Consider the following 72,089-nt stretch of genomic DNA (forward strand, 5'->3'; position numbering starts at 1 on the left):
ACAAGTTAAAACATATGTGTAGTAAAATGCATACTGGCCACCAACAGAAGCTATGAAGTGTTAACACTGTGTAATACAGGGCGTGTCACCCTTCCCATGTGTCCATTATGCATGTACATGCAGACAGTGCACCTCCACCATGTTCACAAATGTACACCTGCAAATCTGTACTGCACACATCACACACGTACTGTCCACTCACCAACACATGCTGCCAAAACTACACACATCAGCCAAGTGGCATATGGGCAGACAATACATTTTTATGAATTAACACTGGTGTAAACAATACTACATTGATAATCATAGATTTAATGTATCATGCCTGCTTAGATATACCTACAAGGATATTATTACACTTTACTGTTGACAACATGCTAACATTGCTACACTACTATAAAGTCACCCTGTGCATCAGCACCATGTTTGCCTGTTCCTGCATCAATGTTACAGATGACAGGAGGTGGGACAGTTTCATCATATGCACAGGGTGTGTTGTTGGTTTGCCAGAGCCTGACATTGACCCATCCAATCGACATGTATGTGTGTGTGTGTGTGTGTGTGTGTGTGTGTGTGTGTGTGTGTGTGTGCGTGTGTGTGTGAGAGAGAGGGACAACAGTACAGCATGGGTCAATGTTGATGTAATGTGTGTGTGTGTATGTGTTAGCCCTAGATGTTTGGTTTATGTGTGTGTGTCTGCATGCACACAGTTCCACCATGTGGCTGCCATATACGGGAGGTTGTGAGACAGCCACAGACTGTACCTGCCAGGCTGTACAGATCATCTTCTCTGGCCATGGACACAGTATCTGTGCCTGGCAGGGGTGCCATGGACAGTATCAGTTACAAAGCCAGACTGGGTACTATCATCAGAGGCAGAAGGATTTCAACTGGACCCATGTCCCTGCTGGGACTGGCCAGAGCCACGTGCACGTGGTCTTCTATGACGGTCTATTGACAGCCCAGCCTCAACATTGCTGGGGCTGGTACTGCCACTATGGGAGCAGCTGTGACTTGTTTGTCATCTATGCGACTGCCAGCTTATGATATTGCTGGCATACGTCCACATCAACATCTCAGCCATCCTGCACTGTCCTGGCACATGGACATGACATTGCAGAGGACATCTAATGTCTCCCTCCAACGTCTATCAATGACCTTTGTGTAATTACGGACAGCACTGGCAAGGTCATAGATACTGTCATTGTAGGCGGTGTTATGGGCCCTCTGTGCCCTTAGTCCCTGTCTGGTGTACCGTTCCATATGTGCTTGTGCCTGCATTATAGACCGGAGCATACTTGAGGTTGTAAGACCTGTGGGGGCATGTCTGCCAGGGGCATTATGACCAGCAGTGCTGCCACGAGAACCCCTGGACATCTGCCTATGTAGCACTGTTCCAGGAATCTGGATATGGCTGCTGTGAGGGGATGCATGTGCCATAGATACCACACTATCCTGGTCAATGCCTACTGTATGCTGTCCCTCAGCTAAGACGATTGGTGATGAGGGATGTATTGGCAGTATGAATGGGCACATAGATGGGGTGGAAAGCTGTGTACTGTTGATTGGAGGCCCAACGACAGACCCTGTTAAACCCACCTGTGCCACAACACATGTATCATCATTTCCACTATTTGTGGCAGTAACTTCAGGTTCCCTGCTGCACTCAACCAACACAACCTCAGCACCTGTGAGAGGAAGACAGAAAACACACTTCACAATCTGTACATGATGTTAGCACACATGCACACATGCACACATGCACACATGAACACATGTACACATGAACACATGCACACATGCACACATGCACACCTGCACACATGAACACATGAATACATGCACACATGAACACATGAACACAAATACACTACTCACTAAAGTAGGCACACGCACTCACACACACACACACACACACACACACACACACACACACACACACACACACACACCAGCAGCAATCCAGAACATACTCATTAGTGGTTGATGGTGGAGTACAGTATCACAAGCCTAAGGTTCCTATCACACGTGCCAGCATGCAGGATGTGTGTTGCTCAACAGCATGCAGTGCAAGTGTAGAGAGTCCTTGTTAATAACAGTATACATGTCTTTGATGTACGTGTGTTGTTCAATGATTGGCCTCACCCTGGAACACAATGTGTACATGGACACAACATTGCTGTGCAAGTATTAAATGCTTTTCAATGTCCTGTGTACCATCACTCACAGGTATACATACCAACGGCTGGATGCACACAACTGTCAGGTGTATAGCAATGAATGCTATGTGTAGTACTGAAGTTACTGTAACTTGATATAGTGTAGTACCATGAGCCATCATCAGGCAGCATCATGTGGTCAGTCAAGGCCACTAATGTGTGCCACACTGGCAACTATCTTGCTGTACCTGAACTGCAGCACAGTGGCTACATTAACCATTTCACAGGCAGTTGTTACATGGTTATGTAAGGTGTTCAATAGGGAGCATTGCCTAACATGATTGTGTTGTGTGTTGAAGAGTGTCGCACCACCCCATGATAGGCCTCTACTCCTCAGGTATAGTATGTGTGTTGTGTGGATGACATTTGGGATACTGGAGTCTGACCTTACAGCAGGTGTCTAAATATGCCATGTGTATCATATTAACACGTTCTGCGTATGACAAAGTGGTGTATGTTGTGTGCATGTGTATTGACTCTGCCTATAGAATGTCCACTACAGTGTGCCACAATTGTTTGGGATGCTCTGTGTATTGCATGTGTTTGAGGCAGCTACTCATTTTACTAGGATGTGCATAGTCCCATAGAAAACATGCAGAGCATGCATTATGTGTAGATGTTTTACATGTGTATATGGCCTACAACTCACCTATGACATGCACATGTTATTTGCTATATTAAATGTAGAACACTCACCAGCATGGGTTTGCTGTCTTGCTGTCAAACCAGGGGACCTACAAAGATATGAGACAGTTTGTCAGTGTCACCAACTATGGCATTGCTGCTGTGAGTTTGCAATTTTATAGTAGTACAATGGTTGACAGTCACAGGCATACAGATTATGTTCCAAATTATCAGTATTGCACAACACCAGGCTCCACATCTTCTAAATATACAGTACACATCTGACATATGTATGTTCTAACAATCGAGCTAACAGTAGTCTACAGATATGCCATGTTACCTGCACGCTCTGAGTCAACTTGCTGGGTGACTCCGGCATCCATGATGACACATGTCTGTTGTAGTGGTTGGCCAGGAGCCACCACGCTGAGGAGCAGCTCTTCCACTCTGGTGAGGGGTGGCTGTAATGCTGCACCACCACCTGTGGCAAGCTGTTGTCTGTGGGCATTGGAGGTATGCTGCTGGACATGTCTAATTAAATCACTGCAGTGATGGCGTACCTGCTCATAAGTGCGATTATGCATGCCTACGTCATTTACCCGATGGACAACATCTTGCCACAGTGCAGTGTGCTCATGCTGGTCCTGGTTGGTTCTGAAGAACAGCAGGGTGTGATGTTGTACTAGGGTGGATATTATGATTTCCTCCTCTTCAGGGGAATTTGCAGGGTTGCGATGGTGAGACATGTCCCTGGAAGACAATAAAACAATAATTGTGAGAAAGTCATGTGGCACACTTTACATTCTAAAGTACAGATATCAATGAAATGCCATATATAGAAACCTATTGGCTGTCAGTAGATACACACTTTTAATACCACATATCAGTGCTCAGCGCACAACTGCCTGACAGTGCCTAGCATGTTCTATATATTAAACCATGTTCTGCACAGCAACAAAGTGAAACCAGTATGTAAGACTATACAACAGTACATAGCACACTGTATGTGACACAATGCACCACCTAGCCACAGGGGGTATATATGAAGCTAATGCATACAGAAATATGTCATCCATTGAAATGATTGTAAAGTACAGTTACAGTACTACCAGTACACCACACTACTTGTTGATAGTAAACCCCTAAGTAACATATGTGCACATTCATCAGTATAGGTGGCATACTGCTGTACTACACTATACATGTTGCTCGATATGCACTTATATCCTGTAACACACATACAACCGAGGCCATGTTAAAGGCATACCCACACCCTCATCAGACATACTGACAAGACACAAAGGTATGGCAACCCAGATGAGCTTTACCTGTGTACCATACAGTACTGTGTGTCAGCACTTACAAAATCTTATGCCTGAGGTATGTAATGTGTGAGGACTACAGGTAAACGAAACAGTGTTTCCAAGCAATGTGGATATACACCATACTGTGCTGTTTAGGTCTACAGTTTCAGGTAGTACTACAGTTCATATGGGATTTGTATTCACTAGCGTTAACAATCAATATACATGTACTGCTTTAGCCTACAATGGCACACTCCAGTCAACACCATGGGACTACGTCACACTGTATGCCATACTGCTTTTCCTGCCTAGCAATAGCATACATATCTTTTGCGGGGATCAGAGCTAGAACACTACATACCATGATATAAACAGTTTCCCACTAGGCTATCACACATATACACAACGTTGACACATTCACCTACAAATTCACCATCACACTCAGTCAACCTCACATAGCAATTAATGCAACAAGTACATGTGTGTGTGTATAGGGTCCTAGGAAGCTAATAGGCTATTAGCCGTAGGGCCTATAGAAGCCTAGCCATACGGTACCCTGCCCTTCAACACCCATGTAATTTAAGTTCATGTGCCCCTGTCATGCAGAGACACAGAGGTGATTCCCGGGTTGTATCTCCTATCTCACATCCATTCATCATGATTATTCATGACGACTGCTAATGAGGACCTTTCTTTGCTATTGATAGGTAGTTAGTTCCAGAGTATGGTATGTGACTGAGATGAGAATGTACCACTCCAGCATGTTCTGCTTTTTGATGTTACAAGGTTTAAATCAGTACAGTGTGTAGCTTGTAGGGATTTTGATCTGTTTACATAGAGCATGTCCAATACCTGTGGGTTTGGCATAGCTTTATATGTTAGGCAGAGGTTGCATCTGGGTAGGTGGCATGTGACACAGTGTAGCTGTGGTTTTGTAAGACAGTCTGCATAGGGCATCTGTTTGAGTCTGGTAATACTTTTTGTGAGGTTATGTGCCTGGTGTCTACAGTTGCTGTAGATGTCTTCTGAGGTACATACCAAAATGGCCATTGTACTCTATGATGGGTTTTATGACTGTTGAGTAGAATGGAACACTCACCTCTTTTTCCATGGATGACACACCTTTTCTGATGACATGTGGACCATACTCAGTTTGCATGACTAGTGTGGCACTGTGATTATCAAAAGGGACACTACTGTCCACCTGTGTCCTGTGATCTCTTATCACACTTTTGGTGTTGAGTAGACTACCACCTATGTGGTAGTTCATGGGTACAGGTTTTTTAACAAAAGGGATGGCAATACATTTACAACATTGAGCGTACATATGAGCATCCATTGGTGTACATATAGATTTACATATAGGCACAAATACAGTCCAACTTTCATGGTGGGAATATCAATTAAGCAAAGGTTGAGAGGGATACAGTTATGTAATAATATGCACAGTCTTGTGCAGAATGCATTAAAGGTATTCTCAGCCCATGTATCTTTTGCAGGACTCCCTGTCTGGAAGACTAAAAACCTAACAAATCATATCCACAGCGTTTCAACACCACATGTCATATACCAGCACTGTGTGCTGTCTTGTTTGCCACACACTACAACCTACATAAAAGTATGCACATAACAACCTTCACCAACATATATATGTCCACCCTTCACAAACAGTTGCAGTATGTCCCTTGCTCTATGCACATGTTAAGATGCTAATGTATCTGACACATAAATATCTCTCCATATGTGTGTGCCATACACACACAAGGTCCACACTGTTGTAAATCCATAGACCTCACGGATGACCTGCTGGGCCTTTCTACAACATGAACAGTTGTCACATGTGTGCATCACAGTAATATTACAGGGAGTATTTATAGCTGCTAATGCTACATTACTATACTAGCCTGGTACAGCAGTTGCCAATGCTAAGCTACACATTATATGACTATCATGCATGTGTTACTCTGTCACATCCAGGTTTATATAGCTGTTTGCACTACTCCCCCAAACAGCCATTATACACAGTACTGTACAGAACATGGATAACATGATCAGATGTTTGACATTTAATGCTGAGCTACATATGTCACAGTTATGTCCCACTGCACAGAGCTACACACTAATTTGTCCATGGCAGTAGTTATGCATGGCATCAGTGCATACATACCTACTGCTGCCACATATGCATGTTTCAAAGTATGTACATTACTCTTCATAAACATGTACTACTTGCTGGTAACCACATATCTGTTACATACCTGTTTGTCACTTTCAGGTCCGTCTGTGTATGTTTTGACAAGATTTTTTTTTTTGGTATTAATTAAGTAAAGTTTGCTTTTACTTAATTTTTTTTGGTTATTAATTAATTTTTTTTTACTTAATTAATATATTTGGTTAGTAATTCAGTACATTTGTTTTATTTAATTAAATTTTTGTTTTATTAAGTAATAATTTTTTTTTACTCCTCTCCAGGTTTACAGATGCTATAACACGTGCAATGTAATGATTGCATGTGGGAATAGAAAGTACAGTCTGCTTTTATAGGTATCTGCACATGTGCATGTGATGCTCTCTGCAACAATTGGTGCCCAGCATTTGGTAAATGCATACAGCCTGCTGTGCGGTAATTGCAGTACTCACTGTCATAGCATCCCAATGCTATCAATTGCTAAGTTATGTAGGCATAGCCCTTTCAGATTTCCAGAGTGGGGACCATGCTTGTTTGCTGTGGACACTGTTGTTTAAGTCAGAAGGTTAGCATACTTCTTATATCTGAAGCTAGAGGTGTAGACAGTGATGTACGTGTTGTACTCAGACCTGACTGTTGCCACTTCCAGTACAGAGCTATCAGTGTAGAGTTTAACTCACCCCTACAAATGCTTACACAAGATATATGTGAGTATGTAGTTTCTTTTCTACTTATATAATTAACTGCTATACAAAAGTAGTTATTGAGAAGTATTCTTTTGGCACATGAACTGTTTGTGAACTGTTATACTGCGCATTATACTGTGCATATTGATGTACTCACTTCTGCAGGGTTTGTGTTTTTTATTGTTGAAATTAGCACACGATTCTCAGGAAAACTGGACAATTCCAGTACTGAGTATGCCTACCTACATCCTTGGTAGACCCTAAACACGCACATATATTTAAAATTTAGGGGGGATGCAGACATACAGAGAACATTATGTATTATTGTGTGAATGTTATCTTACTGGACTTAGAGGATTGGTGTGTACCTGTTAGTTTATCAAGGCAGGTGGTCTATCTGCATAGTTCGCAACTGTGAACCTATCCAGATGTTAGCCTGTTATTCTTTGTCTTTGCAACCCACAGGTGTTTGCTATTTGCAGAGTTTGTAACAGCAGAAAAGCTGATATACCTGTGTGTTTGTGCCTCTGCCAGGCCTATGAAACACTCAAATACATATTTGCATGGAGTCAGGGATAGGTAGTTAAAAGTGAGGTACACCTTCCAAATAATAGAGACAGTAAGTGTAGACTTGAGTGAAGCAGTGCATATGGATTAGTACACCTTTTATGAAGTACAAGCAGTGACTACTGTTATTATTGTCATTATTCATTGTGTAATACCCCACCTTTCTGACTAACGTCAGTACTTTTCTGAGGGATTCAGAGGGACAAAGCTAAAATATGTTTCACAATCAGTGACATCCCTGAAAAATGGTCACAATTAGGAAGTATGGCCTCTGCCCTAATCAGATATGCCAGTGCTTGTCCTGCTATGATACTGTGTGGGGGTTGTAAAGTGCCTCTATAACATTATTTGCTGCTAGAATGGCTGCTTCTCTTATCACAGTCATGTAATTCAATTCCACAACAATTGCTGGTAAAGATCCATAGAACAAGCTTTGTGTTATGGCCCTCCTATTTTTTCCTTTACATTCACTCATTGTATTGCATGATATATTTCTTTCAGCACCAAGTTATTGTGTATCTGCTGTGGCTTAATGGTACTTCATGCAGTCTAGTGTGTCCAAGGTCTGGAGTTCGAGATTGACAGAGGTGTTTTATTTTGCTGCTGAGCAGAACAAGGACCCTGACATACAGAGTGACTAAGGCACTTTTAAGCAGTTGTAAGTGGGTTTGCGTGAGTTTGCGCGATGCTTAGTGATGCTTAACTAAGCACACACATGCGCACACTCGCTCAAACCCTCTAACTACTGCTTAAAAGTGCTTACTCCCGCTAACCCCTGTGCTAATTTCTTTGAAAGAAAAGAAAATGGGGAGATAGGAAAGTGGTGAAAAACGGGGCACAAAGAGGGAAAGACAGTAGGGAAACCAGCTCGGGATGTGCAGTACAGGGTTGGGAAAGTCCATAGCTGCCCATTTCTTTACCAGCAACAGCTGTGCATATTTTAGATATTTGGAGTGAAATTTGAAACCTTCCACCCCAGAGAGAGGGGTGAGGACAACAAAGTATGTTGTACTGCTGATTATAATTATCAGTTTACATGTCCAGCGGACATGTGTGCGAAATGGGCAGCTATGTATGGGACGTAATTTTTTTGTGGGAACAGATTGCCCTTTTTTTTCTTTTTTTTTTCAGGTGAGAGTGGAATGTGAGGTAGAGGAAGTAGATATATTTGGGGAGGTAGGTTGGGGAGGTAAACAGACAAGACAAACAAGACGCATACAGGGGCAGAGTATGACACATGGGGTGGGTGAACAATTGACGGGGATTGATATTTGGAAATCGCAAGCCCATGAGCCCACAGATGGTAAAAGTGGAACTGAGATCCCTACCCATGGGCAGTCACCACTGCACCTTCACAGCCCCAAGGGTGGCTGTGCTGGGGGCTGCGTAGGAGGTGCAGGCTAACCCATGAGTCAAGCCACTCTCACCTCAAGCTGGTGTAGAGGATCAGCGACTGAACGCCGGATCTCCCTACGCACCACAACCTGGAACCTTCGGAGGGTGACAGGTGGCCCTTCTCCGCCCACGCTTGCATGGGGGGAGGAGCCCCATCCCCTGCAGCGCTTCCACCCAAAGGTGGAAAAGGACCAATGGAGGAGGGGAGCCCGGGCTGGGCACCGGACCTGCTAGTGCCAGGTGCAATCGCCAGCTGAGGAGGGACAGGTGGGTCCTCTGGGACCGGCCTTCCCATACATTCTGTGATTAGGTGTGTTTAATTATGACATATACAACAGCATTCCAAATTAGTTGTAACAGCATGCAGTAATATTCCCATTAACCCAACACACCAAGGTTCCAACAGTTGAACAGCAAGCATAACACATGCATAAATTGAACAACAGTCAACATTCTAACAGCATGCAGGGATGATTGGTGGCAACAGGACACCATGATTATGGTGTTTGAACAGGGCACATGCATCAAAGTGAATGCAGATATTTATAGAACAATAGGACATATGTCCCAACAAATGTTTTGAGATTAGACATACCCATTGAGGTGTGGAATTGCATTGTTTATGCACATACAGCAGGGTGTAAAAAGAAAGTACTTTTAGTCTACCTTACATTCCTAGTGACTGCAGGTGTATATCCCCTACATGTATTATGATACAAGGCAACATGCATTAGGTTGTGTAATGGGTTTGGCTAGTTCATTATATACCTGACCTATATCTGACATACTAATTGTCCAAGATGCAGATGTTACTGCTACATAGTTATATATTTTATTTATATGTATATATCTACATATCTGGATCTGGCACATGACATTTTCAGTTAAATTTCTGCAGAACCTTACATTTCATGTAGCACACTCACATTTCTGGGGAACACATTAACAAGCTATTCATGTGCCAGATTTCCCTATGCATGCCAGCCATTAACCAACTGTTGAGGACTGTATATATGCTTCACAGTTACTGGCACTTCCTTCATCCACTTTATATGGAACTGCCCAACGGTGAGTTGACAGCACTTAATACAACAGTACTATTTATATAATGCTAGGGTACAACAACATTTCAAAGTAAGTGACACAGACACACTCCAAGTATTATACCTTTATTAATTACATTACACACTTTTCTACAGGCTCTCTCCTTTATTTGATATTACAGTACATGCAGAAGACTTATTCAAGACATATTATACCTTTATTAATAGGTTACAATACTCTTTTTCAGGCTCGCTCACTTATTTTATATGACAGTGCATGCAGAGATATTATTCAGGACTTATTTTACCTTTATTAATGGGTTACTACACTCTTTTTCTGGCTCTCTGACTTATTTTATATAACAGTACATGCAGAGGAATTCTTCAGGGCATTTTATTGGCTGTATTATTGGGCTACAACACTTTTTTCAGGCTCTCTTACCTATTTTATATAACAATACATGCAGAACAATTACTAACCTACCTGGTGGCACAGCCTTAGCAGCCTATCTGCATAGGCTTGCTGATTTGCAACATGGACACCTGCAGCTGTGAAGTAAATGAAGGGATATTGAGACATACCTATCCATTATATAGACTAAATTAGCATGTCTTACATACTGCATTCCATGGCTACCTACTCAGTAGTGGGGCATCTTGCATGTCACGGGCCTCCTGTATCCATTGGTTCAGTAGGTCCTGCTTCCATCTCCTCAGGTCTGCATGGTGGTGACGGACCTGCTAACCAGTCCAAGGGAAGCCTGTGGCACTGGTGAGATCATGAGCTAACCGGTTCCATGCCTCTGCTTTGTACTCCGTCCTTTGGAACTGGCCCTGCAGGAGTCTTGACTCATGATGGTAGACAAGGAGCCAAACCATGTATTTTGACTCCTCGATGCCCCAGCATTGCGCTCAAAAGTGAATACCCTCTCCAGCACCAGCCATTCTAACTGCAGATGGGAGCTACAATCAGTTATGGCGAGTATTCCCGCCTATGGAGCTTAAATATGCCACATTTCCCGCACTTTTTTGTGAGTGGCCATTTTTGAAAATTCTCGGCTGACTGCAGACCTGCTTAGCAATGGTTAATCTACCATTTATAAGTATATGTACGTTAACAGTGGATGTTTATCCTAAGCTGTCATGGCTTAATGGTTCAGTACTTTGATTATGGTGCACAGTGTCCCGGGTTCGAACCTTGTCATTGCTTTTTATTTTACTACTGTCCAGGCAGGCTAGGGGTGTGGCTGTGTTTAGGAAACTTTGCTCTACATTGCTCCACATTGCCCTATGGTGTGCTGGTTAGCATGGTGCACAGCTCCACGCAAACCTATTGCACTGGGTAAAGTGCTGCTTAGCTATGGGCAACTATATCGTGCTGGGTAAAGCACTGCTTAGCTACAGACATTTATATGTCAAGATCCTTCTTATATTTATATATATACATTTTGTTCACTGATACATAGGCCATTTAAATGCTTTTTAGTAAACATTTATTCATATATGTCAGGAATTATTTCATATACTAATTTAAAACATAAAATAGAAAGGGGAGTGATGGGATTCTAACCGTGAATGCCTCCTCTTTGTGCGAAGGCTCTACCACTACGCTACTGATATTTGGCTTAATTTGTATAAACATTTCTTATTATGCTCTTCAATGTCGAAATTGCTAACTGCAGCTAAGCAATGGGCACACCCGCGCAAACACACACAAATACGTGCAAATACAGGCAGCTATATTGGGAATTTTAAGAAAAAATTAAAAGTTTTACATTTTATAACTGTACTGGGGGTTGACAATGTGAGGGAGTGTGGTGTTGGGTATGTAGACATTTGAGCGGACTCGCTTATGTGTGTTGATATTTCACAATTCAGACACTTGCAGGGGTGTGGACCTTTGGACTGCTCGGCAGTCAGACATGCCTCCTGCCTTCCTGCATGGTCTGTGTTAGTCTTGGGGTGGAGTCAGCGTGCCCTCATGAATATGCATGGCACATTGACGTCATACCGTTCAACTACAGTTTCCGAGTAAGACTTATTTAGTCTTATTTAGAATAAATAAAAAGTATAAAATATGAAATTTAAAACTATTCAAAGGTATTGCATTATAGTGGCCATCATGCAGAGTCATACAATGGCAGGTTATAGTGGTAACTAAGGAGATATGCTTTGGTGTAGTGCAGTATCCAGGGTATGGAATTAGGTGTATATAAATGAGCCAGCTTTATTGAATAGATAAAAGGGTCACCGTGTCCGTAGGTACTAACCATGATATGGCTAGAACCATGTCAGTGTAGGCAGAACAGATAGCTGACGTGAAAAGGGGGTGTGTCATGCCATATGAAAGTGGACTGGAACTTAGCAGCACATGTTTTCACTCAGCTAATTACAGCTAAGCTGGGGGTGTGACTCTGAGTCTGAGTCTGCTAAGCTCTGCTTAGCCGCACGGCACATGTTTTAGCAGGTTAAAGAAAAGCTAAGCATGCCTGTGTGCAGGGGAGGATCTAAAGTGCTGAGCAATATTTACACTAGCTCTGTGGGTTTGCATGGTGTGCCACAGAGCTTAGCAGTGGAAGAAACTGAAAAAAAATAAAAGGAAATAGCCTGAGAAAGCCAATCAAGTATAAAATATTGAAAAGCCCTGATCCACTGACACTGGTTCATTTATCCCCCTCAGTGATGTACCTGGCAGGTGGAATGTATCATAGTCAGCCAATAACACAGGCTGCATTTGCAGCACATCAGTATAAAGTATGTATACACCCTTCAATTTGATTTTTCCCACATATGTTGCACCACTGGAGTACACACTTGGGAATTTTAACTGACAAAATTATAGGGGCTGCTGCTGCTTGGCTACATCTGTATGTGCTACAGGCTGAAGTCAGTGATGATGATGATGCTGACAATAGGCCCAGACTGAGGAGGAGAAGAGTTTTCAGACCCGGGGTAACCTTTCATGGGCTGCATGAGCTGGAAATAGAAGAATGCTACAGGATGGACAGGGACATATGACAGGAACTCACTGAGCTCTGTTGCCCTCACCTCAGACCCAGAGCCAACAGAGGGAAACCCATCCCAGTGGAAACAAAGGTATGTGTAGCCTTAAGAATAATAACTACAGGTACTTTCCATAGACCTACTGGGTACATCATGGGGGTCTTGCAAGTCATCTGCATCCATGGTACTCCACCATTTCCTGGATGTCATGCTGACACATGTCAGTGAGCACATTTATTTCCCCAGCATCCCTGAGGAGAGGACCAGCAATATATATATCTCTTCTACCATGTAGCACACTACCCAGAGGTACTGGTTGCTGTAGAATGCACTCATGTGCACATCAGAGCACCACCTGGTGAGGAGGGTAGAGTCTACGTCAACAGCAAGGGGTATCACTCCATCAACTGCCAAGTCATGTGCAATGCCCAGGGCATTATCATCACTGTGTGTGCTGGCAGTCCTGGCAGTTATCATCACTCTCACATCTGGCATGCATCACAGCTGTACCAGGCATTTGCCTGGGTGGACATCCCATACGGCCATCTTTTGGGGGATGCTGGCTATGTACTAAAACCATAGAAGGTGACAGCCATCAGAAATGCACACACACCCACTGAATAATGCTATAATATGGCACACGTACAAGCTAAGAACATCATAGAGTATGTGTTTGGGTTACTGAAGTCAGTATTCTGTTGCCTTGACTTATATGGTGAAGCCCTGAAGTACTCTCTAGTGACATGTGCACACATGTTTATAGTATGTGTCATGCTACACAATATGGTCCTGTGGAAATAGCTGTGGCAGGAACATCAGAGGGAAGGGCCACACAACCCCCCCCCCACCATTGCCAAGGACCCCACAGGCATGTGGGACTCAGTGGGGGAACCTCATGAGCCTGTCCCTGTAGGCAGATGTAGGTGGGCTCAGTACGCCCTGGCTTTGGCAAAGAGGCAATGCATAACACATGCACTGTCAACCTAGGGACCCATGGACAGACACCTCACTACTACTCACATACACAGTAAAAAGCATGCCACTCACATCACACTACCTGTATCTTACCATGTCTAGGCTGTGTACTGCATGCATCCAACAGAGTCAGCACTGATGCACTATCCTTTCAACAGCTGCAGGCACAAGGTAAGTCATTCTTCCTAACAGCAAATAAATGGCATAGTAGACCATTGTAGCATATCTATAGTATTGCTGCATGTATGTAAGGGAAAGGAGTGGACTACTGGGATAGCAGAAGACAACAGACAGCTATGTGGGACAACAGGAGTTGTCTGCCAAATACTGGCTGCCCCAGAATATGCAGTAGACCCCAAGGCAGCAAAACTCACTGCACTATGTGAGTGACTTACAAACAGTGGGGTCATAGGACAGATGCATGGTTGTCAATGTCGGAGTTCCATGCATTCCTCTCAACCTCTTACAACAAGACATCTGTACAAAGCCATAAAAAATGTGTGGCAAAGGCCCAACAATAGAGACAGTTATTAAATATTGCTCTTATAGACTTAGATGGCTGATAGAATAACAAGCTTTGCAGTAGCATGAATTCTCTGAAAGGTAAGACGTCTGAAACTCAAATGTCTGTCATTACTTTCTAACTTCATTCTTTAATGATTTGCCAGTAATTTTCCAGAAAACCATAATTTTATGAAAAATAGACCCAAAATATGAGACAAACATCTGGACATTCTGCAAAAATCTGTACAGTTGAGAGGTACCCCCCAACACACCTGTGTTCCCATAGGACTGCAGTAACATTTATGTTTGTAAGGTAATAGCAGCAGACCACACATTCCCAGGTCTGTCCCAATCAACCTACTAACTTGTTCCATTTCCATGTATGTGTCTGGTTAATAATGTCAGGACTTAGACAGAACTGACTGGTGGCTGCTGTGGCCTAGTGGGCTAAGTACATTACCATGGTTGACAGGGTCAATGCTTCAAGACTGTTTTGCATGTCAGCTACACCTATGGTAGGATTTCTACAGATGGTCCACAAGTCAATATCTGTTACTACACGAAAGCCGGACACTGGAGGGACAGGGGGCCACAGATATGGACAGTATGCAGCTCTGAGTAACCTAGACGGTGCCTAGTAGAACAGCATGTTGTGATAAGTCAATCTAGTGCCAGGATATAAAGGCTGCCATGTAACAGTGTCAGTACTGACAACAAGTCAGTGAGCACAATCTATACCCCTCGAATGACAGAGTTTCTCAGAATGTCCACACGTATGCCTCATATATCTGTTCTGTTTGTAATAACATTGCATTTGTCTAGCAAATTATTTGCAAACCAATAAAAGTTGATGTGAAAACATCAATGACAGGCAGTTTAGATGCAGACTTCATACCCATAAGAAAATGCAAGCTAATACAAAACCATTCTATGAACTGTCTACCTTTGGAAGAGCAATAGTAAGATCATGTCCCCATGTCTGGGTCTGTGTCCTACTGTTATATACGGCCTGTCCAGATGTCTGGCAATAAGAGTTATGAAGTATGGCCAACATGTAGCCTTAAAATAACAGTGCAGCACAAACCATCTGAGGACCACTGCAGATGTATAGGGCACAATGATGGACAACCTGCTACACAGGAACAGTCAGAGGTGTGAAGTCCATAACTCTGTGTGTTATGTTACAACTTCTACCCCAGTCACACCATAACTACAACTACATAAGAGCAGCAATTATGAACAAAGCCTGAGACTGGAGTAGAGAAGAACAAAGGGCAACATATAAGGGGAAGGAGGAACCAGTGGCCAGACAAACATAAACTGTGCAGACAAGAACAATTTGTGCAGTCGCATGGGTTCCCTGTAGTGTATGGACTCAGTAGACATATATCTGTCAGCGGTTCCTCACATTAATCTATACTGATCTGTCACTGACATACCAGTAAATCACAGTGCTATGTAGAATATATCACACATATTATGCAAAACTCTGCTCAGTCCAACTCACTCTGTACCCACCCTAGAAATGACTCAGTTAATAAGGATAGCACACAGCCAGGAGATCCCTCAGCCAGTATATCAGTGAGGTGCTAGACTGGTTATACAGGTTCATCAGCCAATTGCCTGTAGCACACAAAATCCTGGACCAGATTGCAGGAGTTCTGACCTGGAGTCCCACTGTAAGTATTGAAGGTCATACTGGACATGCTCCTACACTTAGATAATTTCAACCCATGTCTGAACCCACAGCTGACTAGAGAACTGTGTTGTCCATATATGCCTGTGCATACAGACAGCTATATACACCTTAACTGTCTCTCCCACCCCCCATCAGATAGGATGACCCTCATCTATTTGTATGTGGCACATATAAGACATATCTGGATCTGTTGAGTGTGATATATATATATATATGTATATATATATATATATATATATATATATATATATATATATATATATATATATATATATATATATATTGATATATATATATATAAAACTTATACAAATATATAAATTATAGAGAGGCAGAGACGGGGAGAGAGAGAGAGAGAAACAGACAGACAGAAAGATCTATATAAATATATATATATATATATATATATATATATATATATATATATATATATATATATATATACATAGAGAGAGAGAGAAAAACCCTGAAAGGCATAGAGTGATATACTGCTGCAGCCACTTGTACACCAATTGGTACCAGTGGCACGTGGAGTACGATGATGAGCTACATTGTGTAATAGTAGTGAGGTAAGGATTGTAATCTTACATCTCCCACCATGTAAGTGTGTTTTTGCATCTATTACATTTACAGCAGAATACACATGCTCAACAAGCCTATTTCTGTGTAATGGACACCTATTTTACGGCCCTGACACTAGTGTCCTCCACAACAGTGGCCTACCTGTCAGCAGCTACTGATGTCATCCAACCCAGCAGCAGTAGCAGACACTCTTTAAACCAATAAGCTGTGTGGTGCATGTGTTAAATACATAGCCCTATAGTGTAGACAGATAGGTAGTGGTTCTAGTGCCAAAAATGGCAACTCAGTGTGTGTGTTTCAGTATATCCCCTTGTGATTCCCTGTGTTTCCTGCCTATGTGTGTGCAATGCTAATACATTTTAAGGCCTGTTCCACCCTGTTAACTCCCCATTGCTCTACTTTACAGGACCTGTAGATGTCATCCACTCTGTTAGACATTTTCTAACCCAATAGTACTATTGTGCATGCAATATGAATGTCGGTCTGTAGTGTATGTAACTAGATAGGTAGGGGTTCTAATCTCAAAAGTAGCAACTCTATGAGTGTATGTGTGCTTGAATGCATATCTCCCTGCAGCTGTGTGTATGTGTGTGTGTGTGTGTGTGTGTGTGTGTGTGTGTGTGTGTGTGTGTGTGTGTGTGTGTGTGTGTGTGTGACAGTTATACCAACTTAACAGCCTATGCAAACCTCTTAAACCCCCAGTGGTAATCCTTACAGCACCTGCATAGTAGTAGCAGACACTAAAATAACATGTAAGCTCTGTGGCATATGTGATATTTATATAGTGCAATCATAAGTAAAAGCAGGCAGGTAGGGGATCTACTCTCAACAAGGTCAGCTCATGAGTGTGTCTGTGTGTTTGTGTGTGTGTGTGTGTGTGTGTGTGTGTGTGTGTGTGTGTGTGTGTGTGTGTGTGTGTGTGTGTGTGTGTGTGTGCGTGTGCGTGTGCGTGTGTGCGTGTGTGCGTGTATGTGTGTGTCTGTATGTGTATTCCTTTGTACCAGTGTGACTGTTTCAGGGCCACCACCATACCTTGCAACTGCTTAGAGCAAGACATCTGGATAAATACATATAGCAAAGTGGGAGAAAGGCCAAAACGTATGGTCAGTATTCAAATATTGCTCTTACAAACATTGAAAGTAGATAGCATAACAGGTTGTGCATTAGCATGCATTTTCTGAATGGTATGAAATCTGAGATTAAAATATCTGTCATTATTGACTAACATCAGTCTTTAATCATGTGTCAATAAATTGTAACAAAACCACAATGTTATGACAAACAGGCCAAACATATGTGGCAAACATGAGGACATTGCGCAGACATCTGTACAGGTGAGAGGTATGGACACCACCTATCCCACCCTACAGGTTGCAGTCCATGTTTGGCCAGGTGTAACCTGTGACAATAACCCAAACAATACAGAGGTCCTAAGAGTGTAAGACAACAAACATTTTCTAAAGTTGCCTAATAGTTGCATAAATCAGTTATTTCACACAGGAAGCACCTTAATTAATAAGAAATAGCATAAGCTATGGAAATGTAACACAAACAAGTAAGCTTTCATATTGGCAAACCATGAAAATTCCTGCCCATTGCACTTGCTGTGGGTATGGTTTGTCCTACCAACTCTCATGATACCACAAGAAGTGTCCTACATTGCACATTTGATAAGGTGGCAACCCTACTCTATGTTGCCCATGTGTGTGCAATATATAGGCATGTGGAAGCCTTGTGATTAGCTGCTGTCCCCAATGACACACATGTATCTAGGCATGAATGTTAAGTGCCACCACCCACATTTTAGGTACTGCTTAAGGCTGTGGTGACTGTCAGTAGTGTGCTGTCATTGACCCACAAACTGATGTTAGCTCACTGCAACAGGTTCATACATCGGGTATGGAATGGTGCCAAGATCCTGGCATCAAGCTTAATGCAGAAAACAGTACCATCATACCATACATCAAGGACATGGCCCCACTATTTCCCACATTAACGGCAACCCCATAAACACACAACCTGCATTGAGAGACCTGATTATTCAGGTGGATAACACTGTTGCACATAGCCATCAAGTAGCGGCAGTGGTCAGAAAAGGCTTGTACATGGCTCAACACATAGGTAGAGGGAGTGCTTCCAGAGTAAAGGTAGACATTATCTCTGCATAGTCCTCAGTCATTTAAACAATAATTTTGTACCATGGCTCATTTTGTATGTACCTATCTAAACATCTGCAGCAGCTGGAAAGGTCACAGTAATACCCGCAAGGGTAATCCATGGTCTCCAACACCTGTTCTATGCAGACAGCCTTGAATCAGTAGTGGCACACTCAGTATTGGACAGGTTGTCCATAGGTGGGCTGTGGCACACCTAGATGGCAATGTTGCACCCAGCCTTTCAATAGTTGGCCCATATATGTAAGTCTTACTGTTCGCACATTACCAGCTTGACAGGCCTAAATCTGATATGCAACATCAACAAAACCTGCTGGAGAGAGAGGTTTGTCTCCCAGAGGCTGCCCAGTCACAGGAATGCACTTCCCAGACATGTCAGAGTACCATTCAGACCCTCATCAAGTGCATCCATGATGAGTGGATGGGAAACCAAAAAATATGTCCCAGGGGTTGCACCAGTGTGCCTCAATGCCAGGGGCAATGGGTGCTGATCGATGATTCTGTCAGGGATAAAATAATGGCTAGGCTTGTTAGGGACCCAGGACCATTACTCTTGTAAACCTCTGTGATCATACAGAATGCCCAGGTGACATTTATCAAGAGTGGCATGTTGTGTCAAGGGGTATGCATGCAAGATTATGCTATTTGCCAACATTGTCCCTCACACACTGTTGTACACATACACAGCTAGGTAACCATGCACATATACAGCCATACCTTGACATTGTCACATGTCTGCGTTGCCTCTATGCCATCCTGAGAAGCTGTATTGGCAGCATCTCCCCACGACTTAGACACTCAGGCACCTGGAACAGAAACCAAAGAAGGGCTGTCAGACAACAGTCAGTCAGCAGTACTAACAGCAATAAAGCATCATGGCACATAGGTACATACACTTTGATGTGTACACATGACAATTGCTAGCAGACAGCACCTTACAGGGCATAACACTACTGCACTACACATTGCCATTAACTGTACTATATTCACCGTATGCATCAGACACATATTAGCATGTCCCTGCATCGATGGTATTGACGATTGGCATGTGGCACAGATATCATCACATGCACATGGTGTGGTGTAGGGATGTCAAAAGCCTAAGCTGTGCCACACTGTGTGTGTGTGTGTGTGTGTGTGTGTGTGTGTGTGTGTGTGTGTGTGTGTGTGTGTGTGTGTGTGTGTGTGTGTGTGTGTGTGTCTGTGTCTGGAGGGGTGCTGGATAGCTGGGCAATGGAGAGGAGCTGTGTGTGTGTCTTGGTGACCTACATGTGACAGTGATGTGTGAGTGTGTGCATGCACATAGTCAAGCCATGTGCTAGCCCTATATGACAGTATGTTGGACAGCTGTGGACCATACATGACAGAATGCACAGTTCACCGTTTCCAGTCATGAACATGGGAACTGGTTCTGCTAGAAGTGGCACTGGCAACACCATGGCCAGGGCCAGATAAAATATGATACTACTTGCTGATGGTGACTAGTGTCTTCTTGGTCTGTGTATCTCATGGGGCCACCCAGGACTATGTGCCCATGGCCTTCTACGTTGTGGTATGGACAGCCCCCTCCCTTTGGTAGTGCTGGTGGTACTGTCACTATGAGAGTGTGACCGTTCAAGGCCATGTGTGCTGTCAGCCGATGTTGTCATTGACCTTCGTCCACATGTCCTATGCCCTACTCTCACCACATATTCAAGCACAGACATTGCACAGTTAAGGACTAGCAATGTCTCACCACCGTCTATCCACTACATCAACGAAATGATGTAAGGCATCACTTATGCTGTGCAGAGAGTCATGCATGGCAGGCAGTGTCGCATCCATGACCCTGAGCATCGATCTGGTGTACCGTTCAGAATGTGCCTGTGCCTCTATGATGGACTGAAACATGCACTGGGTGACAGGTGCTGTGACACCTCTGACAGGTGGTGTATGGGCAGCAGTCCTCCTTCAAGCACCCCTGTCAATCTGCCTGTGTGGGACCTCACCAGCTCTCTGGCTATGGCTAGTGTCTACAGTCACAGATGCCATCGTCACCCCACTCCCCTGTTCGATGCCACCACCCTCTGACCGCTCAATATCTGTGGCTGCTGGGAACTGGGTATGTGTGGGCATACTGACTGTGTGCAGGGACATTGGGGGTGGAATTGGGATGTCAACCAATGGGACAGATTTAGCCCCCAACAAACCCACCTGTGCCTCATATTGGCCACCATCATCAACAGAGTCTGATGAGACACTGACATCAGGTTGTGAGATGGATACACTCCAACTCCTGTGGTCACCTATGAGGGCAAGACAACATAACTAGATTAATTCCAGCACTATAATGTCTGCTGATACACACACACATATACACACGCACACACACACGCACACACACGCACACACACGCACTCACACACACTCACACACACACACACACACACACACACACACACACACACACACACACACACACACACACACACACACACACACACGCACACACACACATATATATAAGGGTGAGGTACCACAAAGGCATTATACAGACCACACCTTCTGACTGATGCCATGCACAACACACAAACAGAGCACAACAGACAGACTCTGGACAGACCCTCAGCAACTTGCAGTGAAGCTACGCCCAGATAATTTGCTAGTACTATACACCTGTGAGATACGTGACAAGTCAGAGAATGTAAGGGACCTTCACCTGAAACACAGTGCACCTGTTTGCACAATAGTGGTGCACCCCTATATAGCAGACTGGCTACACCTTTACAAAAATATGTGCTAACAAGTTACAGCTAATGCAAATATGCTACAGTGATTCCTGATGTGATGCACTGCAGTGAACCTAACCACAAGTGAACATGCACGTATTGCAATATGGCTAGTCTTAACAGTACTGCCTATGGCACACTGACAGCCCTTAACATGCCTAGGGTATAGAAGAGCCATAACAAGATAGTTCCACACTCACTGGCTACAGGATGATGGTCCGCAGCCACACCAGAGGTACCTATGGATTTGTAGGGGAGAGGTATTGTCCGCAGACATACATTTGGGATTGGTACAGGATAATATGTGCATTTATCTACATGTAGAGTACAAACTGTGATACTACCCAAATTGCTGACATTCACAATATGTGTGCACAAATGTGCATTACAAAACCCCACCCACAAATGCAGAGACTGCCACTATGAATGCTACAGTATTAATGTGATGACTGCTGGAGGCTTACCTGGACACTCCTCAGCTGTGGACTCTGTGCCACTCACCTCCATGAAATATGTTGTAATACTTTGTTGTGAGCTGCTCGCTGAACCCAGGTTTGTGAGGAACTCCTCTGTGGCTGACAGTAGGGGTTGTGTAGTAAGCCCTCCCCCAGTGTCAGCATGATCATTGGCCACAGCTGCAGCCCTTTGCTGCGCATGATGTATTAAATCTTTAGCACGGTGTCAGACTTGTTCATAGTTCCTGTCCCAGTGGCCCACAGCATTGACCTTTGCTATGATGTTTGTCCACAGTGCAGCACGTTCCTGCTGGTTGTTGCGACTCCTTGACAACAGCACCTGGTGACGGACTCTCAGGGCATCAACAATGGCAACATTCTCAGCTTCTGAGAAAGGTGGATTGCTACATCCATACATCCCATCTGAAAGATATGAAGAGGGGAACACATCACATTACATCATACATTGCTCACCATTATGTACACACCATGCACATCCCCTTTTGCCAGTACTGTCCACAGCTAATGCCTACATCATACCTCACCATCTATCAGCACAGTATGTATGTGGCTATCGGCAACATAGTGGGACTACAGCATGCATTGCCCTCCTGATCCTGATGTTGTATGCTACTTGCTGCATGTGCTATGAGGTTTTCAAATGCATTTACCTGTTGCACCTATTACTGCTTGTTCATAGCCTGTTTACATGGTATGCTGTGGTGTCACCCTCCTACTGTTGCAGTAAGCACCTGGGTTGTAGGCCACCCATTAGGTCTCCCTGGCCTTCCTCCCTGAGATTCCAGACTATATGGCTGGACAATGTCCTACAGTTTCCCCTGCTAGTGTGGTTGATATAGGTGTCCTGGCACAGTGTAGCACCTGCTTCATGTACACGGATGGGCAACCATCTACAAATACCACCAAGGAACACTCTGTGTGAGGATGCAATGGCAGTAGGAACTTGCAGTCCATGCTGTCTCCCTGTCAAGGCTGCATATCTGTTCCCAAACAGGTTATCAGCATAATCAGTTCACCTCACACATCAGCCACAGCTACACAGCACACACACACACACACACACACACACACACACACACACACACACACACACACACACATGCAGTGGTCCTCAACATCCACATCCACAAACAAAGGAGACCTCTGAGGCAAAGCCACAACTGAACACCACAGCTGTACACAGCACATACCACTCATGGCCACACACCTGTGTCCCACAGCCATGCAGGCATCAGCATGTCAAGCATGTTACACATAGGAGACTCCATTGTGAGACACACTGATGTGTCTCTCACCTGGCTGTATATGTGGATGGTCACAGTTACTTGTGTGTCAGGTGACAGACTCTGCCATATCACCTATGCACTGCTGTTTCTCACCAACAAATGCTGTCATGAGTCTGTTACAGTCCATGTTGGTGTGCCTGACCTGATATATACGTCCCTGATCTATATACAAAGAGACATGAGTGAACACACTGATTATATGTCCTAGGTAGGAATGTCCCTAACCTTATGCAGCATTCCACTGTCACTTTGACTGAGGCAGCAATACAATCAGGAAATGATTGACCTTGACATGTGGCCTTTAACTTGTGATATTCCAGGGGGTTCAAGTACCTGTGAGTCTAGGATGATATTGTCAACAGACCACAATGCTGTGCAAGAGATGGCCTCCATCTGTCTTCACTGGCCTTCGTGCATCTGGCAATTGTTCTCACCACCCCCATAGTGAATCCATTAATAAAAGCGGTGAAGTTATCACTACCAACATACAACTGTCTGAGCAGCACACATTGAAGGCCATTGTGCTAAATGCTATGGGTGTACACATGACTCTGCCCTCATTGCAAGTATTCTTAAACCTGGGAAATGCAGACATCTGTGCACTCACACAGACATGGTTCAAAGCCATAGAAAGCACCCCAGCCTTACTTGTCAACCATCCTATCATACATTCATAACCCAAAGTGTACCCAGTAATGACATTGGACATGGGGTTTCAATATATTAGACACATACACACCATCATGCTGTACAGCCAGTAAAATGCACAGGGAACACTGCAGGGGCGGTTCACCATTGACAGCACACCTATTCAACTCATAGCTAGCTACCGACCACCACTTGTGACCAGGATGCCCAATCTGCCTATATGGACCTTATCAACTGTATTACAATTTGGGTCTGTACCCTCATCCTGGGCCAGTTGAACAGCCGAAGCATACACTGGAAGATGTACCCATGCTGGCACACAAATGGTCAGAGAGCCATCAACAGTGCAATTTTGAACACCTTGATGCAGGTGGGGACTACCGCATCATGAGGTGAAGGTTTTTTGCAGTTGATATTATACCACATGGGTTACCACTGCAGCATCCCTGCAGTGTCATCCTCCATAGAAAAGCAACCATCATGAGGTCACATTTGCAGTCACCATCTCCCACAATACCCATCTAGTTAGAGTCAGCCATACATATACCTCCAATGTGGAGTACATCATCCTGGGTGGGTATACACAGCTTCACAGCCCCCAACCCCTTGTTAAGGACTGTCACCATTATCCACACATACACACAAGTGCTATATGTGCATGTGTATAGATGCATGGAGTCATGTATACCAGAAAGGACTAAATCATCTTCTGCTAGGATATGTCCACCTGTCTGGTGGACATCTGAAATACATAATGTCCATAACAGGGATGACATACCACTGCCCGAGACAAAGTAGAGGCAGATGCCCATATTGGAGCAATGTTTCCTTAGTGTGAACATGCAAAGGGGATCAGTCCTGGAAACCTGCACAACAGACACAGACCTTACATTGTCGACATCCACTACAGACAATCATCTCCCCTACTGAACATCTGTATATGTCTGAAACATCACAGGAAGCACCTGCATCTGCTCAGTTGTGATGGTCCAGGACACCAGCGATACCAGTGCTGTAGGTATAGCATACTAGATGCCTGACAGAGTCAGTGCAGGCTTCACCCCTTGTCTTCCCCATCAGTACATCAGGATGTCCACAATACCTCTCCCATCTCCTATATGTAGAGAACACCCCACTACTGCTGTGTAAACATCATGGACTGCATCTGCCATGGGAGCCTATCAAATCACAGGATGCATCCTACATGACCCCATCCATAACTTAGCAAGACCATAAGGCACTGTATTCAAAGGGTTCCTTACTACTGCATTTGTCCCAGCCATTTGAAGGACAACCACTGTCACCCCTTTAGACTAATGTGGGACATCCACCCCTTAGTCACATGATACACCCAGCAGACTAACTAGGCTGTACTGCAAGGACATAGCACAGTTTATAGTGAACATCATTAACAAGGGCATTGTTGACCTGCACACACTCCATCACTCACAGTTACACTTTGTCAAGGAAGGGTTCATTTCTGTTACACTCGGTTGACCTCTATGACACAGTCACCATAGCCATGGATGGTGGGGGGGTTGACAGTGCAAACTGGCTAACTTGACCTGGACAAAGTCTTTGACAGTATAACCAACCTGGCAATAATAGATATACACTCCCAGGAATGCATCACACCATATGTTACCATAGGTGTAGCACACTGGCGCTCTGACTTGACCCACATATTCCATATAGGGGAATACACCTCAAGCAATTGACCCATAACTAGTGGTGTAACCTGCTGTTCTATGTTTGGGCTTCTGTTATGTGCAATGTACACTTCTGAGGTGCAGGTAACAGCCATTGGCCTATGGCTGACTATGTCTGCAGATGAATGCATGCTGTATGCCGTCATCAGATTCCCTAGTGATGTGAAAATCTGCCTAGGAGAGTCTCACACAGATACATGACTGTTGCCACACACATGGCCTCAGACCACATACCAGGAAATGCAATGTCAACCCCTTTGGAGAGAGTGACAACTCCATATATTATCACAGTATTAACAACATTCTAGGCATGCAATCAGTTTTGAGGGATCTGTGGACACAGGTTGTTGGCCACATGACATTTCACCACAATCTTGCTTCCATTGTAAGGTTAACCTTCTACATGACCCACCTCATACATAAGGGTATGTCATCCAGGGACATGTAGTTAAAACATCCTTGTATTCCTCCCCATAAGGCCCATTATTGTGTATAATTTCCTGTTGTTATTCACATCATACATATGGGTGCACATGCAGCAGCTGGGGACATCACAGAAGTTGCCCACTAGGGAATACCAGAGTCTCAAACATCTACCATACACAGACAGGCTATAAGCTCAACCCTTTACATGGTTTCATACATACTCCTCAGATGTTACCTCTGTGTGGCATGCAAGGAAATTATGGACTCCACATTGCTGGGACTGCTGCACAAGTGAACTCATGCTAGACTCTGTTAACATACACATATGCCCTTACCCTGGAGTGTGACATGAACTGGGCTTGTTGGCAGCTCAGATGTGTGTCCCACACAGTCACCCTGCCATGGAATGGTCACCCTGTCTATATCAGGCAGGGTAGCCATTTACACGTTTGAAGGTGGAACCAGGATTACTGGATGGTTAACTGCACATACATTCTTGGGATATCACCTGTGTCCCTGTTGGACTGGGGGATCATTTACTGCCTTGCATACACATGGGCTAACATCTGGCCTAGGCATATGAGTGCTCAAGCCCATAGCCTAGCAACCTCATATGGTACCAGTTATGGCCTGAATGCTGTGACAGACTATGTTGTTGTGTCCACACCCATCACTGCCATTGACTGTGGTGTCCCCCTATGGGCAATATTACAGTACCATGTCATACAGCCTACATCCAACAAATAGTGAGTGGTACTACAAGCGCATGTGGACATACCAGCAACATGTGTGCTACACAATAACTGCGAGCAGTGCATATGTGGTGTAGGGTGTCCTCCTCATAGGCATTCGACATCTGCAGTACCCAGATTGTTGTAGAATGTGTACATGTGATGGATATATGTACACCCCCTGGCAGAAAAAATGGGGTTTTCTGGAAACCAGTTGGACAATATATGATGGTTGTCCCCAGAGTGTGGAGAATGAGTCTGTGAAATGCCAGACCCCTCAGTACACAGTAATGGTACATTAGTATCTGGCACTGTATGCATTCCATTACATTGTATGTTCAATATGTGCACATTGCTGCAGAGGTAGAGCCAGTGCCCCCCCCCATTACTACTGCCTATAACCAGCTTTCCTGCTGCAGGGGGTTACCAGATATGCTAGCCATACGTGTCAGACAATGACATACAGGGGTGGAGTACACAGCGACCTAGCCTGAGTACATCAGAAATGGTCAGGGACACCTGGACAATCTGTGAACTAAGCCTGTATGATATTCATACAATGAGAGGGGCTCAGTGTCAGTACATTATGTCTTATGGCAGCTGTATCCACCAGTACTTACTGTCACTGTTGTTCAACAGACAAAAATAGTAGCATTCATATGTGGGCTGACCATTACTTGGGTGACCCAGGGGCCTGAGCTGTGATCTATGTCACTGCAGGCAGAGCCAAATGGGACGGCTGTAGGTGTTGGACAGCAGACTAACAGCAGCATGTCATTCCCAGATATGTTGTTGAGACCTACTGTTAGAATTCCTATTTCCCATGACTGCATCCCCCATCTGCATTCCATTGCACATTTATTTCTATGACATACCTGGTATAGTGCTGTACTCCTTTGTGAGAAGAAATCTAGTGGCAGTTTTAGTAAGAAATCACAGCCTGTCTTCATGAAGAAAGTTAGAACTGTTTACCTTATGCGCTAGCTTGCCTTTTGCAGGTAATGCTCATGAACAGGTGATTGCCTGTGCACCAGTCTGTGACTCACACTTGATAATAGCATCCAGATCAGCTGGGTTGCCTTTTCATTAGCCAATAGCATGGCAACACACTGCTATAATTAAGGCCTTTATGTAGGCCTTACCCCTTTTCCTGGCCTGTGAGGAGGACATTATCAATGTGTGAGAGCTACAGCATCATAGAGGGTAGGTAGAAATACTGTACACTGTTTGGATTGATGTGTTATGTCCACAGGTTTGCATGCTGTGTCTGGCTGTTGTTAACAGACTTTCTGATTCTGTAGCAGTGTCCTGTTTAACAATGTGTTTTGGGTCAGTAAGTCTACAGGCAGCTGTTAGGGTCATACATCCTTTTTATCTGAATGTGCATGCTTCTACAATTGATGATAGTCTATCAGCTGTGCATGTTTGTATGGGAGACTGTGTCACATGAGCATTCCCCCCAACTCTTTATGTATGGCTGTTGTGTGGATGCCCTGTTCTAGGTGTTTGGGAGGTATGGTAGGTCTGTATCAGGCAGCTGAACATACTGCTGCATATGTAGCAGGCTGCAGCTGCGGCTTCTGGCCAGGAATCCTGCTTGGGATTGTGAAGACATTGGGGGATATCAAGCTGTTAATATCAGTGAGGGAGCAGTGTTAACTCTTGTGTCACAACATGTACAGCATGAGGGAGCCCGTAAGAATCCGGGTGAGGCATATGCCTCTGGTACATATGTTAAGTAATAGTGCCATCCAGACAGTGTTAGTGTTAGGTGACATTTAGGACACATATTCATATCGGTGACATGTATCATACCCTCCAGGCCTTTAATGTGCTACTATGGGTGGCACTGACTGCAGTAGCAGCAAGCCAGCAACCAGTTTTACTGGACTTTGCAGGGCTCAGTTATTCCTAATTTGTATTGACATGCATGTAGTTGTTGTACAACAGATTGGACTATGGGCCAGGACTGTGGGTGTCCAGATGTGACACATGCTAGGAATGTAACAGATATAGCTACTGAGTCACTAATATGGCAGGACTATTTGAAAAACATATGTGCATGCATACAGTCGCTTGCACAGGATTGGCATGTACATGTAGGTTTGGATGGGTATGCCATGTGACACTGACCTGTATGTCATGATTTTGTAACATCACTGTGCACTGACTTGCCAGTACTTCAGCACACAGAATAGGTTTTATAACACTCTGCCATAAGTAGGGGGCACAATTATGGAAATTCTTCAACAGTCTGTGCAGTTGTCAGCTGTACCTGATATCATAAGCCTCCAGTACATCCATCAGCATTTATTTTGCTGTGTAGTGGTTCAGTGTCTGCATCATGGGCCCACATATGCTGCTATTTACTCCTATTATGTGTAGGAGTAATATGTTACTGGCAATCAGGATATGATTGTAAAAACACAAGCTATTTTTCAGAACTGAGTAGGCCTAGTGGGTTAATGCACTATGCTGTACGTGACAGGATCCTGGGTTCAGTTGTTGGCAGGGTTTTAAATTGTTGGTAATATCACATCACAGTAATGCATGATATATTTACAGACACACCAGTTGTTCTCCTGAGCTGAGTTGGCCGTGTGAGCTACTGCATTATGCTGTGGCTCACAGTGTCCTGGGTTCAAGACTTGGAAGGGGTGATTATTTTATGGATGAGAATAACAGTGTCAGAATCAGATGAGGTTATTAAAGCAGTTTTAAGGGGGTTTGTGCTAATTTAAATAAAATAAAAAGGGGATGATAGGAAAGTGGTGGAATGGGGATAATGGGGGAAACATGCTGAAATACAGTTAGGGATGTGCAGAATAGGCATAGGAAAGGACCGTGGCTCTCCATTACTTGTACAGCAACAGCTGTGCCTGTTGAGGACAATTTGGAATTGGGAGCCAAACATCCCACAGGGAGGGGTGTAGGTGACATAACTATGTTAATTAATTGCTAGGATGATTGACAGCAGTGTACATGTGGGGGAAATGGAGAGCTATGTATGAGGCAATAATTGTTTTGGGCAGATGCCCTTTTTTTGTTTTTTAGGTGAAAGTGGAATGTTGGGGGAGGGATATAGATATGTGTGGTAGGTAAGTTGGGTAGGAGCTGCAGACAGATGAGACAGATAAGACAGCAGACAGGGGCAGTGTATGACACAGGAGGGGGTAAATACCATGGACAGGAATGGTGGTTGGGAATCGAAGGACCAGTTGTCCCCAGATGGCAACAGTGGGATTGAGATCCCCACCCATGGGCAGTCACCACTGCCCCTTCATGGCCAAGAAGGTGGCTGTGCTGGGGGATGGGCACCAGGACTGACATGCCCTTCAAGGTGTGTTAGTCAGCCCTCGATCTGACGCATTCTGTCATCCAAGTCATGCTGACCCTGGCTGGCTCTGCACACCATACCTGAAACCTGATCCGAGCTGATGGTCTCCTCTCTGCACCTGCACCCAGGGGAGTGGGCCCCATTCCTTGAGGTGGTTACAACTGAGAGTGGTGCAGGACCAGCTGAGGGAGCAGCTCCAGGTTGGGTCCCAGAAATGCTGGGACCCAGTGCTGTGGCCAGATGAGGTGGGATAGGAGGATCCAATGGAACTGGCCTACCCAAACGTGCTATGATGTTGAGGTTTATCAAAGTTTATTGGTAAGTTATGAACAGAACATTTCAACATTAGTTATAACACCATGTGTGGGTGTTCCAATTAACCCAGAACAATAAAATAGCATAGCATACAGAGCACAGGCATAATTGGAATAACAGTCAGTATTGTAAAAGCATGCCAGTAACAGTTACTGCAAAAGGCCAACCATGGTGGAATTTCAAAAAGGGATGTTCATATGCAACCATTTTAATATATAACCAATAATACAACACAAGGCCAAACATTAGGTTTTGAGAACAACGTATGTGGAAATAAAACCATAGCCATAGTATAAGAATAAATATTTGTGATGCAGATGAGGGGTGGGGGGAGAAAAATACGTTCCATTACCAGCTGCATAGGCTGTATTTTTTTCACAATAGTACCGCTCAATAGTCTGCAGGTTTGCCCTTACTATATGTCTACATGTGCCCTATAGCTTCTGTAGCACATACATACCTTTCAAGCTGTCAACATGGGATGGTATGGACCAAGCTGTAAGAATGATAGATACATAACTACAAGGGACTGTTACATGTCAGGGGAACATATATGACTAACAAGGTATACCCTGCACTGATGTGCAAGTTATGAGTTATCTCAAAATAACCCTCTCTAATCACACCTATCACTTTCTGCCCCTATTGTACCACTCCCACTCCACCCCTCCTCTTTCCACTCAACTGGTCAATATGTACGTTCTCTAATATGTTTCAAATATCATAGTTAAATCAATGGCTAAGATTGTAACTGCATTGCTTTCTAGCTGTCTATGTAATTGTAACTATATGTCTGTATTTTTTATGTATTGCATTTTAGCTATCTATGTAATTGTAACTATAGCTCTATGTTTTATTGTAATCTGCAACATGTTTGATTTAATGTGGAGCTTTTCTCCCCGGGCCTCCACTGAAAATGGGCTTACCTAAGCCCAGTGGACCTTCTTGGTAAACAAATGCAATAAATAAATAAATGTTGTGTGAGTGTGCTACTGGCATACTTCAACTGAATTTATATCTGTGTCCAAGATTATTGGCAACAGTGATCACTATCTATGACAGCGTGACACTTGAGAGACATGTATCGTGCACAGTGCAGGGAGTTTATATCTATCCTGCTGTCATCTGTAGGCATGAGGTTAGACTATCAGCACACTTTCATAGGCGCACCAGGAGTACAGCTGTACCAGCAGTATAACATTGAAGTTGTCTTCTTCAGTTGGAATAGTACTATATTTCATGACGTTTTATTTAATGGAGTCTTATTACCTTGCTGAGCAATGCTATTTACACACAAGTACATCTGGATACAGACAGTATACTCATCATACAGCTACTACAGACATTTCTTTACCTGTTAGTCCTGTGGGGAGAACATCTGTTAACTATACGTGACTGTTTCTACTAAATAGTCTGTACTAGTTGTCTGTTACTATAAATAAATCTTAGTTCTGGTCCCTGGATTCAAACCCTGGTCTGTGTGTGGAAAAAGTAACAACATATACATTGCTTATCACACTGAGCTACTGGGCCACTGCTGTGTGTTGGTTGACTGATATGCAGCTAAAGCTCATCTGGTGACAAAGTCTGACCTTGTAATATAGGGAGAGTGACACAGAAGACTGCAGTGAGAGTTGAACATACATGCATGAGATTCTTGCATGAGAGAAATAGTAGGTAAAGTGTGTATTAATACTTGGAATGTAGGTGTACACACTTAACCTGCAGCGGATGGGAATATGTGTGATCTGTACAGACCATATCAGGGTGCCAGGATGCCTACCTGACCCATATACATTTGCAGATGGTATATTTGCAGTCTACAGCTACTACTGTGCCATACTTGCCTGAATCAGCATATCTACATTCAGGAATGCCAATAGCTGAAATGCAAAGGTTAACACAAGACAATCCTGAGGGAAACAAACTATAATACCTTACACATTACTTTTCAAGGTTCATGTGTTAGAGCATAACACATATCAGATTGCATTCTATCTTGTAGTACAGCTCCACGTCTACACTTTAACATAACAGTTCTTTAGCAGCCAAACTTCAGCCACTTCATGGTGTTATACCCATATTTGGTTTGTAGCACCTGTACAATTGGATTTCTTCAACAACAGAGCAGAATACACACAACAGTTGGCAGAGAATGTCTTTATTGAGGGTGACATGACACACTAATTTATTTCAGTCACAATTCTGATTGCAGTTGTACTGCATTTCCTGTAGATCATGAATTAATTTAATTTATTCCCTTCACATTTTGAATGGTGATGTACTTTATTACAACATCCTTAGTATTAATACAGTATACTTATGTCATTCCTACACATTATTACACATTAGCTTTCTTTCATCAACATTAGCATGTTTCATGCTTTCATCTGTATTGAACAGTACCTGGAATTACTTACTTATATCACTCCATGTCTAAGAAGACATTCATTGCAGTACACTCAGAACAGAATATATCCACTGGCAGTTACTACTGTACTCTTTCTTATTTATGTTAGTATACATTGCAAGATAGATCTGTACTCACCACACTTTTGATGCATCCTCGCTAGGTGCCCTGCGTAGGCCTACAAGTAATGAGACCTCTACTCTGTAGCTGTGGGGAGGGAAACATAACATTATACATACCTGTCTATCAGATATCAATACTTCTATTTGGTAAATCATTCCTATACTTACAAGCTCCTGGGGTTTTTTGATCTGTAGCATCTTGGTCCACTGGGCCAAGACACCGCCCATTTTGATGCTTCAGGTTTTCATAATGATGACATACCTGCTCACCAGTGTGGGGGATTCCAATTGCATTGCTGAAGTCATGTACCAGCCGGTCCCAGGCCTCTGATTTGTACTTAGACCCCTGGTACTGGCTCTGCAGCAGCCAGTCATCATGGTTTCTAATAAGGAGCCCGACCATGACCCTGGACCCAGTATGCCCCAGTGCTGCACCCAGAAGTGTACACTCTCTCCAGCCATAGCTCCTGTGTGATCAAACTCCTACAGGTTCTGGCTGCATTCCCACCTGTTCAGTTTAAATACGGCTGTTTTCCCACCATTTGTTGCCATTGGCCATTTTTTAAAAATGCTTAGCTCCACTTAACACCAAGCAAACCAGCTGAATTCAGCGGGGCAGTGCATAAACAGGGACTGCTTAGCAATGCGTAGCAGTGAGCAAACTCACTTAGCTATGCTGAGGACTGCTTAACAGGTCTCTCTGTCCTACCAATATAAAATGCTAGACAATTTTGGCAAGTACCCAAGTAAACAACCCCCTTTGAATCACAATTAAACCTTTCTTTGACAGAATAATGTTGGTTACGTACCATGAATGTATTAGCAATTTTAATATGTTTACAAAAACGGCAACATCCACATTTAAACATACCAGGACAAGGGAAATGGTGGAGGGACATACAGCCTTCTACTATTTCTTTCAAATTCCAGCCCTTCCTAAAAAACACCTAGGTAGCGGACACTCACTTTGGGTCCATTGTTATTTGTCCAACATTAGCACATGAGACTATAGTGCAAGTTTTATTCAATAGCACTAAAGACTTTGAAATATTTAATTATTCATGCTTTACACCATCATCTATGTTGGTCGAGATTCTTGCTAAAGGTTGTACCTTCATGCCCACTGCACAGAGTGACTTGGCCAAAACCTTGGTGGATTTGAAATGTTTTACCAGGAAGCTGAATTTAAATGTTTTATTTGGTAATTCTAGCAATTTAACCAATTATTTTTGAATTGCCAGCATTTTGAATCCCCCATTGCATACCTCTGTTTTGTTGTTTGAGAAATTGTGTGAGAATGATATCAGGCATTTTATTTATTTATTTATTTATTTAACATTTGTTGACCGGGAAAGTCCGACTAGGTTCCACAGATCCTGTTTTCAGTGGAGGCCAGGGAGAAATGCTCCAGAAGCATGTCTTTAGAATGTGGGAGGAAACCGGAGTACCCGGAGGAAACCCATGCGAACGCAGGGAGAACATGCAAACTCTGCACAGAAGGCACCCCAACCGAGAATGAAACAGGAGAACCTCTTGCTGTGAGGCAACAGCATTAACTGCTGCACCACTGCACCACCCATTATTTGCTTAATAATATGTCCATTTATGGTAATTACATCCACAATTTATCTCCAATTGAAAGGGATGTGTTATTTAATTTGAGGTTTGCAGGTATCCATATACTAGAACCGGATAAAGGTGGAGGGCTTATTTTCATGGACAATGAGGATTATAGTAGGAGGATGTGTTCACTTTTGGCTGGTAGGGCCTATGAATGAGTGTCCAGAAATGAGATTAGTGGGGCTTATCAGTGTAAAAGGGGTTTCATTAATGACCTCTTTATTGATGGGTCTGTGGACATTGATTTGTACCATTATTTGGATATTACTAACCCCGTGGTGCCTGTTATTTCGGGCTGCCAAAAATACACTAAGATCTAAATAACCCCCCATTACACCCGATTGTGGATGGTAGACAATCAATTACTTTTGGGTGTGCTAAATTTATTGACACCAAATTGAAGTATGTACTTTCAGCTGAGAATCACATTTGTAAAGATTCTTGGGCCTTTTTGAAAGCCATCAATGATTTGCCTTACAGCAGTGAGTATAACTTCCTCACAATTGATGTTCAAGATTTATACACTGTAATCCCTCAAGACATCGGGTGTAATTGGTTCAGGGATTATTTGTTGGAGAAACAAGTGCATGGTCCCACTATCGGGCTGATTGATTATTTGTTGGACTTGGTGCTCAGTAACTATTTTATTTTTAATAAAGAATTTTATTTACAAAAAACTGGCATTGCCATGGGCTCTTCCTGTGGTGCCACCTTTGCTAATACTGTGATGGCATATTGGGAGAAAAATGTTCTATTCAGGGATGTAACCTTCCAACATAGTGTGGTCTGGTACACCCGTTATTTGGATGATATTTTTATCATTTGGAAAGGTGAAAAGCCCATGGCATCAGCCTTTGTTGAATATATCATGACATTTACCAATTTTCTAGAGTTCACTTGGGCTTTCCAGAATAATAAAATAGCTTACTTGGACACTGAATGTATTAATGATAGATCTAATTGGAGATTTCTAAGATTTTTAGGAAATCTTCCTATTCCAGTGCCTTCCTACACTACACCAGTTCCCACCCCTTTTATCAGAAAAGGGCGGTTGTCAAGGGTCAACTTGTTAGGGCAGCCAAAATGGTGTCCCTTGATTCTGAGTTCCAGATGGAGCGCAACCTTTTGAAGGATATGTTCATCAAGAGGGGTTACCCAAAGGGACTTGTTAACCAGTTTATTAGAGAGGTGTATACGAAAAGGAATGATGGGTTCTTTATACCACTTCTGTTTGGGGCCCAGGGTGGACATCAATGACATGTAGGTGAGACATTCCAGGGTGGACATCGACGACATGTAGGTGAGACATTCCAGGGTGGACATCAACGACATGTAGGTGAGACATTATGAGCCCAGGGTGGACATCAACGACATGTAGGTGAGACATTACCAAATTTTTCTGGTTGTATTGTCAGCCAACCAGGGGAGGATCCTTTGATTCCTCATGAGGGGCATACCATCCCAGTTACTTCAGTTACTTTAGCTGATGTTTCAGTGAATGTGAGGTCCTCACGATCGCAGGTGGGTGTCAGTATTAACCTTGGGTTTATTACTACTTTTTCATTGGATGCACCCCTAATTAGATCAATTTTAATTAAGAATTGGTGCTTCTTACATGCGGATACAACCATTAGAAATAGAGTGGGGGATGAGCCCAAGGTGGTTTTTAGGAAGGGCTGGAATTTGAAAGCAGTAGAGGAAGGCTGTATGCCCCTCCACCATTCCCCTCATCCTGGTATGTTTAAATGTGGATATTGCCATTTTAATAAACATATTAAAACTGCTAATACCTTCATGGTACGTAAACAATGTTATTCTGTCAAAGAAAGGTTTAATTGTGATTCATAGGGGGTTGTTTACTTGGGTACTTGCCAAAATTGTCTAGCATTTTATATCGGTAGGACAGAGAGGCCTCTGAAAAACAGGATCTATGAACATGTGTATAGTATTGGGAAATTGGATTTAAATAATGCCCTGGCTAGGCATGTGCAAATTAACCCTACCCATGAGTTTTTGTTTATGGCTATAGATAAGGTTGGCTTGGATGATAGGAGGGACCATTATCATTGAAATTTGATGAGAATGAATTAGCCTGGCAGCTTAAACTTAATGCATATGCTGCCCCCCCCCCCGGGACTCAATGATAATCTATCCATTAAATGTATTCTCAAGCTGAAATCTTTGGCTAGGTAATATGGGGCCCCCGTTTAATCGTGTATATTGTCCCTTATATTGTATTGTACTGTATGAATGTATGTATGTTTGTATGGATGGAGTGTGATATACACACACATATATAATAATTTTGTGCACATATGTGTAAATGTGTGATGATATATATATATATATATATATATATATATATATATATATATATATATATATATTTACATTATTTAATATACATATATATATTTTTTTCCTATATTGTTTTTTTTTTTCAAATTTTTCATATCTGATGGTGCTTTGGCAATGTATTTTGTGTTTTTTGCATATTACGTTTTTATATATAAATGTGTTTAACTTTTTATACAAATTTGGGTATTTAGCTTTAAATGTCGGTGGATTGTAGACTCATATTTGATGATGTCGTTGATGGTTGCCTATTTAAGTGATTTGTTGTTTTAACTTGTTTGTCTGAAGAAGTTTGCTAAATTAAGTAAATAAAAGTACTTACTTCACCTCACCTGTGGCTTGGAGTCATTTTTTTTCTTCATTTGGGGATTTGCTAAAACATGAGTTGACTACTCCATTAGGTACTCTCTCCAACCAAAGCTTGAGCATTAGTTTTGTCCATGCTGAATGGAAAACAGCAACTGTCATCCTCCTTCATAAAAGGGGTACAGCAACAAACCCTGTAACCTACAAACCCATAAGCTTAACCAGCCTTATCTTTAAGGCCATGGAATGAATCATTATGGATCTTATAAATAAGGTTATACATGATCTCCAAACCCTTGATCCAACAGTTTGGTTTTGTCAAAGCCGGGTCATGCCTATTAAACCTGGTGGACTTCTACTAAAACATTACCAGAGCCATAGACAAAGGCAAATCTGGACATATAGCATACCTTGACTTAACCAAGGCCTTTGACACAACTGTCTATTTGGGCATCATTCAGAAAAACTCCCAGTTGAATTTCAACCATTATGTTGTCAGATGGTTTGCTAATTTGCTCACCAACAGATCACACTCAGTCAACGTTGGGGACTTTACCTTAACCAGCAGACCTATCACCAGTGGGGTTCCACAGGGGTCAGTGCTGGCCCCCCTATTGTTTGAAATATGCTTCTTAGAGGTTCAGACCAAAACAGAGGGGCTGTGGTTGACTAAGTTTGCTGATGAATGCAAATTAGGTGCGGTCATCGAATTCTCAAATTATATCAATATACTTCAAAATGCATTTTTATCCCCTTTGGGAAAAACAATGTCCCTGCAGACTATCATAAAAATAATAACACCCAAAGTAACAATTCAGTAGTGAGAGACTTGGGAATACAGGTTGACTGCAGCCTAAACTTCAACCACTATGTGTCTGCTGCAGTAAAGAAATAATTTTGCATTGCACACCTCATTAGGAAAGAAATTGCCTCAAGAGTGAAAGAGGTCATAACTCCCCAGTACTCAAATGTCAGCTGGCCAATAGAGTACAATGTTCTTTTTGGCATGTACCTTATCAGACACATGCAGCAACTTGAGAGACCTCACAGATTTCTAACCAAGAAAATTCATGGTCACTAGCACATGTTACACATTGACAGACTGATGTCACTGTCACTGTACTTGGTAGTGTACAGACTACGTAGAGGAAACTTGCACCTGGCTTACAGAGCAATCTTGGATCCAAACCTAATGAAAATGCTGCACATCCACAAGTCAAATTGGACAAGGACCACCCACTCCAGGGACCTTAACATGGCCTGCAACATAAATAGGACCAGTTGGAGTGACAGATATATCTCTCAGAGGTCGCCACTACTCTGGAATAGGCTACCAATCCACATCAAACAGAGCACCCGCATGACCCTATTTAAGCATAGCCTAGATGACTGGATGGGAAACCATAAATTCCTGCTGGGGGTTTCACTTATGACCCTCCTAGATATGGGCAGTTGTTGCTAATTAAAATATTGAGATTTGGAAAGATCCTTTATATTGGGTGCACACTGCTAGGCTTATAAAGCCCAATAACCACCTATGAGAATATATGAACATATATCTATATATTTATATCTATATCTATATCTACATCTATATCTAGTTATACATCTATATATCTATTTCATCCTAAAACTTTTAAGCACAGATGGTCAAAAGGTGTGCAACATCGACAATCTCTAGGACTGGGGAATATGCCCTCTCATTGAGGCAATAAAGCCTCAGAATGAATATAAGCAATTAGCAGAGTGAGAGGGCATGAGATGTTGGGGCTTGCACCTCCAAAAAACAGTGTATGTCTTTGTTTTCAATTTGTTTACATGATCCAAGGGTTTTCCTTGTTGCATGCATAGTGAGCTGTCAATGGTTGCTCTTGCATAGTTCACTAATGCTGTCTGTTAGCAACTCTCTCTCTCTTTATCTATCTATCTATATATATATATATATATATATATATATATATATATGTCTGTGTGTGTATTATATATATATTTGTATTTTATATATATATATATATATATATATATATATATATATATATATATATACATATATATATATATATATATATATATATATATATATATATATATATATATGGTTTACTATCAGTATTCTGAGTGAAGGTCTAATGACTACAGGATGCTGAAATTTGGTTGGCTGAACAGGTATTCTTAAACCTTCATTCATGCAAGCCTTTGGTTAGCGAATGCATTGTGCATCCGCACATATGTGGTTAGCCTTCTGACAAATGGTCTCTGGAAATTTGTCCTTTTCCCCACTGTAGTGCAATATTATATTGGAGATGGAATATTTAATCTGCGGGGGTGCAGGTGGCTTGCCCGTATGACATCACCAATTTGTTTTACATCACTTGTAGTGCAAAATTTTATTCATAAGTCGACAAATTAACTGTACTTTGGAGCTTTTAAACTCAATTTCTGCTTCTAAGTAGTGTCTTAGAAATGTTTTAGGTCTATGAGAAATTCTAAAGTGCAACCATTTATTCGGTGCGAATGCACACCTACTATGGTCCCATGAAATGAATGACATACAACTGACCAGCGGAAACAGTTGAAGTGTAACAGCAGGAAGCATTGTATTAAGTTGACTTTTGCAAGTGATGTAAAACATATTGATGATGTCATACAGTCCAACTGGAAAATACTTACATCGGACCCTACACTGAAAGACATAATTGGCTTGCAACCAAATTTTATACATGGCCATAATAAGAATCTGAAACAATTGTTATACTATCCATCCAGTGATGCATTGACATATGCCATGAATAGAAATGGCACTTTTCCCTGCAGACTCTGCACATGTTGCAAACATATTCTTATGGGTAAGGAATTTATACATCCATGGACTGGTAGAAAATATCAATGTTATAGTTATGCGGACTGTAAGACTAAACATCTTATATATTTGGCCAAATGTGGTTCCTGCATGTGCATTTATGTGGGTAAACTGATAGATGCTTTAAGCAACGCATCTCTAGACATGTAAGTGACACTAAGTTAAAAGATGTCAAAAATCTACTATTTAAAATGTTAATGAGAATTCAGGACACTACTTTCAGCTCATGGCCTTGGAAGTGACGAAGATTAATTTTAGAGGTGGTGACATCACTTTAAAAACAGATCAACATGAGATGAAGTGGATAGCTAGATTGCAAGCCTGTGTGCTACCAGGCTTAAATGCAAATATACCTTTAAAACTGGCCATAAAATAATGAAGCTACATAGACAACTTTAATTGGCTTGAAGAAGGGCGGTGTCTACTTAGAGTATCTAATTGGCTAATAGACACATTTAATGGAGATTTTCTATGAATGGAGTTAGATCTGATGAAGGGTTCCTTGTAACCTGAAAATGCTTATCAGTTGTTTCATCATTTTATTGTTTTATCTGAGTTTAAATGTTTTATTAAAGTTCCATTTTATGTCCTACAGTCTGGTGACAGCAGCTCTTCTTTGTTTCTACATTGTGTATTTTTCGTGGAGCTGGTTTTTGTTGGACTTCATTTCCTTGCATACGTAGTTTTATATATATATATATATATATATATATATATATATATATATATACATATATATATATATATATATGTGTGTGCGTGTGTGCATTGAAATTCTTCAAAATTTCCAACTGTCAATTCCCTCAGAGTTAACCAGAAAACATCTTAAATGTTGACATGCTACTATTCATGAGCTGAGCAACAACCTTGGTGCACGCAAAACATGGTTTTATTCACACACCCCCTGCTAATTATATATATACTATCTCTGAGACTACACAGTGTTAGGGAAAGGTAATTTTTCCCAACCCCAAGAATTTTGCAGTCACACACAGCTGTTGACCATCTGTGTCATCAACCAAATTTAGTTGCCTAAACAGATATCTAACAGACGGTGCTTTGATGATATTCCATTCCCCTATAAATAAATATATAAAAATAAACTGTATATATATATATATATATATATATATATATATATATATATATATATATATATATATATATATTTGTAGATATCATTAAATATTTATATAATGTACTGTTTTGAATGTAAAATATGTCCTCCAACAATTATATACCCTATAGTAAATTTAAACATTAGGACGATGAGCTATTTTGTATGAAAAAAAATGTTTGCTCCGTGCTTGTTTTATTATTAGTTGAATCTACCAGACCATTATTTAAGCACATTAATGCCCTCCAGGCTGGGTGTTTCAGGGAAGTAATAAATCTACATGAAGTGGTAAAGTCCTCTGACTGAAGTGTTGGGTCTTAGAGCAGCTCTTGTAATTCCATTATCATCTGTCACATTCCAGAATCTGTCTGAAAAGTTCCTCTTCCTTCTCCATCATAAACCTAATGACTGCACCTTCAAAGTATTTTCATTTTGGCCCTTCAGTTTGCCTTATTAATACACCAGAACTACCCTCCTCCCCACTGACATTTAATTATCATTGTTCTGGCCCATCACTTCAATATACATCCACATTATCTCACCCTGTGTTGCTCTTGTTCCAATAGTCTACCTTTATATCAGTTATTTACTCCTATGCATCCTGAGACTGTGGTGGTGGTGCTGCGGTAGCATTGTCGCCTCACTGTTAGACGTTGCCCGTTCGATTCTCAGTTAGAGCGTATTCTGTGTGGCGACATGCGTGAATGGGCATTCCTTCATTGAAGGTTGTGCATTAGGCCCAGCCAGCCAGTGCGTAAAAATCTACTGCCAATCATTAGCGGACCGGAGTTTCGCTGTGGCGACCCCTAACCGGGAAAAGCCGAAAGACACAAACAAACAAATAAACAAACTCCAATGCATCCTGACTAGCCATGTGGCAAGCTAGAAGGACATTAATGCCCATGCTTGAAACATTTGTATGCCTATATTTGTATGTAACTGAAATCACACTACCCAATGGCTAATTTCCTCTTCTAATGGTTTGCCATAAACAACTGTTATTTGCATATCCACTTATCACAACTAAATTCTTTAGGTTGTATTCTACATCTCAGCTAGAGACAAGCTGGACTTCATCGATCCCCTCCTCTCTTGTACATCAAATGAAGCTTTCCACTACTTAAAGTATGCACAAAAATTTTACAGCACTAAATACCCATATGCCATAGCAACCGCTCTGTCCTTCACTTTTTGAAATTATAGACAATCATAACCCTTTCACAATATCTTATGTGATCAGGCTAAGTATTTACAATTATAATTAGCAAGGGAAATAAAAATGTCATCATAATTTGCATTTGTAATACAAATTATAAAAACTCCATCATTACTAATGCTTGCTCTTCTTAAGTATCTCTGCCCTCCTTCAAACCTCAGTACGTAATTTTTTCCAAATTCATAACTATCTGATTTTTCAGAATATAATCAGAGACTTTCTGAAAAAATTACATCCTGCCAACATAATATTCTTAAAGAAGAAAATATTCAACTTTACCTTGCAAATTCAGTTTCAGTGAAATTCTAAATAATCAGATTTGAAATGCAGCCTCGGTTTTTCCAGATCTCTATCATGTATTAAGGATATTTGCAAAACAAAATGAAAGTTAGAGAGACATATGACAGACATGGGAGGTTGTGGAGTCACTCTACTTTATTTTTTTTCTGAAAACAGAAGCTCTATAGCTAATGCAAGCCCTAACATAGATTCCTAAGATAGCAAAAAATAACTTCACTTTCATTTTCTCCTAACATCTAAATACTCATTGATTTGTCAAAATTAACAGTGATGACAATCGATTGAAAATATATTTTATCATTTTTAATTTTTTCAGCCCATTTAAGGCTTTATATCATACACTACCCAGTTAAAAACAATGCAGCATTTGGAATAAGAGCAGTCATAAATTATTTCAAACATCAGTTTTTAAATATCACCACATACATGAAGGGGTCCACTTCTTAAATTTGAAATACTGAAATCTCAAATTTCAGTATTTCGAGTTGAGAATGCTGAAAGTGCAGTTTTTTGAAACTGCATTTTATTGAATCTTAGTTGTTTGAATTTTTAGTAGCTATGTAGTGTGTTTTATGTAGTGTGTTGTCCCATTAATGGTTCATTGTTTCTGCGTTCTGCGCATGTTGGCTGATGTGTGTTTACTAATAGATATTCAGGTAAGTTTGTATTTTGTTATGGTATTAGATAGGATTTTGGTTTAATTTAGTTTTTAGGTAAGTTTTAGGAATTGGTTAGGGTAGGTAGGTTACAGTTTGTGTGTGTTGAAAGTGGTGGTTTTGTACATTTGTAGTGTGTGTGTTATTTGTGCTAGTGTAACCTCAAAGTTGCTATATATAAATAGCAGGGTGTGGGGGGGCTTGCTCTCCTGCTTAAATGTAAGGTAGTGTTATGTAGAGGGAAATGTAAGGTGGTGTTATGTGGGGGAAGGTTTGGATTTTTTTTCCTCGTTATTTTGGGTTTTGGTATTATGTGTTTTCGTTTTTGTGGGCTTTCAAGATTCTTGACTCGAAATACTGAAATTCGAGATTTCAGTATTTTGAGTTTAAGAAGTGGACCCACATGAAGAAATCATCTTCACCTTTTGACTACACTTCCATCTCTTTGCTGTGCCTAGGCTGAGGGGATACCATTCTCATACTTTTTCCCATGAGTGCTATCGCAGCACAAATCTTAACATAGTTGCTGCCCTCCCTTCAAGGGTCAGACAGCTTCTGTAGATAGACTTGGTTAGTTCCACCAGCATGAACATCACATTGAGAAGAAACAATGAAAAGATAGCTCCATGACTGTTAAATACTTCATTTGCCATAACCCAGTAAGATGTAAGCATAATATCTGTGGCTCCTGTTGCTTGCACCATCTCCATCTCATCCCAATGTCTTAATGATACTCATGGTAATTGCTTATTGTTTTATTTGATGCCTTGGTCCTGAGCTCTTTCATTAATAAAGTTAGCCACACACCTTATTTAGAGCTTCTCTAAAACTTCACACCTGCATTCTCCTGTCTTACTTTAGAGTAGCAATCTACCTTTTACTTGAGCAGTATTTCTGTCACCCACCTCATCCTGCAACTGATGAGTCAACACTACTTTACTAGAGATTATAAGGGAATACTGAAGATTAGATAATAGCATCTCTCACTGATCTTGTTACTGTGAGCTTGGAATCTTGACCTACGGAGCACAGTAAACCACCACATTTTCCTACTATATCTGGGAGCAGCTAGCCGCTTCCATATTTTATATGCCGATATTTGATCTGTCCTGGTTTTATGTATCCTTCATTACTTATCAATAAGAAATGATCACTTCCTTCAAGGTCTGACATAAATTTGCTCTTCTTTGTCATTGAATCCTTAATGCAGCATCTTCCACCGTGGCTTTCCTCAGGGGATGGATATTTGGCAACCTTGTCATTCTCAGTTGGTCCACCTGTCAAAAGTAATCCTTGATGTGCACCACCTTCTCTGTCATCAGCAATCCTTTTGTGATGATGCCTGCCTCATCACCAATTGTTTTGCTGAAAACTCATGAATAATGAGTACAATATGCCTAAGGTTAATTTGTAGTTTGCTCCGTCTGCCCAGTCTATTTGCTCAGTCAGTATAGAGAAATAAGCAGAGACTACCTCTCATGCTAAATACCAAATATTGAATAAATTATGACATCACCCGGAACTCCTTCCCCTCTTCAAGAAAAACTGTTGCAATGTTCTCCCATTTCATTATGTTTTGCATATCATTCTTTTTTTAAATGAATGAATTATTGCTCTCTACTTTTTCCTCCTACTGTATTTAGGGTCTCTTGTTTTTTGCTTGTGGCTGTGCAGTTGTATCCAGCTTCTCTTCCTCCACTCCAATGACCCAATATCACTGGGACAAAATCCAACTTAACCCAAATGAATAACCATCATTGCTGCCTCTAGTGCTTGTTTACCTTTATCTATGTTTATATCTTACAGAGTGTGTAGACTTAACGCTTAAGGTCTATTCCATGATTAGAATAATCAAGGGAATTTATGGATACAGCTGCCATCTTGAGTAATGGTTTCACATCCATCCTTCACTACTTGTTATTATTTTGCTGTCTATATGGCTCATTCCCCACAAAAAATACTTTATCTGCTGTATATTCAGTGGTGACAAGTAAAATAACTCCCCCCTTAAAATCTGGTCATAATTCATATGACCTTATTTTAAGCTGTTTGCTGATTTACATCACTTCAGGGTAGTGCATCTTTCTGCTTTTCATAGGTTCATGGGTTGGTACTAGGCTATCAGCCCTAGGGCCTATACAAGCCTAGCCATAACAATTCCCTGGCTATTTCTTCCCACATTATTTACTTTTCTGGACCCCTGTCTAGCAGGGTGACTGACGTGATCCCTGGGGTGAATTTCCTTTCTCCCATCCAATCGTCAAGGTTCCTCTTGAAGAGGTCCAAAGAGGCACTCTGCTTGACATGTATGGGCAATCTTTTCCAGAGTCTGGGGAGTCTCTGGGTCAGGAACCTATCCCTCCAGCATGTTTTGTTTATTGTGATGACAAGGTTTAGATCCCTGGAGTGTGTAGCTCTGAGGGATTGGGATTTCTTTAAGTGTAGCATGTCCAACATCTCTGGGTTTGACATGGCCTTGTATGTTAAGCAGAGATCGCCTCTGAGTAGATGATATGCGACAGAGTATAGCTGGAGTTTTTTAAGGCGGTCAGCGTAGGGCATCTGCTTTAGGCCTGTGATTCTTTTAGTGAGGTATTTCTGAGGCCTTTCCAGTTGTTGCAGATGTCTTGAGAGGTACATACCAAATGGGACGTTGTATTCTATAATGGGTCTAATGAGGGATGAGTACAGTGGGACAATGACCTCCTTTTTTCTGGATGAAAAGCCCTTCGTGATGAGGTATGCCACATAGAAGGATTTCCTGACTGTTGTGGCAATGTGGTTATCAAAGGTGAGACCACTGTCCACCTGTGTCCCTAAGTCTCTTATCACACTTTCTGTGTTTAGTGTACTGCCACCTATATGGTAATTCATGGATACATGTTTTTTCCCAAAGGGGATAACAATACATTTCTTGGCATTGAGCTTGAGCCCATGGCTCTGACACCAAGCATCTGTTTCTGTAAGGCCCTTTTGTAGAATATCCACATTATTTGGGGATTCAATAATGGCTCCCAGTTTGCAGTCATCTGCAAACTTTGTTAGCCAGAGTCCCTTAGTGTTGACCTGTACTTCTTACTATAGTTGCATATTATTAATCAGGACTGTGCAGTGCTGGAAAAGGGAAAGCCTCTCTCCACAATGCATAACATTTACATTGCAAACAAAATGTACAATGCTAAAATCATAAAAACTGCCAAACCACTCTTACTTAACTGAAGCAAGTAGTCCGATTTCCCAGTCTTCTAGAAAAATAAGACCCTTTTAACTTGCCGAAAACAAGTACTCCAATTTAAATAAACAAATAAATAAATAAAACGTACTGTAATCTGATGGTAGTTTTGTTTTCTTTCTTTCTGTAGCTAGCCAGGTAAATAAATAAATGTTGCTCAAAGATAGCGAGAGACCTGACTACCAAAAACACAACGATTTCAAAGAATGCAGTAAAAGTATTCCTCCATGAAGCACAGTAATGTAACACATTAGGCATAAGGTGCAAAAAGTACTCTGTGTTACAATGAGAAATATTTTATAAACCTTTTTTTTTTTTGTTAAAAAGTAATTAGATTATACCTGAAAAAGCTTCAGAGGCCAGCATTAAGTTTGGTCTAGGGCTGCATTTGGCCCAGGGACTGGAAGTTTGAGACCAATGATTCAGTATATATATTTATATATAAATATATACACATTACACCTTGATAAAGACTGAGATCAGTCACCTGTGCAGCACAATGTGAAGACAATTTTTTATCTACACTCTTTGTACATCATTAGCATTTCTCTCCACCTTTAGTTCAACAGCAAAGCTACTGATGTTCCTCTAAACCAATAATGCTTTGCTTGCTAAACACTAAATTAGCAGTTTATATACTTTACAGAAAATATATATACATTGATTCACCCCTGAACTAGATAACCCACCTAAACAACATGAAACCCATATACAGTTAGACAGACTGAGAGACAGATAGCTAGCTGGACAGACAGATATCTGAAAATGCAGACTTCACGACCCATTGACTGCAACATAATATTGCAAACAGAAAATCTATAATACATATCCCCCCAAACAGTGGTACTCACCTGAATCAGACCCCTAGTAAGGATGAGTGGGTGTCCTGGTTTGTCCACTTGATTGCTAACATAATGGGCTGGACGGTATATGTCTGCATTTCCATTCATAAACAGATCTTTTCAGTTCCTGACTGTATGTTGAAGACCACTGCCAAATATGAGAACATCAAATACCCTTCCTGCCTGCAGAAGACAGACTTTAGAAATCTTATCATACTTAATGTTAGGTCTACCATTTTGTCTTTTTCTGTGAGTTTACAGTAAGCTGCATATAATCTAAGATGCAGACAAAAGTCTTCCATGAATTAAAAAAGCTAAGTGTACATTTTAATTTGTGTATGATATGGTACTGGCTTTAACAGTTTATTTTAAAATCTTTGTCATGTGTGAATAGCAAAAGGCAAAACTCTGTGCTGCTTTTCTATTGGATTCAACATTCTATCTTTGCTCCTTTTTAGCTCTTCTAAATGTAGAACATGCATACTCTGAAGTAGGTTTTCTCATTTAATTGAGAGTTATTATTTTATCAGGTTTGAACATTAAGCTTTTAATAAACTTTTATCTTCTTTAAAAGAAATTGAAGGCCAAATTTATTTTCATTTTGATTATTTTGCTTTGACCATTTTTTTCCCTGTAAACTTTACAGTAACTGAATTTCCAAGACTGCAATTCAAAAATGCTACCACCTGAGGAAAGCCCTTTTAACCATTTCTGGTAGTCATTTCTGAATTAGAAATGGCCTACCACAGAGGTATTGCACCATGGTAGACGGTCTCTCTAGTCTACTGCAAATACTAATAAAGCATCCCAGGGGAGCACCATATGATAATTAACCATATAATCTCTACTGGACATACCTGCAAAAAGTAATTTTGTTCAGCAGAGTAATTCACAGAACTATTCAGCTGTGTCAGTCTTTACCACTAGCCACGTTCATTCACTAGACAAAATGTTTAGAGTCACACATTACTCAGTGGGAGTGATTACGTTGGAAGTTAAGTGGCTATTTTTTTTAAATGATAGTGTGCATGTGTATGTGTGTGGGTGTGTCTGTGTGTCTGTTTCTGTGGGTGGGTGTGTGACTGTGCATGTGTCTCTTTGCATGTGAGAGTCGAGGTACAGATATGAGTTGAGTAAGGTGCGCCTGTCTGCCTGGGAGGTCACTGTAGGGGCATTAGGGTGTCAGTAAGGTAGGTGTGTGTACTGGTGAGTGAGTTTGTGAGAGGGATCAAGTGAGTGGGTTTTATAATGGAGAGTGTGTGTTTGTAAGGGTGAGGGACTGCCACACATCTCAACTCCACTCAGACGTAGTTACTGAACAATAAGAAGAAAGAAACTCTTGTCTGTATTATTGAATGACTGTAATCATTCATAATTTACAAGGCATAGTGACAAATTCTGTAAAGTTGGGGACAGGAAAAAGGTATGGTGCTGTGTGAGTCTTTGAGGAACAAAAAGAGCATGGAGTGTGCAAATACTATGTATTGGCCACAAGCTGTGGTTATCGCAAAGGCAGCAGAAAAGGATATGTTAGCACTTGCAATAATCAGAGAGTTAGTCAGAGGCCAGAGAGTTAGTCAGAGGCTACAAATTAGCTAATAATGAGGTCTGTCCTCTTTGCAGTTACAGTATCTCTGTGTAGCATTTTTCCATAATTGTGCTAAAAGGCAAGCTTGCCACATGTATCCAGGACTCTTTCTGAATCCTGGCTTAAGTCAGTATAACTGCTTGTCTGGTCTGTACCTTCCTGTTAAGTTATAGTTCTTCAGATTAATTGTCATCCTCATTGGTCTTGGAGTTATAATTTACAAAGTTTTTTGGAGTTTAGTTTGAATGGGTTTGTGGCCTTTTTCCACTTGAACTTCTTTAATATTCACTTATTCATAGAATGTCCCTTCCCTTATGTATACCGTATTAGTATTTGCTTCTTTTTTTATTAGGATGTCTCTCTTGTGCATACTTAAATTCTGAGAACCAAGAAGAAACCTTGCCACATGCAAAATTTTCTGATAAGGAATTGCAGCCAACACCAGAAACTGGTGTGAAGGTCTTTGTTCTATCCAAGTAGTATTTTAGTGAGTGATGGACATCTGTACAGTGCAGTAAGTATTTCCCATGTCAAGACCAATGCATTGTATTGTTTCCCCATGTCAAGACTAATGCATTGTATTGTTTCCCCATGTCAAGACTAATGTGTTGTATTGTTTCCCCATGTCAAGACTAATGCGTTGTATTGTCTTGATCTGCTACAAGTTACATGCCCTTTAGACTGCCATTCTGTATTAAAATTCTGTTAATGCAGAGTCAACTAGTTTATATTATAAGATACTTTTCTGACTGGTGTCTTGCTTGTATTACAGCTAATATACTCACAATACAGTATTTTAATGTAGGTGCAATGTTAGCTAGATGATCTTGCTTAGATCAATGCTGCAGTGCTGCAGTGCTGCAGTGGCCTAAGCCATATAGGATGTCCTGCTGAAAATCGCAACCACAAGCTTACAAAGCTTTAGGAGACCTTCCACTTGCCTCTATCCAATGTGTAGCTTTAGGAGAATGGTAAAATCAATGATTGGGTTATCAAGAATTCTTGCTGTTGTAGTGTGCTCTTACCTGCAGGCTTTGAGGGATTAGCATTCAGCTAGTGCTTCACTAAGGCTGAGCATGTAAGCACCCCTTTGGGGAAAACCTTCCACTTCATCATTTCATGTGAAGAAAAGTTATTTTCTGTAGGAAAAAAATGCTAAAGGCTAAAACTGGTAGTTTTAGTAGATGTCACCAAAAAAGTATCAGATCTGAGGTAAAATTTTTAATCATGGTTCCCAGTAAGAAATATCTTTCAAATTGATTTTTGTGAGGAAAAAAAAAGTATTGCTTCCTAGTCAATACTTGTGGCTAGAGGATAGGATTTGTACTTTTTTTTTTTTTTGGGGGGGGGGGGGGTAGCTTTAGAACTGTTTACTTCTAAACTTGTTTTTCTTGTCATGTTTTTTCGCTGGCTATCCCAAGCACCTCTACTTCCTTGTCAGACACCTTTTTGTTTGCCTAACAGTCTATCATTAATATTTTGTGAAGAAAATTGTGACTTTTTTTGTGCTGTTAGGGACTATGGACACAGTTTGGAGGTTGTCACTAAAATATTTTATCTCAGACCATATGTTTTCTGTCAGGAGGTGAGACAGACTCTTGAAAGGATTGGTAGCCACTTGTCAGATACCAAGGACATGGACCTAAGTTCCAGCAACTTGATGGTTCCCTCCCATCGCCACAAGAGAATTTATTCAGGGGTTTTGACTCCAGCTTTCTATGCTTCACCACAACAGCTGGTGAGTGTGCCTGCAGTAGCCTTCTGTTATTCCTTGGCACCACACATCACTTTTTCTTGGTCTATTTGGTGCTGCTTCTTGGAAGGTCTCTAAGGATTGGGAGGCAGTTGTGTCCTCTGCAACTGGTCAGCTTCTCTTTCTGAGCAAGGGGTGTTAGAGAAAAATGCATCTTTCATAAATATTTTACACAAAATGCATATTAATGTACAGTTTCTGCACAAATGAAATGTTTAATAAATCCTTATGTTAAAAATGATATGTAGTATAAATGCATAGTTATTGTAAACCCCAGATACTTGTAGTAGTTGTGTTTCACAACTGCATTCTAATATTAAGCTGTAAAATGCATTAACAAGATGACTGATGGTAAAAGAAAGTGCTGAAGTGGTTAAGGGATGTTCTAGGGTTCACAGAGTCTGGTTCTGGAAGGCCTAAGAAGGGAGGAAAGAACACAATGTGAAAGAGATTTTATTTTATGTGAGCTCCCACCTTCCCAGGCTGAGATGGGTAGTTGCAAGAAATGTTGGGAGATAGCATATACTGGTACTGAAATTTACAAGGTCGAAAGCAAGACTGATTGCCAGGCCAGGTAGCTTGTGTTTTTCTAAAACATTATTGCCACAAAAACATGGTTGTTTAGTGTTCACGTGCAGCACTAAGCAAGAAGCACGAACGTCTGCAGAGATCCTATTTGCTAATTAAAATGAAACATCACAACTCTGTATGCATACTACTGATAAGAAAATGTATATTGTATGTTTTTGCTGCTTGGTGAGAGTGATTTGAAATTTTGTGAAGGCAGATTCCCATCTCTGTGATTTAACATCCGAAATAAAGAAAGAAATGATTATGCATCCTGAAGAGGTATTCTTGACCAAAGACGTGCAGGTAAGTAATGTTATTTATGTATATTTTAAACTGCACTGTAACAGGGGGAACCATGTTTACCAACATCAGGGAAGGGACCAGGTTGTGCTCTTTCACTAAGCTGCTATAAGCAGCTTCATTCCTGAGAATGAGAATGTCCTTCAAACCACTATTTCTGGGGGGGGTCCCAGAAACATAAGGTTAGGCATTTGTCTTCTGTTCAAGTAGATATGTGGGATCAGCCAGGTTTATTAAAAGCCTTATATTCTGTACATGCAGAGTCTTCTATACACTTAAACATAAGTTTTCTTCTCTATGTCAGAGTCTGACTCGGAGTCTGGGAGGACAGAATTTAGTCTTATTATGTTTCTTAAATTCCTACTCCACAGTATTGGAAATCTTACTCTGAAGAAAGTTATAATTGGCCTTATAAGGGAAGAATGCAGGGATGTTATGATCTACTTGTCCATGGATGAGATACCCTTACTTATGAGGTGGGCCATGTAGAAAGGTTTCCGTACAACAGAAGCAACATGGTGGTAAAAGCCTGGTTGCTGTAAACCTGGGTGCACACATCCCTCACAACTGAATGAGTGCTTAGGCCATTGTTATTAATGTCATAATATGTGGGAATGTCACACTCCCCAAAGGGGATGATGGTGCGTTTTTTGGCATTCAGCTTGAGGCTATGTTTCTGGCACCAGTCATTTGTTGGGGTAAGACCCTCTTGGAGGACATCCACATCACTAGGGGAATTGATGACCATGCCCAGCTTGCAGTCATCTGCACACTTGGTCAGCCATAACCCACTGATTTTGGCCTGCACCTCTGAGAAGTATATCCCAAATAACAGAGGCCCCAAGACCGATCCCTGCGGTACACCACTCATAATGGGTCTACTGCTTGAAGTGGCTTCAACTATTTTGATTAAGTAGGTTATATCAGTGAACCAGTTTGCAACCCATCTGATAACATATGGATTTATGCCTATAGGAGAGAGCTTGTCTATTATGGCCGAGTGGGGAATAGTGTTGAAGGGTTTGGCCATTTCAAAGTAGGTGGTGTGCACCATCTTCTCCTTATCCATGGCTTTGGTGACTGTCTCAAAGAAGTCAACCAGATTTAACAGACATGACCTCCCCTTGACAAAGCTAAAATGTGTGGGGTCGAGTGTTTGGAGATTGCCAATGTCTTTGTTAATGAGGTCCATGATAATCTGTTCCATGGCCTTGCAGATCAGACTAGTTAGGCTGATGGGTCCATAATTTAATGGATTGGTGGATGCTCCACCTTTATGTAAAGGGATGACTGTGGCTGTCCTCCACTCTGCTGGGACAAAGCCGGAACTCAGGCTTTGGTTGAATAGGATGCCTAATGGTGCTGCAAATTCATGCCTGAGGTCTTGTAGGATGTAGCCTGGAATGTTATCAGGTCCCATGGAGGCTGTACTTTTTGCCTTTGACAGGGCAGTGATGACCTGTTTCCTAGAGATAAGGGGATGCGGCAGGTAGAGGGGATATGCTGATTTACTGATGGGGGGACAGAGGGGTGAAGTTTCTGCTGAATCTGTCAGGCAGTAGGTTGGCTATATCTACCATTTGTGTATGTGGTGTCATTGGTCACCAGTTCTGAATAGATCTGGGTGCTTCCTTTGAGAATGCAAACATATATGAAGAAGGCCTCATAATTGTTTCTAGTAGATGTGGCCAACTGGACTCAAAGTTGGCTTTAGAGGATTTCACTAGTGCTCTTATTTGCTTGTTCAGGCTAAGGAGAGATTGCTTCCAGTTGGGCACCTGCTCATTCTTGGTCCTGGACAGCAATTTTTTTCTTTTGTTATACAGTTTATTTATTCCAGATGTCAACCAGACAAGTTTACTCTTCCTTGCAGAGGATGATTTTGTCCTGTCAGGTATTCCTGATTCCATGCATCTATATAAGTGCTCGTATAGTACTTTGTTGTAGATTTGGACATTGATGCCAGTTCAACAGAGGGTGAGGGTGCTGTGAAGCTGTTTATACCTTCCCTCAGGAGGTTGTATTCAGCTTTGGAGAAGTTTTTTTGTTTGACTTTTGCTTGTGGGGCATCAGTGGAGATGCTGACTTTGAAAGTGAGTGCTTTATGGTCAGATCTTACCAGGGAGGATGATACTGTATGGGTGCTGCAGTCATTACCCATGTTAGTTAATACCAAGTCCAAGATATTATCACCTCTTGTGGGGGTATCGACTAGCTGTTTCAAGGCATTTGCAGTGATAAAATCATGGAATCTCTGGGCATTTGCATTCTGGCATGAGTATTTTTTCCAATCTATGGTTGAGTAGTTAAATTTACCCACGTCAGGGTAAAGGGTTGAATTTTGATAGATTTGAAGAGGTCCAGATAGGTGGAGTGGGCATCGAGTCAAATTTGGGGGCCTGTAGCTAGCTATGATTTGAATAGGGATCTTGCCAATGGTTAACTGCACCTAGTGTGTTTCGTCTCCATCATACTGTTTGACCAGCCTGGCGGTGTTTGTGTCTTTAATATATATTGAAGCTCCACCTCCTTTGGCTTTGCTGCCCACAGTTTGGGGTCTGAATGTATGATAGGATGAGTAACCAGGTAAGGCTGGAATTCTCTCCGCAGCTTTAAACTAGGTTTCTGTGACTCCACAAATGTCAGCATCTTCCTGGGTTAAGAATGCTTACAGTGAGTGCAGTTTCATATTTAGATTCCTAGTGTTTAACATCTTTACCATTAATTTGCATTTTGTTGACATTTTTATGTTGGTTTTATCGATCTCAGGACTAAAAAAGGCACTATGTGGGGATGCATGGGCCTGTGCCAGAAGCCTGAAGCCCAGCTGAGACAGATGCAGGCCATCTCTAGCAAAGCATCGTGGTCTGTCAACCATATCTTCCCAGGCTGTCAGGTACTAAGCCAAGTATTAAAGTCAATAATTTTTCTGTTTTTATTGAGGCAGCATTCTGGGTGATGGCAGAATGTTGCTTAAGGCTAGAGACATACCTGCCTGAGACACACATGTTCAATCATGTCTCCCTTCATATAGTCCAGGGAGGTATGTCTCAAGGTGCTCACCCCAACATGGACTATGACAGTGTCATAACAGTGCCTGTTGTTGAGAGACTTGAATGTGTGTGTGTGATATGGCGGATTCTGGCACCTGGCATACTACCAACAATGACTTTCTGCTTATCCATCCTGGTGAGAGACACATCTGTGTGTCTCATAATGGAGTCTCCTATGACTAATATGTTATGGTTAGGCCTTTGTGATTGTGACACACTGGTGTGTGGACTATGTGTGGTATGTGGTGTGTAGGGTTGTGTAGTTCGTGTGTGCTTTTGCTTCTGAGGTCTCCTTTGTCTGGGTTTGTTTTTGTTGACAATCTCCACATATGTGGGTGTGTGTTGTATTTTTGTAGGTGGTGTTTGAGGTGTAGTGATTGTGTTGATAACCTTTGTTAGTGTCAGATACACTGGCTTGTGAGGGAGAGAGCATAGACTCTAGATTGTTAAAGTAATTGCATCTCTCACAAAGTATGTTCCTAGGTGGTAATAGTACATGGTTGTCCTGGTACATGAGGCAGCTACTACATTGTCTCAGAATGCCCATATCAACCAGGCTGGCATGAGAAACTGTAGGATAGTGTCCATTCATAATTGTTAGAATCTGACAGAGAGAGGCCAGGGAGAGCTAAGGGGTAGGCCTAAAGCCCAAGTGCTTAAACCAAAACTAAGATGCTTAGAATAACACTTCCAGTTTAAACAGGCTAAAAACAAGCAGTAATAAATACAGCAGAAAAGATGCAACTGAACACTTTAGAGAACAAGTAGCTGAAAAGGCAAGATGAAGTAACAGAGTAGGAAACACAAACACTGTAAAAGCAGCTGAGATTTTTTTTTTTTTATTTGTAGAGTGGGAAGGGATATAGGAGGAACAGAAGATAATTCAAGGTTTAGAAACTAAGGGGGGGGCTTCCCAAATGTTGTTTCTTTCTTAAGTCGAATGAACTAATGAGACTGGACAGGGAGGAATGTCCCAGATCAAATGTACAGTATGAGTGGGCAACTGCAAAGCCACCAACTTTAAGAACAAGAAAACGATAGGTAGGCAGGATGGAGAACTATGATACAACTTCTAGCTACACTATTTTAGACAAAAAACACAACAGAAATGTTTATCACATTAGAAAAACAACAGCGAGACACTAAACAAAAGTTTTAAACAGAAAAAAGGTGCAAGGAGACTCAAGAAAATGCTTTTAATTGCAAACAAATCAGTTATATGATACACTCCTTGGCAGAAAAATCAGAACAATAACAGATGCTTATGAAATGGAGAAAATATCCAATTAATACCTTTCACACAGTGAAACTTAACTAATAAAGCTTTACAAAAAGTGAGGTAGACAATTGCAATACAACAGTGCAGATTAGTTTATAGCAAAAAAATACAGTATAAAGTAGACAGCAAGCAATAAAAAGTGCAATAAAAAGTAGGCAGCATGCATTAAAAGTGCAATAAATGGTAAGAATAAGCAATAACTAGTACAATTTTCAAGAAAATAGGATACTTAGTTATATATCACAAATCAGAGTTGTGGTCAGTGAAGCTCCTCTGTTCAGCTCAGTGTGAAATAGCAGAAACCCTCACAAATGTAGATCATAAGTACTAGAAGGTACAAACCTGAAACAACTTTTAAAAAAGCTCAAAAGAACCAATGAGGTCCTTACTCCAAGCCCTAGACCAGTCAACCTTTACCAGCCAGTGGGCAATCAACACTATACTCTCACTAAAGTGAAGAATGGCTTCAGCAAGACGGCCTGGAAAATGTGCTCAGAACAAGCAGCCACTGCAAGCAAACAACTAGGCCCAGAGACAGCAGTCCTGAAAATGGTCAGTGCTACAACTACTAGCTACACTATGGGACTAGATTTCTCTCTGTGCAGCATCTGTTTTAATACTGAGCTACTGTCATTTTTCTTCTTCCATACCGGTGACTCTCCTTTTCCTTTGTCACTACGTTTCATGTCTGTTTTTCCCTGGATAATGCCTGAGAGGCAGGTGTATTCTTCAGAAGTTCTGAACTACTTCTAGACTGCTTTCTCCTTCTAGAAATAGAAATTAGGAACAGAAAGTCAGTGATCAATTATTCCCCCAACATCTCCTTTATGTTATGTCTCGATGCAAATTCATTATATATATTAGGCTCTGCCACTCCTGTCTAATTAATTTCTCCTGACAGTTGCATTATTGCCATTTTCCAGGCTTTCTTCTTGATCAAAAGTTAAACAAAAAATACAGCCAGCACCTGAGGACTCCATACTGAAAAAAAATATGTATTTATTTCATCTTGCAATTCCACATGCACAGACCGGTTTCGTCAAAAAGCCTTCTTCAGTGGCAGCTTTTCAATCTCAAAACTGCTTAATATAGTATCAGGAACAACAATTATGACATCACTTCCCTAATTACTTAATTACAAAATCTAGATGCAAAATCAAACACAATACAAAATCTATGAATACATCTCTATATGTTACTCATATATACACCAGTTATAAATATCACTATAATCAAATAAACAAAATATTATACTAGATAATTTATAAGTAGATTTACTTCATAACTTGTCATTGAGCCCTGGGTGACTGTCTGCATAGTGCATTAGTTAGCTTTTTATAAAAAACAGAGTATTGACACATAACCAAATACAATTTTTTATGTGGGGCAAACCTCCAGACAGCTGAAAAGTCGTATTTCTGAACATCTTAGTGAGATTAGAAATAAAAAGCTAACTAATGCACTATACAGACATTGTCAGTCACACAAAACAGCTAGTTTTATGTTTGTTATTACTGATCGGGTCAAGGGTAATAGACTATCTAAACAAGGTTGGCATTCCATGCTTACTAGTAAGGAAAGGAAATGGATTATTAAATTGGGAGCTTTATTTCACCCAGGGCTCAATGACAAGTTATGAAGTAAATCTACTTATAAATAATCTAGTACGATATTTAGTTTATTTGATTATACTGATATTTATAATTGGTGTATATATGAGTTACATATACAGATATATTCATAGATTTTGTATTGTGTTTGATTTTGCATCTAGATTTTGTAATTTAGTAATTAGGGAAGTGATGTCATAATTGTTGTTCCTGATACTATATTAAGCAGTTCTGAGATTGAAAAGCTACCACTGAAGAAGGCTTTTTGCCAAAACCGGTCTGTGCATGTGGAATTGGAAGATGAAATAAATATATATATTTTTTCAGTAAGGAGTCCTCATGTGCTGGCTGTATTTTTTGTTTTACTTTTGAATATGTGCGGTTGCCTTGCACCAGTCGCACCTGCTAGCTATTTTTTGTGGGTGTTTCTACTTGATCAAACCATCTCAGATTGGAACCTCTCCATATCTACCTGACTTCTTAGACCCTCACTAAACTTTCTACTCGAATTGCCTCCATCTTCATCTTGCAACTAATTATAAAGCAAAGCACACATTTTTAATTGGCTTCCTGTATTCTTTCTCATATATTGCTCTTTTAGCGCTAATACTACTGTTGTATATGAGACAATACTAGTGTCAATTTTCCAGTCTCACATTGGTTCTTGATAGCTTATGCCTACATCCCTTTTTCATACAACTGAATCTCAAACAAGTGAGGAACTTGATATTTATTTTATATGTCTACAAGTTGACAATACAGTCCACTATCAAAATTAAGCTACTTTTAAAACGTTTGTCAGTTGTAGACTTGCAGTTTAGCATCTATAAATGATAGAAATGTACTGCTTTCATCCACTCTGTGATTATTTATTTTGGAATGCAGTGTCCCTGCTTTGTTCAGAGATCCAGTAGATTGATTACATGGTCTGGTTTTCCTTGTGCTGCACAGTATGGGAAGTAAGGGTGGAAGAACTTTCCCTCATATCTGTCTTTTATTTCTGACCCACACATTGCATGATGGTACATGTGATCCAGAACATTTAGGTTAATTTATTTTATACCTGGCACTGCTGTATCCTCTAAGAAATCTCTCTGCAAGGCAGTATCTCTGAGAGAGAGGTGTGAGTGCAGAGTTTTGATTTACTACATATTGTAAGTGCGATAGTATAAAATCCTTAAACAGTGAGCTATGATTCTGCACTAGCAGAGGAAGAATCACTTAAATTGAATAACTCACTATAGTTTTAAGTCGAAGAAGGTAAGAGGAAAAGCAGTGATATATCATTTTTAGGTCACAGTGAGCCAAGAAGTTTAGCAGCTAGCCACCATTTCTTCATAACATACCACAGAAAGGAAGGATGCCTTTGTTACTTAAATTATCAAGCAACAGACTGTGTTTGGAGGCGAGTTAATTTACTGACTCTCTCATCAGATTACAACGGCTCTGACATGAGGTAGATTGGAATGAAAAGTAGAAATAAATTGGTCGGTATCTGTGGAGTGAGTGGAATTACTGTGTGTCATTTGTAAATACTTAATGAAGAAGTAAACATGTAGAAATGTCCATAAAAGTGGAAACTGAATCCCAAGAGTTAGGACAGCGGAGAAAAGTGTGTTATTGCTATCTTCTGCATGAGTGGTGCCTTTAAGTATGATAAAAGAAAATGTCCTGCATGGGAATATCTTGGTACAGAGAATCCACACAGTCTGCAAACAACTATCATCAAATAATTTAAACTGACATCACAAATAATACATTCTCACAACAATAAAAAAGGTATTTTATATAAGGGCATTCCGGGTCCTTCTCCTCAAACTAACTCTATAGTTGCAGTAAAATGAAAGTAAGGAAAACACTTGTGAATAGGCAGTGCATTATTTTCTACAGACAACTTTAGCAGCAGAAAAAAACCCGCAGTACAACTGCATAGTTCAACAAAGTAAATCTAGCTCACAACATATAAAAAGGAAAATCTAAAGTAATATTTTCCACAAAGAAAAGCCCAGGAATGCCCTGACAAAACAAGCACCTGAGATTTTAATGGCATACTTCAAGAAAATGCTAAACAGAAATGCACATTTGAATAAAATGAAATATTAAAGTGACTCATTAATAGCAAACCCATTGAAAACAAGATCTGAACAAACATACATGACCTCATATTATAAAGTTACATCTTGTACACAAATAGTACACAGATTTGTAAAGTTGTGGAAAGATATCAGTTTACAATAGTGTATATATTATATGAATCATATTTCCAATGTACTTTGTGGTTATAGTGAAACACAGTCATCCAAAATATGTATTTTGGAGTGTAATGACTATATTGGAGCACTGATATATATATGTCATATTGCAAATTGAGAACACTTGAAACAAACGTAAATAATTAGAGCTGAAGTGTACATCCCTTAACAGATGACAGACATAAGATATTTAGGCATGACATAAAGTACCTTACAAATTTCAGCCATATTTGGAATACATTTTGAGTGTCATTTATGGCATGTTTAGAACAGCCTGGTGTACAAGTATGGAGCAAAATGTGTTACTGACCAGAGCACTCACACTAATCCATTTGGCTGTGAATCGACCATTTTACTAGTATATTGTTGCCAGTCAATTGTGATGGAAAGTTTGACAGATGAGATCAGACAGGAGTCTGTGTGGACTATGATGTTTGGGGAAGACATTGTGATTTGTAGTGGGAGTAGGGAACAGGTTGAGGACACCCTGGAGAGGTGGAGATATGCTCTAAAGAAGAGAGGAGTGAAGGACAGCAGGACTAAGACACAATACATGTGTGTGACTGAGGGGGAGGACAGAGGAATGGTGAACAAGAGAGTGCAGGTAGGGCAAAGTGGGTGGGGAACAGTATCAGGAGTGATTTGTGACAGACAGGTACCGGTATGAGTGAAAGGGAAGGTCTATGAGATGGTAGTGAGACCAGCCATGTAATATGGGTTGGAGACAGTAGCAGTGACAAAAAGAGAGGAGTCAGAGCTAGAGGTGGCAGAGTTAAAGATGTTAAGATTTGCATTGGGTGTGACAAGGATGGACAGGATTAGAAATTAGTATATTAGAGGATTAGCTCAGGTTCAATGGTTTGGAGACAAAGACAGAAAGATGAGATTGCATTGGTTTGAACATGTGCTGAGGAGGGATGCTGGGTATATTGGGAGAAGGCTCCTAAGGATGGAGCTGCCAGGTAAGAGGAAAAGAGGAAGGCCTAAGATAAGGTTTATGGATGGAGTGAAAGAGGCCATGCAGGTGGTTGATGTGACAGATCAAGATGCAGAGGACAGGAAGAAATGGACCCAGATAATCCACTGTGGTGACCCCTAACAGGAGCAACTGAAAGAAAAGGAAGAAGATTGTCGCCAGTCAATATGAAATCAGTGCAGCAATATTGCAGGTAGATAAATCAGCTTTCCTGTGGTTCATTTTTTTCACATTATCATATACTGTCTTTTAAAATAATGACAGAATTAACAAATTAACGTGAAGAAAATGAAATATTATTTATAATCCATCAGAAAATCAGAGAAATCATTTATGGCTAATATCCATCTACAAATAATGCATTCCTTGCTCTGCATTTGAGCATGCCCAACACTGTATGCAAAAACTAATATTCTGCAGCAAAAATGTTGTACAGTGTTATCTGAGTACATGACAGCTTATGTCTGCATTTCATAAATACAAGAAAGGGTTGGTTCCTCCTGACCTGTTTATCATCAGTCCATCTGTGCTTTATATCACCTACCTTCAAGCGGACTCTTTCCTTAAGAACAGATCCTGTAATTTTTGGCTTGTAATAAACTCATTATCAGCTGTACCTTTATTTGAATTTCTATATTGTCCAGCCTCACATTTTAAAAGTCAGTACATAAGTATATAGATGAATTAACAAACAAACATGGTGGAATCCGATTGTGTTTCATCGCAACACAGTAAGAAATGTAGTTTGCCAGCAGCCCAAAACCTCCTTGGAAGATCAATATCCTAGTTTGATGTGTATCCCCACTATTTAACCATCTGCTTGTCAAGATGAAGTAGAAAAACAAGTGTACCCTGATACATTGAAGCATCTGTGTTATATATCTATAATAATAAGGCATAAATTAATCACATGGATTCATAGTTAGCTATTGTTTGCATTTTGTTTGTTTGTTTCAGCTGCATGAAATAAAATGATAATCTATGGATGTTAGTGTGTGTGTGTGCTGCACATAAGAGAAGTATCTTATTTCAAAAGACTACTTTAGACATGCCTCTCATCCTGTAAGCACAAGAAATTTGACCAAAGTAAAAAATTGAGGGTCAAAACCCGAAATCAGGGAGATATTTTAAATATTGCTCTTATAAACATACAAAGTTGCTAGAGTAATAGGTTTTGCATTAGCATGCATTTACTAATGGATTTGAAGTCTGAAACATGTAGGTCATGATTTAATGACTTCAATCTTCAGAGATTTGCCAGAAAAAACACAAATTTTATGAGGAGCACACTAAAAACATGAAACAAAAATCTGAGCATTCTGTTAAAATCTGGACAGTTCAGAGGTGTGGCTTTGGGTGTTATGCTACATTGATAAAGTCATTCAGTTATAATGGTAAAATAGTTTTCTATTTATTAGCTTTATTACACTCTCCCAGCTGTTACCTAAAATTTTCTTCCATTGTTTTCATGTTATAAGCACTTTTTGAACGCACACCCACTTGTTTTTCTTAATCTCACTGCTTCCAGCAAGAGAACTTATCACCCTTGGTTACCAAATTAAAGGATAAATCTTGATATGCAAATATTACATGTTACAAAGCATGGAGCCACTTTTTTGATGTAGCTGCAATGAAGGACTGGGTCCATGAAGTCCTTTTAAAATTTTTACGGGGTTCATGGTTACGGGGTTCATGGTTACTAAAATAGTGGTCTTGCTGCTATTTGATTTTGTCTCATGTTGATGCGTTAAACTTGTCTATGCCAAGGCAGTGCACTTGATTCACTTACTGTCAGTGGTCAGTCTGACTGATCCACCTAATCACGCTAGAGACTCTTAGAAGTAAGAACTCCCACACTTTACTTTGACAGTCCTCCATTTAAATATGTAGCTTTTGCCTTGCCATACTAGCATCCTTATTTGTAAAACTACTGAGCAAAGCAAGGCAGTTATGCTAGCAAATTTCATTGTATGTTTATCCGTAGTCTGACAGCATGCAGTTAAGATATTCTCTGCTGTTGCATCCTTGATCAGTAACGTGGCAAAAATGCCTTCAGTTTGAAACTACCATGCGTTCATCATCATTCTACAAATTCATTATTATTATTATTTCATAGTACACTAAATAATAATAGTCTGTTTCATCTATATAAAAGAGTATTATTAAATGCTTTGTAATTTATTCACTTATACAAGGAGTTAAGACATGTGAATACCTAAATCACAACAATTTCAGCAATCGCAAAATACTAAATTTAATGGTAAGTAGCTTAGTAAGCATAATAACCATTACAGCCATTGGAAAATGCTTCTATCTCCACAATATTACTTAGATTAGCCCTTAAAGATCTTTGCCTAAACTCAGTCTCCTATAGATTTCTGAGGTGTGATTTATGGCTGGCTTACAAGGTATCTGCAAACCCCAAAGTCATGAATCTCTTGCACATTTGTAAGTTAAACAATGCCAGAAATACAAGATCTAGGGACCTAAATTTTGTCTGTGACTTAAACAGAGCATGCTCAATAGACGGATATGTGTCCCATAAACTGCCCCTCCTGTGGAACTGGCTTCCTATCCATGTAAAGCTCAGTTTGAATATTACAAAGTTTAAATGCAACCTAGACAAGTCGATGGGGTATAGAACATTTACACTGGGCCTGGCAGCCATGTCCCTTATAGACAGAGGTAGCTAATAAATGCCTGACCCTCAATGGCCTATTTGGATTCATGACATCGTTATTCTTTTGGGAACACTTGGCTAGGATTAGAAAGGCCCCCTGGATTGTTAGCCTAGTAACAATCTATGACTCATACCTTATTTTTTTCTTTTCTTTTCTAACATACTCTTTCTTGCATAAAAGTCAGCAGTGTGGAAATGTGGATTTAAAACCTTTCTGAAAGCCAAAGTACCTATCGTAAACATGCATTCCTGTAAACATGCATTCCTGTAAACATGCATTCCCGTCCTGACCATCGTGTTGATTGTTGTCAAGATTCACAGCTCCTCATCCAAGCTAACTCCATATACACTGCCAACACCATTTGCTCCTTTTGGGTACAGTTTTGAAAGCATGCATAGAAACTTCAGAAAATGTGATCTTTCTGCACTATTAGCAAACAACTAGTCATGTACCCTGAATTTCTTACTAAAGGATATTGAGTAATGACACTCCAACAGTGTCCTTTATTTCCTGCTTCTACTGACTGTTTGTCCATATCAAAAAATCATCTAAATTCAAACCTCATATGAAGGCTCAGATATGACTGCATATATCTCAGAATTCTGTTTTCATTCCGTTGATACATTTAGTTTGTAGTTCTTGAAGTATAAATGTATTAAATTAAATATAGAATGATTCACAGAGTATGAAAAATTATGTAGGTAAACTATTTTAATATGAAGTTCTTATATGCATGTTTGTTTACTGTTTCTAACACAGGCACATATTTTGTACAGTTTTAATAAAAACTTGGGGAGAGAGGCATGGCGCCATAATGACATGATACATTACGCAAAACTTTAGTCATGAAAAATAGATGTAAATACCAAACAAGTTACAGAGGTAGCACACACTAAGCATTCTTACTGAAAATCATAATCCTGTTTAGTAAGAATGACACAATATTAGGCTTTAATGTGTCTTAACTAAGCAGAATTAGTGTGTTTTCCATGCAACAGATTCTTTAATATTCTGATCTGGTCTCAAAAAAATGATGTAACACTTGGGAAAGAAAATACAGCTCAATAACCCAGAGCCTGAGGAGAGAATTGCAAATATTTCTACAGCAACCACATATTTTCCTTTGGTGCTCAGGTAAGCAGGTATAAATGACAGCCAAACACTAACAAAGATTAACATGCTGAATGTGATGAATTTTGCCTCGTTATATCTGTCAGGTAATTTTCTCACTACAAAAGCAACTACAAAACATACACTTGACAACAGTCCAAGGTATCCAAGCATCAAACAAAACATGCTAATGGAACCTTCATTGCATTCTATTATTATTTTATCTTTGAACAAAATCATATTTTTCTCTGGAGAGGGAGGAGCATATCCAAGCCATATACTGCAGAGAATGACTTGTACAGCAGAAAAGAAAGATCCAATAAAACTTGGTGTCCTGGATCCCAGCCACTTCTGATGAAAGCCTCCTGGTCTTGTTGTACCAAAGACTATAACTACAGTGATTGTCTTTGCAAGAATGGAAGAGACACAGACAGCAAATGTAACACCAAATGCAGACTGTCGAAGTAAGCAGCTTGTAGCATGGGGTTTTCCAATAAATATCAAGGAACAGAGGAAGCAAAGGATGAGGGCAACTAAAAGGAAGTAGCTGAGGCTGCGATTGTTTGCTTTTACTATTGGTGTGTTTCGATGTTTGATAAATGTCCACAGTATAAATGCAGGGATCATAGAAAGGATAATGCTGAGACTAGTCAGAGCTGCTCCAAGTGGCTCATCGAAGGACAGGTACTCGACATGTTTAAGATTACAAATCACCTTCCTCTCTTCTGGCCAAGAATTATCTGGACACTTGACACAGCTATCAGCATCTGAGATAGAGAAATACATGATGACAAGGAAACATAAGTGGCAACATTTTTTCATTAGCATGTCATTTCATATTTTCTTCAGTTATAACTGCAAACATTGAGCATGAAGAAGAGATAGTAAAAATCATTAAGTAGTCAGTGTTTAAGCTGTTTTCGCTAGTTCTAGTATTTCAAACACCCTATCTTAATAGTTCCTTCATTTGTACATTACAAGTATGTCTATATTTAAATCCATCATAGTATTGTGTACAGATCGTTACTAACAACTGATTTCCATAGCAGTGGTTTCATGTTTGTTTTGATTATATTTAATTCAGAGAGAAATGTTCCTCTACAAACATGTATATAATTTTAAACAAAATAAAAGTGTGTTGTGATTTTCATATATGCATTCAAGCCAGCTTGCCCTTTTACGTCCGAAAGACCAGGGGAAATCAACTTAAAATCCCTCGTGTTTAATAGTCATTCCTGTCCAGCCACTGATGTTGCCAAATGACTTACTTGAATCACACACTTTCCAGTAAAATGTTAGATTACTTAACATTTTTCTGCAGGGGGCATATACACACTACAAATACTCACTTTCCAGGTTTAATAGATTCCCTGCCTGATATAATTCTACTAAATATCTGTTCATAAATCATGTGCAAGGGCATGTTTTTGTACAATTTCATTTTGTTGTAAATAAGCTTTTCTCATGCAAAGATGCTTTCTGTTTCTACAATATGTAGTATTTACTTTAACTTCTTCACTGGGATTATATCTGTTAGCCTGTTAAAGTTGTGTTTGCATCTACTGTATACTGAGCATTTGCCAGGTACAGCATGATTCTGAGTCAAGTAGACCTGAATTTTGATGGTGGAAGTCAGGGAATAAATAGCTTGTAGCGGATAAAGGCTTGTTTTCTGTAGCCTGACTGCGCTGTAGTTTAATGCAATCAAGCATGCGGTTAGATAATCAGACACTAAATCAATAAATACTATTTGCATTTATATTCAAATAAGATAAAAGAAATTGAATAAGATAAGAGTCCTACTAAAGAAAATCATGCATGCTATACAATGTAATAGTGTAATAAATAGTCTGCCATGAGGTAATCACTCTTAGAAAGAAACCAAGAGGTATATGAATCACTGCAGTTAACACACACAGTTAAGTATGTGTGTGTTACACATTAGCTGGATTAGTACTGGAATGAAAATATTCCATGAAGCTCAACTTTATGTGGGTTTAGGTATTTGATGCAGTATATGATGAAAAGCTACACTACCTGCAGTGTGGCATTGTATGTACAGGTGAAGCTGAAATAGAGGCTTCAGAAGTCTGAGGATGGCAACCCTGGATCAATACACATATGTGGTTCAGTCCAGTGTGAGTCATCCCCCAAATATTCTGTGGGAATGTCTTGCAGTACTCTGTTTTTAAAAATAGACTTAATTTCCTGGTGGGCTAGTCTATCCACCAGCCTTGTCCCACCATTTTCATGAATGGCATGAATGCAGATATGAGAGCCATTTTACTTTACAGTTATAACATCTGTGTTGGATATCCCCATGGTCATGCTGCTTCACCGTCATGACAGACCTGAACCCTGTTTGTCATGTTAGATCTGATATGCAGAAAGAGCTGCTATGTCAAGGAGCTACAGCCAGAACCATCTACCCTGCCAAGTCCTTGAGTAGGTTTGGGCTATGGTAATAATAGGTTCTGAAATTCAGTGGTATAGAATGATATAAAATACCAGTACCTGTTCCTGGCCTAGGGAGACTCTCTTGAATTTAGTACCAGAAGGTATTGAACTGTATACTGCTTGCCCCCATAATGTTATCGGAAGGTGCTGGAAGATGACACAGGATTGGGAACTAATTGAACGGCTGCTTAGTAAATACTGCAGTCACAAACTTTCTTATTTTAAATGTTAAAGTTAGTTTCACTGATGTAATTAAAGTAAATGCTAAATAGTTTAGAAACAAGAAAACATGTCATATTATAACAGCACAATTAGAGCAAAAAAAAAAAAGTGGCAAAAACCCTTATACATGATTCTATCCCTGAGTTCTATTTAGAGCAGAAAATTAATGTTTACTTGGTGAAATGTATTCATGTTACACATTTTGAAATACCTTAATCTCTCTACACATTAGTTTAATATGACTATATAGCATTGCTTAATGTTCTAGCTATAACAATGTGCATGTCTTTTACTACATGGTTCAATTCAAGAATTCTCAGTTGGAATAAGAATCTCATGTAAGTTAGACCACAACAACTGTGCTTGTTGACTAAGAGTCCTAAATCTGTTCTGTTACTACCAAAAAAAAAATATGCTTCCAATCTATTAGGAATACAGAAAAGAATCTCACAAGTCTTTAAAATATTGAGGATCCAGAAAGAATATGCATACCTTAAACTTAACTACAAAGGTATTTGGGTATTATGATAAAATGGGACAAAACAGTAAATCAAACAAAAGCATACTATAAAATTTTCTACCTGCTTGAAACTGTCTTTCAGTACTCAATAGCCAAAAGTGTCCTGAATCTAGATTTCAGTTATTGACTACCAGTAATGTGTCCAAATTCCAAACAAAATATTGTTACTTTTTAAACAAGACAATAATAAAATTGTCATAGTCATTCATGTGTCCTGTAAGAGGCAAGACTACTGTGATACCATGAAAAAAATAAATTGGTATTTGTTTAGGCAAGAGCACATAAAGATTCTAACATAAAAACTATGAAATGAAAGCTATTACCCACTGAAAAAATGCACACTACTACTAGTCAGAAACTCTCAATATAACAAGGAGTAAAGCCATCATTTTACCAAAAACACCACTATGTACCTTGGCAATTATAAAAAGGGCATTAAGCAAAACTACTGCAAAACATGAAACATGCCTCAAAACAAAATGCAGAAAGTTTCCAGCTTATATCAATCTGATGAGTGTAAATATGTACATAAATGCTGTGTATATAATGCAGTAATTTGTGTAAATAACATTTTTCTTAAAGCACATATCCATTTGTCCATGAACTGCATTAGTGATAGTATCAATTGATAGAACACAGTGAAATTAAATAACTTTCAAAGAAAGAAATAAGTACTATAGTCACTGAACTGTAAACATTGATTATAGTGAACTTGATTTTAAATGTAGTTTGAAATGTAATTCAAAGTTATTCTGTTTCAATATGTCTTGAAAGGTTGTCTGTGCTTGTTGCCCTGGGTTATGCCTGAAAATGTCTTTTGGATCTGTTTGCATACCTGGTTTAAAAGTGTTAAATAACTAAGTAAATAAATTGCAGCAGTTTTAAAAATTGAAAACAGTTTTTACTGAGCGTGTTTTTAGTCACATTGTCATATAGTAATGACATCAGGCTGTCTCTTTAACTCTAATTTGAATTCTTCCTCATACGAACACTCTCATACATTTAAACTGTGTTACGGCATGTTTATTAAATAAGTTCTTTTGAGAAGATTGATTTTTGTTAGTCAAGTGTTTTAACTTTGACTTTGAGAAGTTGTCTATAAAATGTCATGTGACTTCAATTAAAATTCAAATGTGACACTTTGTGGATAGGTTTAGATCTGATTAAGTTCTTTTGTATTTATTTACTGGGTGAATGTGCTCAGAAAATAAAGTTTATTTAAATGTCTATTTTTGATACTGTAGTTATTTATTGTGGCATAGTGCTTGCAGAGTGCTTATTTTTTTAGTTCTAATACATCTGAAATGCCAGTATTGACACAGAAATGCATTCTACCTATTGGCATACGGTGATGATTTGCAGTAAAATTAGCATGTTTAGATATTACTGATTTTTAGACTTTGTTTTAAATAACTTGGAAACAGATTTTTTCTTCCCATCCACATGTACCTCTAGCTATACCTGCACTGTAGTTGAAGAAAAAACATGCACCAAACACAATATGACTGATCAGTTCATAAAGTGCTTAATTTTTGTTCTTAGTTCTTTAGATATAACAAGTGGGTTGAAGAGTGATTCATTAGTTTGGACTGCTGTTTCACAGGGCTTAGTTTTTGGTTCATTCTTTGACTACAGTGATTTTGTGTGAAGTATGCATGTTTCCCAAATATTTCTACATTTCTTGTTGGATTTTTTGGTTCCTTTACATAGTACAATGATGTGATGGTAGTTGGACTGGAAAAGCTGAAGATGCAGAAGCCATGTTAACTGAGTACCATATCTGGGACTTGGAGAAATATAAAAAACAGAAATTACCTCAAAAGTCCATCTTAAAAGTCATACCTGTAACTGATTGCTACCTCTTTTCACTTGCAATCGCCTTACATATTATAATCTTTTTAAAATGTTATGCTACTTAAAGTATCTTCAGAAAAATGACATCACTCACCCGATTGGTTAGAAACTTCTCCATCAGAGCATGGGATGCACTCATAGCAGCAGATAGGCATTCCTCGAATTGATGCTTTCCGGTATCCTGGATGGCAGCTCTTACTGCAGACAGAGGATGGGACCTATAGAAAACAGAGTTCAGGTAAAGCAACTTAAGAATTTCATTATAGATGTTATATCTATAACTGCAACTAAAGATTCTGCATTTTTTTTTTCTCTAAGGAACCACTGTAAATAGGAATATATCTTGTAACTTTGTTTGGTGTTGTCTGAATTGTAAGTGTCCTCTGCATTAAATGAATTTGTTACTGCATTTATAGAACTGAATACATTAAATGTCTAAATATTATTAACACGTTCAGAACATTTCCTTCAATTTACCTAATTCCTGCTTCAGCATATAGATATTTGTAGATCAAGACCCCTGCAGCAGCAGTTGTGGATTCCAAGGTGAAAGTTAGGATATAATTAGTTTGGAGATGTTCAGCAAGCAATTTGTTGCCTCAGTGGGATATGTTAAGCAAAGCCAGGAGAGTGAGGACTAGTGGGAAATGTAGTCATACTTATTCCAGTCAGTGTATTATATTATCAGGAGTCAGTCCTTGAAATCTTTCAGACTGGGTTCATAAAGGTAGCAAAAGCATGGTGTTGTTCAAATGTGTTTAAGCACATGACTGTAGGTGAGACAGAGATCTGACTGAAGATGCTGAAGGCAGTGGGCATCACTGGGGTAGCATACCTCAAATCTCTCTGTTGTTGCAGGGAATAGTACTTGTCTACAAACTAGGGTGGTTGTCTCCTATTTTATGAAAGAAAACAAAATCAAGTGCTTCAGCTATAGCGAAATTAGGTCAATCAGTCTCTTTTCAAAAAGATACTGACAGTGTGTTGGACAGCAGGCACTACTTGTAGCTTAACTTTAGTGTCAGGAGGAACACTGCAGATTTTGTCCAGGCCATGGAATTGCAAGTTCTTTAGCCTTACATTTTTTTTATGTAAATGTTTGGTAAATCAGTTTAGAACAGTTTTATGGACCTTAAGCTATCAGATATTATGTCCTTTTATATTTTATTGGACATTAGTCATAATGGGTCTATTGCCATACATTTTTAACTCCCTAAAGGACTATATTGAGTCATTTTGTATTCTTGCCTTAAGATTTGTTCCCTGTTGATTATAGCAGCAGCTAGGTGTTTATGTTGTCACCACTCCTGCTTCGAATGTTCATGGACATGATATCAAAATATATTTAAATTGAGAAATTGTCCAGTTTGTTAACAGGCAGCTGACACCTTCTTTTTTCACTTCATTTTTTTCTGTTCTTGCCTAACGATGAATTTGCATGTAGGTACCTAATGTAGTGTGTAACAGTGGAGGCAAAAAGCAAGGAATGACAGTTAACAATATTTTCACAGCACTGAATCAACAGAGTAGACTACACTGAGAGTATACTAATAAATAACATAATATTTCTCTACATGATAACACATTTTCAGACTGAAATTACTGCAATCCTCAGTCTGGAGACTTTACCTAATCCCTTAAACGTGAAGTCCATCTTCTGAATATCATATCATAGCAAACACAGTTGCAGAAAATTCTTTTTCTAGCCTTATGAGGTTTGCTTTTCACAGTGCCAGAAATGTTCATAATAAATTACCTAATTTTAATGCTTCTCTGCAACCTGAACAAGAATATCCATATCATAATTGAGAGTTTGTTTCACTTTAAAGATAACAATCCCTCCCTGTCTGGGTTTAATGCTTACTATGCATTTTGAGCCAAGGGTAATGTGTGTGTGTGTGTGTGTGTGTGTGTGTGTGTGTGTGTGTGTGGGGTGGGGGGGTGTTGGCAGTCCATAGTTGTGAGAGATCACCTGTAGGAAGATCCCCACAAACTTTAATTACTGAACACTATATTATCTTAAACAAGGCAATTTATCAATGTATGGCATGCATTTTTCTTAATTTCTCCAAGTCTTTGGGGCTTCTAATACCATGATGGGAATGGACCCCATTCCTAAGTCATAGTATGATTAAAGTTCATGAACATAGCATTGTTTCAATCTTTGAT

This window comes from Protopterus annectens, chromosome 7.part0 (assembly GCF_019279795.1).
Source record: "Protopterus annectens isolate FY-2018-M chromosome 7.part0, PAN1.0, whole genome shotgun sequence".
In the NCBI taxonomy this organism is placed as follows: domain Eukaryota; kingdom Metazoa; phylum Chordata; order Ceratodontiformes; family Protopteridae; genus Protopterus; species Protopterus annectens.